This window comes from Ambystoma mexicanum, chromosome 3p (assembly GCF_040938575.1).
Source record: "Ambystoma mexicanum isolate Mex_15411 chromosome 3p, UKY_AmexF1_1, whole genome shotgun sequence".
Classification (NCBI taxonomy): Eukaryota; Metazoa; Chordata; class Amphibia; order Caudata; family Ambystomatidae; genus Ambystoma; species Ambystoma mexicanum.
The window spans coordinates 662,178,849-662,250,937 of NC_090925.1; positions in this window are offsets into that span (position 1 = coordinate 662,178,849).

Genomic DNA, 72,089 nt, shown 5'->3' on the forward strand with positions numbered 1-72,089 from the left:
ATTTTCACTTGTCATTGTAACAATAGTTACATTTCTGTGTACTGGTCTAGCTACATTTTAAAGGACCAATGGTCTTGATGCCATAAGAATAATAAAACAGAGGCTACAGCATGCCAAAATGTTGCTATAACATCATTTCTAATGTGTCTACCCTTTGCAAATAATTGGAAGTGTTATTCCTTCAGGTGCTAAAAATGTATATCCTAGTATTGAATAAGCCCATTGTTTCCAACAGAAGAAGTCCTTTTAACTTTCTTTAAATAATGGGTATTTACAGAAAAAAGTATGTTACTTTTGAAAGGAAACGTCTTTTTAAAACAAGTAAGGCTTTTCTATTTTACAATAATACGGCAAAACATATGTTCTATGCTCCTAAAAAGTGATACATGTCCATCAAATAGGATAAACCAAAGAGATATATAATTGTTATAGGGAACATTTGTTATTTTCTTTTTACTGAGGAAATATTCACTCTTTATTTCAAGCACGTGTCGTTGAAAACATGTTGAACTGTCTTGTCTGTATATCTATAAGGAAACAATGGGGCTTTTTACGAGTCTGGCGGTAGCCATGCAGGTAAAACCAGCAGGCTGCCGTCGGACTCGTAGTGAATTACCAGTGCCGGACTTGCTGGAATTACCGGGGCATTACAGCCCCGGTGGTCCGGTAAATCCGGTGCCTGCATTCTGTAAATCCTCATTCCCGTGGAGTCCCGTAGGACTCCACGGGAATGGAGACCGTGGAAATACTGCCACCATGTTGTGATGGTGCCGGTGTTTCTGTGTATGTCTGCAGGTGGGTGCCGTTCCGCCCTCCAGGTCAGGTTCTACCGGCACCGTAAATTCCGGACCGGCAAACTTGTAATGAGGGCCAATGTCTTTGAATCTTCTTCCTGCTGATTGGTCCTTCTCATCGATCTTGATTGGACACTTGGGCAGTCTTCTTCACCTTTGAGCTCGATGTTGGCAGGCAGGGGGATCTCTACTTTATAGAGTTTGACGTCACTGAGGTGCATCCAGGCCCGCTTTCCTTGGAGCTTCACTGCTGTCAGTTTAACAGATTCCATGATAAATGGTCACCCGAAACAGGGCGTGTGCCACCATCTTGTAAAATTCTTGCACAGGACTGTATCACCAGGATGCAGTACTGGTGGTCTTAAGCTCTAAGGATTACATTGTTCATTTGCTTCATCAGTCTTCTTCCACCCTCCCTACCCTGCTTGTCACTGCCAAGACATCCATTTTAGAGATTCCGTCATAGCTGTCTAATAATTGTGCATTTCTGTCCCTAACATAGTAGCTGCATTTTCTACATCAGTGTGAGCTTGAGTGGGAGGTGCAAGGGGTGTGTGCATTTGGAATTCTATCACCAGCTCATGAGGAGTCACGTGATGGTCAGAGTTGGGCTGATTGTGTAATGCAAATAGGGCTAAAGGAAGGGAATGGAGCCAAACCATTTTCACTGTCTCTTTTAGTCAGGCAATCCGCTCCTTTAGGAGGCTGTTGAGGTGCTCACAGACGCAGTTTGCTTGTGGATGGTAAGCAGACAAGAATGTATTCTTAATACCCAACAGGATACTGATGTGATCAAATACCTCATATACAACATCTGGTCAATTCTCAGACCTGAGCTCTTCGCACACTTCCCTACCTTGGAAATACCTCATGTATGAGGCACTTCGCAGCAGATGTACTATCTGGATGTGTGCATGGACCTGCTTCGATCCATCAGGAAAAGGGACATATGACTACTAGCATATACCTAGAGCCGTTACAAATTTGGAGCATATCTACATAGTCGATATGCAAATGCTTAAATGGTTGTTACTTTCACCTGGTCTCTGCGGAGGCATTGGGGCAAAGTTGCAGCCCTCCCTGGAATTAGATCACCCTCATCAGGTTTCGTCCCCTGCGAATCAGCTGTGGGCGGCGACAATCAGTGGCACTGCCCCTGTGTGGATATGGGGAAACGTGAGTGTGCTGATAGGTGACTATGGTATCTCCCTAACCCTTTGACCCAAGGTGCAATTTCAGTGGGCACGTACCAGCCCGTATGGCTCACCTGGTAAATGTGAATGATGAGCTCTCCATCCTGCTGCTTCTGGCAGGGGCGCTTGTTAATGGAATCGATTTCCTTCACTGATTCCTGAGTATTAGTCCAGTCCTGCTGCAAATAAGCTCCTCTTTCTGCTTTCTTGCAATGTCTCTTGTCTTTTCCCCTTTTTCTACTTTCTTGCAATGTCTCTTGTCTTTTCCCCTTTTTCTGCTTTCTCTCAATGTCTCTTGATTTTTTTGCTCTTAGCGTTGTTGTTTTCCCCTGAATAACATTCCTCTCTGTTTTCTCCCAATAGATGGGAATGTGGCCTTACTGCAGCGGTGGAGGTGCGGAACGTGGCTGAGCGGAAGATAGATGCGACCGCAATGTCCGGCAGCAGGTGAGTGATGGGTTTTGTAAGGCGCAAGGTTAAATGGCAGCGCACCTTTAACGAATGTCTGTTATGTGTCTAGGGGAAAAGACAAGAGACATTGCAAGAAAGTAGAAAAAGGGGAAAAGACAAGAGACTTTGCAAAAAAGCAGAAAGAGGAGTTTAGTCGCAGCAGGACTGGACTAATACTCAGGAATCAGTGAAGGATTTGAATTCCATTAACAAGCGCCCCTGCCAGAAGCAGTAGGACAGAGAGCTCGTCATTCACATTTACCAGATGAGCCTTATGGGCCGGTACGTGCCCACTGAAATTGCACTGGCATTGCAGTGCCACCGATTGTCGCCGCCCACAGCTGATTCGCAAGGGACGAAACCTGAAGAGGGTGATCTAATTCCAGGGAGGGCTTCAACTGTGCCCCAACCCCTCCGCAGAGACCAGGTGAGTATAACAGAGCGTGAAGCCTCAACAACTCTCTGCCTTGGCGTTATGGAAATTTCTGAGACAGATCTGTTGGCCCAACTACTAGGGGAGTTACGGCCAAAGTACACACCTCACGACAGGAGACTAGTGCATTAAGGGGGGATCTCATTGTAACTCGGGAAAGAACTGATGATTTAGCCAGACAGGTGCTACAGGCACAAGCATGACAGGTTCCCTTGCCTGGAATAAGCCAAGCTACACCGCCACAACCATCCACACCAGTTCAAGTAGTACATTCATGGGCAGTGCCATTAGCTCTGCCTGAACGCTTCAATGGTGACCCAAACAAATTCGCCATATTCCTGAACAAATGTTGCCTACATTCCTCATGCAGACCAGGAGTCTTTCCTAATGATCAAGCCAAAGTGGCATTTGTACTCTCATACCTAGTCGGTAATGCTGCGGACTGGTCAATACCATTGGTAATCCAAGATGATCCTTTGCTTCAGAACCTTGGGGGCTTCGAACATGAGATGGAGAAATTCTTTGCCCGACATGCTCAGGGACAAGCCCTGGACAACAAGCTACTGTCACTCAGACTGGGAAATCAAATTCTATTAACCTATATTGCAGCTTTCAATCATCTCGTAGCTCAAACCAACTGGCCAGAAGAGAAAAGGACTACACTCTTCTATTGAGGGCTACGTGGGGAACTTAAGGATGTGTTGGCTCAAGTTGTGAACCCACCTGAGGGATGTGCAGACTACATTGACTTCACAGTACAACTCGACCATAGGTTACAGAATAGGAAAGTGGATCGAGCCAGGACAGAATGTAGGACAGTTTTTGTGCAATCCCGCGAGACCCACACCAAGCCAGATGACGGTGAGCATTACACTGCACAGAGGTGCAGAATAACGCCAAGCGTCTGTCTTGAGGATTGGGGCAACTTATATAGCTGAGATCGTGGGCACGCCCATTAGGGCCGGCTTACCAGCCACACACTGCCACTCCTAGAGAGTGAACACGTGCAAAGGCAATCCATTAGCAGCCACACCCAAGAATACACTGGGGGCTGCTTAATGGATGGAATGTTCAAGGTTAATGCATCCTGCTTAATGGATGGAATGTTCAAGGTTAATGAATCTGAAGTGCTATGTCCATAATAAAAGCTTCTTGGTGTTAAATGGATGTTCTTGTTTACTTTTGTTCATGACCATGGTGCCAAAGGCACCAGGACAGTGTCCACCCAACGCTCCTGTGCATGCGACCCCTGCATGCCTGTACCCCTGGCTTCATGACCATGACAATGGTCCAGTAGGACTGGGTATTGTTCCTCTCACATTTCAAAAGATATGGGCAGCCACAAACTTTTGTCTCATCAAACAATTTACAACATAATCTGCAACATGTGCCACCAAATTCGGGACAAACCAGTCCTCCGAAATCAGTACTGTAAGACACTTTCGATGTGTGTGCTAGGTGGTGTCATTGGTCTAATGCTACATTAAACAGCGCTAGAAGCATGACTGTTTCCCGGCGCTGTCCTGCCACCACATTATATCTGTGGGGCACAGTGAGCACCCCCATTGTTTTCATAACTCTTGCCCTTCTGATGGCACCTTTCCTGTAATTCAATGATCTTTTCTCTGAGTAGTGTATTAAAACCCTCCTTCATCTTCATGTTGCATGCACATGTGTATTTGTTTGGTGTAGTTGCAATGTCAGATATATTTTAAAAATATGCTGCTCTTTTTGCTTCAAGTTCGGTGGCCAAATTGCACCTCTGATGTGCTGTTCGCACTTTAGCATGGCAATGGCAGATGGGAGTTGGAGTGCTTCTATGAGTCTGCCCAGAAGCAGTACATGCTGTACTGGTGTGCCGTCTGTGCATGAGAAGCCGCGCCTCTTTCAACATGACAATCATGTGTGGACTGTTGATGTCACATAGACAGAGCCGGAATTCACTGTTACCTCCTCTTCTTCATGCGCCTCAAGTGCCAGAATCAGTGTTTCCAATTCCGCTGCTTGTGCTGAAAAATGCTTGGGCAATCTCACACTTGTCACTGTCTCAAGGATATCATTCAGTTTTGCTTTTACTAATGCTGTCCCACTGTATCATTTGTCATTCCCCTTTTCTATTGAAAATGACCCATCAATAAAGAGAATGATCCCTCCTCCCGGGGTTATTTATTTAACATATGGTATCTCAGCATAGTATTCATTGCACTTAATGAAATCATGCCCGCTGTCTCTTTCCTTCACTGGTGCTGCTATGAATCTGGCAGGATTCCCCACTCGATACCTGACAATTTTAATTGATGGGTTAGATATAATTAATTCATAAACGGAGGGACTCTGTGTGGTCAATGTGCTTTTTTGGCTTTTCGAGTAAAGCGAATAGGCATGCTCAACATATAATGTAACTGTACATCCCAGAATTATGCTGGCAGATTTCTCAATCACAAAAGCTGCTGTAACAAATGCTCATTTACAGGGATAATGTCCTCTCATTCCTAGACCTAAAATTCCACTTTAGAATTGTAATGGTTTGTGTCCCATTGTAGTTCTCTGTGTGAGGACAGCTGTCATCACTACTCCATTTGGATAGGAATATAAAAATAATGTATCATTGCAATCGGGGATCGCTTACACAGGATCTGTCCTAATTGCTAGCTTCAGTTCATTAAAGGCATCTATCATTTTGACTGCCAGGCTGCATCACAGTTTTCACTCTGTGCTTCCTTAAATCCTTTTAGAAGTGGCATTACATAAGTGTTGTAGTCAAAAATCCACACCCTGCAATACTTGCAAAGGCCTAGAAATTCATGTAACCCTTTCACTGTCTCTGGCTTGGGTGTCTTCCTGTCTCTGGCTTGGGTGTCTTTACGATTGTTTCTGCACTTTCAGGTGTCACTTTCCTTCCTTCCCTTGATATTAGCTGGTCTATATTCAGTACCTCTTCCTGGCAATATTGCATTCTTTCCTTGTCAACTGTGTTCCTTTTTTTTCTGTCAGTTCTGTCATCAGTTTTATTGATTCTCTCCTGTGTTTCTGCACATTAAAATGTCATCTACATATTGTATTTCTGTGCTGTCAAGTTGTACGTTTCCCAAGTCCATCTGTAGCACTTGGTCAAAGAAAGAAGGGGAGTCACAATACCCCTGGGGTAACTGAGTATGTTTTAGCTTAATTCCAGGGTAAGTGAATGAAGTCAAATATTGGGATTCTTCATGCAAAGGGATGGAAAAGACAACATTCTTTAAATCAGGGTTTGTAAAATATTTTGCTTTGGATGGAATGTTACATAATGTTGTGGCTGGGTTTGGAACCAATGGAAACTCTGCCTCAACAATATTGTTCAGGGGGCATAAGTCCTGAATAATTCTCAATAACCCACTGGTCGCTTTTCTCACTGCGTACACAGCCGTGTTACATGGGGATTCTGAAGGCACGAATATCCCTTGTCGCATTAAGGTGGCAGGAGTGTTGTAAATCCTCTTGTCAGCTTCTTTTGACGTGGGATATTGTCTTACTCGAGTTAAAATAGCTCCCTGCTTCAATGTAAGTGTAACCGCCCCTACAACCTTCAATAGACCAATGTCGAATGGACAGTTGGTCCACAAAGTGCTTAGCACATGTGCCAAATGTTCCTGGAAAAAGGACAGTACCATTTTTACTAGTAACATTCTCTGAGGTATCGCCTGAGTTTCAATGTTCAACTGATATGTGAGACTTATATTAAACATTAATTTCTCATCTGAATAGTCATCTGTAAACAAGTCTTCATCTTTTAAGTCAATCTGTGCCGTTCTTCAAGATCTATCACTGTTCTCCAGTTTGCCTCTTCTTCATCATCCGCATGCAGAATTATTCTGACTTCCCTCACAATTGCTGCTTTTAGATCTACTATAATTATTTGCCTTCCTCCAGGTCCATGGGTACTTCAGGTAGAATCAAACATTCTATCGGTAACAGCAATAGTCTGTCTTGTATTCTTGAAAGCCACGCTATCAAAACGTGTGCCAAATGCTCACTGCTTATGAGGCCACTGACAACCTCTTCAAATGAAGTCAGCTTGTCAGCATTTGATGATCCACCTCCAGTGGCCTGGGAAGAGGCCACATTACTGCTGAGTTTCTCCTGGGTCCATTGCATGAGGTCCCCTACCCTCTTGTGGATCTCTTCTGCAGTGTGCCTCTCCACCCCACAGCATTTATCATGTCTGTGACCTCCTGCCACATCCTTATCGCTGGTAACAGGAAGGGTCCTGCCAACCCAAAGGTACAGGTTGACCTGCTCTTTGTCGATGTAATCAGTGAGGATAGTTAACTCCTCTTCTGAAATGTTTCTCTTCCTTTGTGGCCCCTTCTCCTTCACCTGTGCCTTTTTGTGGAGTGTTGCCTGTTCAAGCTCTGCAAGATGGCCCCTCTGAGCACTGGTGGCCTTTCGTGGCAAATTCGACCATATCTATCACAACAAAATCTTGCGCTGATTGCTGTTGCTATAATTAACTCCAAACTGGGCTACTGCAATAGTCTCTTTATGGGTACCTCTAAGGCTAACATCAAGAGATTGTAGCCCATTCAGAATGGTGCAGTTAGGGTGGTCTGGGGCTTGAGCCGGTGGGAGAAAACATCAGTTTCCAGGAAAAAACTTCCCTGGCTACCAGTTCAACAGCGAATAAAATGCAAATGCTCAGTTATGACCTTCAAATGTCAGACAGGCACTGCTCCTAATTATCTCACTAAGAGATTAATTAAGGCCCCGGCTCAAAGAACTCTACGATCTAATGGAAAAAATTATCTGCAACAACCACGGAAAACATTGGAAAGAGTTGGTGGCACAAACTTTACTCACTGGGCTCCGATGATTTGGAATGCTATGCCATCTCCCATAAAAAACTGCACGTCTCTTACCATCTTTAAGAAACTGCTTAAGACATATCTGTCCAACGAAGGAGAAGTTTAATAGAATCTCTATTTCGTTCTCTTTGTAGTCTTGTGTTTTACATTGTTGATGTCTCTTTTGTGAGTGCTTTGAGGCCTATGGGCGTTAGGGCGCTATATAAAAACCAGAATAGATAGATAGATAGATAATCGCCCAATCACGAGGTGAAGAGGGAAGCCCACTTGATCCTGAGCATAACGCTCTGTCTCTCTGCAGGTTAACTTTAGACAAGGACGAAAGAGAAGAGAGCCATAATAGTTGGGGTCTAGATAGGTCAAATGAAGAAAGACAACCCTTCAGTGGGAGGGAAGGAGTATGTGTGCCCCAAAGGAGGTTTACAGGCAGTCAAGGAAGTAAGATGGTCAGATTTAGAGAAACCTAAGGATAGGACGCCAGATCCTGTAGCGTATCCAAAGCACCCTAAGGGACGATCTTATGGCGAGAGGGGGGAATCACCACCATATGTAAGTTGGTTAGGATCCCTGCCAGGAAGAAGGCAATCGGGAACCATTGTCCCTACTATGGATAGGCAGACGATGGGAGCAGATTGTGGTATAGGGTTTACGCAGTTTCCCCTATTGGTGAAGGGAGGGGCGAGACCACAGTATATTCCATGGCCACGAATGCACAAGGATAATTTAAGGTGCAAAATCCCCAACTTAACAGCAGGTGCAGGGAAATGGATTCATGAGCTAGAGAAGATGACCAGAGGAAATATTATGGCAATATGGGACATTAAGGTTCTCCCAGCAGCTATTCTTGGGGAAAGAGCAGATGACATTTGAATGAGAGCAGGTTATTCGAGTGTCATGGCACAAAACACGGTGCACGATGGAGCGCCATTTAATAACTGTAGGGCAGATGTTTGGAGAGCCCTTAGAGTACAGTATACTGATGTATCAGATATGGGTGCGATAAAGATGAGAGAAGATAAAGATCTGCTTGCTTATATTCAAGACATTCAAGAGCGCTTATCTCGTGAAATGCGCGAGCCGTTTAGTAAAACAGTGGCAGTATTTTACCAAATTTTGTGTCAGGGATTGCCTGAGGCAGTACAGAGGCAGCTTAACAAACTAGTTGGAATGGAAGCAAAACCATGGCCTGAAATACAGTTGACTATAGTGCATCATTGTTGACGGATGCAGAAAAAGAATAAAAAGAAAGATTATGCTAGAAAAACTGAGGAAGCTAAGTTAGTCCAGAAAAAATTGACAAAATTCCCTATTTAAGGAGCGGTATTGACAAGCGGAGAAGGGTTAGGAGTACAGCAACCAGGGGATACATCACAAGTGAATAATCAGTGCCCGATGAACCAAGGACGAAGTGGGTTTATACCAAGAGGTAGAGACATGGGTTACAGAGGGAAGGGTGAATTTCGAAACACTCAAGGTGGGTTTCAGAATGGGCAGAATGAGAATCAAAATGTGCAAGGAGGATTTAATCAAGGAAGACTAATGAGCCAAAACACTCCTATATGTTGGATGTGTGGAATTACAGGACACATTGCACGTCCTTATGGGAGCCAAGGGTTCATACAGAATGTCCAATATTTAAGAGGTGGGACAGCTTATCCTCCTGCATATAGCTCACAGGTTAGGGATGGATTTGCCAAGATCAGACAGTGTATCAGTCTTAAGCACCACAAGCACCACAGGCACAGCAACCACAGCAGTCACAGCAAGCACCATTGAACCCACCAAAAGGACAGTCACATCATGCCCCTATGCAAATACAGCAGAATGCAAACACAGGACAGCTATTGACACCTAGAATAGGGGGTGTCACAGTGGTGGGAGGAAATCCTTTCACGGGTACAGGGCTATGTATCCAGAATAGGACAGCTCATAGGGAGACTTGATGTGTTCAGTACTATCTGTGACACCAGACCCCAAAGAGGAACCAAGCATCGATGTGACAATAGGAGTCAAATCTTTTTCATTTTTAGTTGAAACTGGGGCTACTAGTTCACGTGTACGATAGGGGAAAATATCCAATGTCAGGAAATGCCACGAATGCTCAAGGATTCGAGTTCCCTTTACTGATGAATTACCAGTCTCTATAGGAGAATGTGAAATGTCTGTTCCACTGTTATATTCACGTGAGACACCAGTTAATATTCTGGAAAGAGATTTAATGACAAAACTGAATATGACCATTTCTTTCACTGATGAAGGTATAGTGTGCCTCACTCCTGGGATACATCATATGAATGTGGGTGAGTTTATATTGGCATTTACCGGGCAAATGGTTCTGTGAAGTGTGCCGATAGAACCAGAAGTTCTTCTTTATGGGGTAAGCATTCTGTTAACATGGATACCTGGTCTAGGGGGAAGGACTATGAGAATACCCAATGAGTTTTTGTTCAGAACACAGATACCTATGACTGAAGACGGGGAGCAGACAATCCCCGTAAAATTAGATGCAACCGTAGCACGAAAGGATATGGCAATGCTCAAAGGCATAGATGATGAGGGTAGGCCATGGAGAACAATAATTGCCATTGGGGAAGAGTGCAGATTAACCTATGTCACTGATGATGACATGTTTAGAGATGATACAACAGATGATGAAGTGATATTTGAAATGAGTTTTACGTATTGGATTAGGATAGAGGAAAGAGAGATCCCACAACGCATGACAATAATGCAACAGCGTCCAGAATTTCTTGATGAAGACTTGGAAAAAGTGGCAAGCGTTTTATGGACCACAGGCCCTTGTTATGTAGGCTTATTAAAAGGAGTGGGAGAAGTTAAAATAAAATAGAAACCTGGAGCAATTTTACCTCGAGTAAGACAATACCCAATGCCTCGAGAGGCAGATGAGGATATTTTCAAGACTATCTCAGCATTGATGGATCAAGGTATTCTGGTGCCATCAGAGTCATTGTGTAATACTGCAGTGTTTTGATTAAGAAATCAAAGGGAGGATCGTGGAGATTTATACATGATATGAGACTAATTAGACAGATTATAGAAGCCAAGTTTCTTTTAGTTCCAAATCCGGCAACAATGCTATGTTGCATCCCGGGGGAAGCTCGATGTTTCACAGTGATTGACTTGAAAAATGCATTTTTCTCAATCCCCTTGCATAAAGATTCTCAAGATCTGACTTTGTTTTAACTTTGTCAGATTCGACTAAAGCACACAAGGCTGCCTGGGTACTGTGAGTCTCCATCGATCTTTAATAGAGTTCTGCAGATGGACCTTGGCAATATTGAATTGAAAAGTACCGTGATACAGTACGTAGATGATATTCTGATTTGAGCATGACAAAAGATGAGTGTTGGTGAGACTATCCTTACAGAAAAGGGATACAAGGTAGACAAGGAGAAGTTACAGTATTGCCAAGAAGAAGTGTTGTACATAGGCCAGTTAATCTCACATGAGGAAAATAGGGTGATCCCAGAAAGGGCTGAGGCAATTATGACAACAGCTAAACTGCAAATGATAAGGACAGATTCAGCGATTCTTGGGACTATGCAACTATGTAAGAGCATGGGTATTTGATTATAGTTCATACACAAGACGCCTTTTGCGGGCTTTAAAGAAATCACAGGCAAATACATAGAAAATAGAATGGTCTGAGGAAGGAGAGGAAGGATTTGAAGAGCTAAAAAGGCAATTCGTACAGCTCCAGCTTTAGGGATTTCCAGCTATGCTGATGAATAATTTTTATTTTCACACACTGATGGGAAAGTAATGATTGCAGTACTGGCACAGAGAACTACATTGGGGTACACACCTTTGGCATATTACAGTGGAATATTGGACCCAGTAATGAAAGGGCATTTTCCATGCAAACAGTGATTGGCAGCCTCCGTGTTCACATTTGAGAAGTCTGCAAGCCTCGGAATGGGCTGTTCCATGACACGCTTTGTAGAATAATGCTTTATTTGCCATTTCACAGAAACCTAAGGGTACGTTGACATCTCAGAGGGATTCTGTGTATGAAGTTATTATATCTAATCCATCAATTAAAATTGTCAGATGTAAAATAGTGAACCCTGGCACATTTGTACCTGAGCCAGTGGCAGAAGGTGAGCAGGTGCATTATTGCGCTAATTTTGAGGAATTCTATGACGATATCCTGCACGTTAGAGAAAATGCACTGCCAGGAGGGGAGATTCTCTTTATTGATGGTTCTTCGAAAATTGATCAAACAGATGGGAAAAGATATTCAGGTGCCGCCATAGTAAGGAATATGGCAAATGGTGAATTTGAGGTTGTATCGAGTGCAAGACTATGTCACACTTTTCAGCACAAGAGGCAGAATTGATAGCACTCATTGAGGATCTTGAAAAACACGAAGGACAGGAAGCGACAATATACATTGACTCTGCCTATGTGACGGCGACTGTACATGCAGAGATAGCATGTTGGAAAAGGAGGGGCTACCTCTGAGTGGACGGCACTCCATGGAGCACGCATCGCTATTTGGTAGGCTTATTAAAGCACTACAACTCCCAGTAGCTATAGCGATAGTTAAATGTGCAGCTCATACTAAGAAAACTGATTTATCTCTTGTGGGAATGAAGCCACCGACACACAAGCCAAACGGGTTGCGTATTCACCAGGCATTTAACGTTTTGATGCTCCAGAGGTTAAGGAAAAGGTGACTAAAATCATGATGGTACAAGAAGGGTTTAAACATGTATCAAGAGCTCATTTAATGGAAATTAGAGGTAGTGCCCCACAGGAAGAGCAAACATTATGAAAACAAAGCGGCTATTCTTTATCTCTCACAGAAGCATTGTGGTGACAGGACAGTACCAGAAAGCTGGTGATGCCATTAGCTTTATTGTAGGTAGCAATTGAACAGCTGCAATGCCCCACACATGTAACTAGGGAGAGTCTTGCTGTAGCTATTGCAGAAGACCCGGTCATACCGAATATGTTAGAACACATTGCATTTTATGTAGTAAATTGCATCTTATGTCAAATGTTTACAACTGGGCATACACTGCGAACAATCAGAGGAGTGATTCCTCGACTGAATGGTCCTTTTTAGCATTTACATATTGACTATGTTGACATGCTGCAAGTATGTAGTGGATAAAGGTATTTGATAGTGGTGTTGTGTGCCTTCTCCAGGTGGATCAAAGCAGGTCCTTGTACACACCCTGATGCCACTTGTGCAGTCAAGTTTGCAGTACGTGAAGATGGGGAGAATGTGAAGTGCTGAGATCCGATAATGGGCCACATTTTGTTAATGAAGTATTTGAACAAATAACGCTTCTTTTGAATATAAAACACAAGTTTTCTTCTGCTTATCACACGCAAGCAAACGGTGTATGTGAGAGACTCAATGGCATCTTGAAAGAGAGAGTCATCAAGTTGAAATTGACCCTGAAGATGGTATGGCTATATTGCCTGTCCGTAGCCCTATATGCCCTTAGGAATCAGCCTGGTTCAAACCATCACCTTACGCCTCACAAACCAGTAACAGGGAGAAAAATTAGCATGCCTTTGACTCCTCCATCGAGGAGCAGAAGTGATAACGAGAATACTGTAGAACTGTTAGGAAATGAGTTAAATGAGTACTTTACATGTATGGCTGCTAGTATCGGTCATTTCAGATCAACTCAAGCGCAAGTGGTGTCGGTCTCTGCACACAGATGAAGACCATTCAGCAGCCAGAGATAAAGAATTTATATCAGCACTAAAGCTATTTATTGGTGATTTAGAACTAATTCGAAATTTCACCAGGAACTGGTGTGAGCCTAGATTTGTAGGCCCATTCCTTGTGGAGAATATTACTCCCTGTGCAGTAAAAGTGCAAGGCAGGAGAGCGTGGATCCATCTTGGTCATGTAAAGGTTTTCAGTCGAGAGGCTGATGCACCCCCAATGATCATTTCGGAAGCAAGACAGGAAGAAGAATTTCTGCCTGTGCAGACTCGATCGATAACGAAGAAGAAGGACACTAAGCTGGCTGAATAAAAAGTGCAGATTGCACTTGGACTGTGACTCTCTTGGACACTCTTTATAGATATTGTAGCAGGATTGCAAACTCAGTTCTTGAGTCACAGAGTTCTTTGAAAATGAGCTTTAGAAGAGAGTTGAGACATTGTTAAGTATGATTAAACGACAACATCTAATCCATAACTGGAAGCGTGAGCAATACCCTGATGCCTTTTACACAATGTGGGTGATATTGTGGTTCCGTCAAATGTCGATGCCCATTGAATTTTACTTGCTGTTTTTGTATACATACTTCAAGTTTATCCTGCTCTTATTGGGTGTAGTGTCAACATACCTACTTTTTTGCATGACCCTAAACATTTCCCTGCGATAAGGAGACTGCTTGTGGCCATAATTGAGCATATTCTGCAGTTACCTGATATGCCTGAAGTGCCTGATTAAAAGGTTTTTTCCTTCCTTAAAAATAAGTACACAGGCATTATGAGGAACGTTGAGCATGGTATGGATTCTGAGAGTGAGCAAGTTGAACTACATTAAAAAACTCATAAATGGTGGGTATTAATGCATTGGTGTATAATATATGCATGTTCAGCATTTATTTTTGTTTTATTGGTTCTGGTGATTAATACCATGTGCTTCACAAGTCCAAACAAGATAGAAATCCCTTTGATTCTCCCCACTCCAGTGACTCGTGCAGAAATGTCTATTATTGAGAAGCAAAGATCTCTTGTGACTTTTCCCACTCTAGTAGGTTGCATGAAGTTGACTAGTGTAGAGACAAACCTTCCTATGATCTTTCCTGTAGGATGGACTATTTTTTATATACTTTTCTATTATTACAATTACTCTTCTTAAAGGGAAAAGACACAATAGGAGTACAGAGGAAGATGACAACATTAACACATATTTAGACAGCATGTCACATTTGGGAAATACATGTGGTATCAGAACATGAAAGAGATGGGTGGAAAAACCTCTAAAGAGAGATGCTATGTTTGTGCTCTCATACGTTATGCCAGAAACGAGGTCAGTTTCAGGATCGAACAGCATCCTTGATATGGGTGACTGAGAAGACATCTCCAAGAGAAGATAACTATGTACAAGATTTAAAGACAAGAGAAAAGCCAGAGACACGAAATCAAGTGATAAGATATGAGCAGTCTGGAATAAACGGAGCAGGCATCAGAAGAGAATAAAAAAAGATGCTGGATTGTCAAGACAAAAATATAGAAGAAATACGAAGATGCAAGGAAAGAGGCCAGCTACAAATTAAAGGAACAGTGTTGACACCAGAAGGATTGGCAGAAGGCCTGACAGTGTGCAAAGCAAAGCAGCATCAATAACGGGATTTTATGTGCCAGTTATGAATACAGCAGAGAATGAATGCAAACATCATTCGCCGAAGATTGTGAAGCTGTTGACATGGGTCAACGACAAAGGAGGACCTTTGCAGATTGTGCCTTAGGCTAATGCAGCCCTATGTTTCAGGAATAATGGTACAAGAAAGATTGGAGCAAATCATCATTGTGGTTGAATCTTTGATGTACCAGGCATGAAGGATGGAACAGTAGTATTAATGGATCACTACTGGGCCTGTGTTGGGGAGGGATGTGTCCCTTAGTGCGTATTCACGTTCCAGCATTTGTGATTCCAAAAAGTTACCTGAATATTGGAGACTTTCCAAAAACAGAAAGTGAAGATCACTTGAGTTTCTCAATCGAACCTGGAGAGAGAACTACTTTTCAGCAAAATCAGTGGAAGCCTTTAATGACATTCCTTATGAACACAGATTGTTCAGCCATATTCACAACTATCTTTATGCCTGGGATCTAGACGATGGCGAATGTGAAGTGGCTGTAAATCATTTGCTGGGAACTCCTGCAGACAATCAATACTACTATAATGGGATTTAATGCGATCAAGGTAGAATTGAGAGCCATAAGACTGATGACTCTCCAGAATAGATTTGTTCTTGACATGATCACAGCAATGGATGGATGTGTTTGTGCCAAAATTGGAAAATCACGTTGCACGTTCATACCTTCTCATGATGGCGAGAATGGGACCTTGCCAGAGGCCATAACACTGCTGATGAACCTGCACAACAAAATGGAAGACGAGACAGAAGATATTGCAGATGGCAGCTGGTTCACGTCCATCTTTTCATGGGTCTCTTCAATGGATGGCGAATATGTTCAAGCTCTTGATAGCAATACTGTGATAGTGATGTTTGGATTCTGTGTAATCAGGATAATATTTACACAGTGCAAGAAGACCGCAAAGGAAGCAGTAGGAATGAAGATCATGATAGATGTTGAAACAGGACTGAAACCTAAAGAGTTAACAGATGAAGAAATCAGAGATTACATGTAAGCCAGTATTTTAGCACCAGAGGGAACACATTTCCTGTATCCAAGGAACCACAAACAGTATGTGGGATGATGAATTTACTGTAATCCGAATGGCTGATGCAGCTATATGACCTGGAGAATCGATGAACATGTAAAATCAGCAGGATCACTGAAGGGAGTGATGAAAATCTGGACCCCAAAGAAACACTTCTTCAAGAGAAAATGTCAAGATGTGGAGACTGGTGAAAGTGTGGTTGATGAATTAACCACAGGGGGGAGTGTACAGGAGGATCCAAGTGCCTCTACAGGAAGTCCCACCCCTATTTTGCCTATATGTTGGAAACGGGAAGTCGTGACATGTGCAACGCCAATAATGGTACCTATACCACGAAGAATCTTTGAGGAAAGATATCCGTTGAGAAGACCCTATGTGAGGTATCCTCGAAGAATGGATGGGCTCTTATGAGAGAGAACCTGATGTCGGAATGAAGAATCGAGGAAGTTTTATGTGCGGAATTAAGATCGCACGTATGAAGAACACTGCAGAAAACACAAGCCGTTTTATAATTGTACATTTTGCAAAGCAAGTAGACTAAGTATTCATAAGGCTGGCTATACGTGGTATATAGACTGCAGGCAGTGCCACCAACATGTATAGAGTTCTGGATATTCAATGACATAATTAGTAAGCAAGTTACTATGAAAGAAAAGGATTTGAAAACTGTGTGTGTTGCAGCAAAGAATAGGTTAAAAATCGAAGCAAGATCGAAGAGGTTGCCTGGCTTGGTGTCAAGGATTGGAAGCAGCCAAGAACTGGTTATCAGCTACAAAGAGCAGTAGATATGAGAAGCCGAGGAATCCCTTGTTAAATTGAAATGAAAGAACACCATGTCTGCCAAGTTTTCATTAAAGACTCTTAAATGCTAGAAAATGAGTACATTCTTGGTCTCTGATCACGTGAGCTGAGGATGGAAATAGACGAAGAGCACGTTGCAATACAGTGAAGCTAGCGAGTGCCTATACTCCATTTTATTCCCAGAGACGAGAAGCAACTACAAGGCCGAGTTCAAAGACAATGTGAATGGCAGACAGCATGAGTGATGAGAGATATGGGCCTAGTTGGGTGGGGAGACATGGTCGGGCTCACCCACCAACACCTGGGGTACCAGCTTACGTGCTGCTAGAGCATCAAATATTCCAAAAGGGTATACGCGTGCCAACGAATTGTAGAAGGCTGTATAACGAAAAGCCTTGTAGTTTGAGAGCCAATGAAATATTGTGTTTCTAATTGCTATCGAGAATGACTTGCACTATGACTTGCACTTGGGGAGGGCCCACAAGCCTATCCCATATAGAAAGTATACTTAGATATCCCCGTAGGTTTTCTTGGTTTGCCACGTAGTATGATGTTGTGTATGACAAACCTTTAGTATAAAACTGGGATTTTTACAAATTGTGTAGAAGATTATGCTGTGCGACGTCCATTGATGTCAGTTGTACTCCCTGTTTTAGACAATTGATATTAAAACAGAGTTATTTGCCAACTTCCTCTGTCGGTTTTGTTTTTCAGCCTAAGAAGTTATTCTCTGTCCCATCCATATTATGACATGTTACCTTGAGTAAAAGGGCCTCCAGGTTCACGTGTGTCACATAATTTACGTGCATAGGGCCCTTCCTTTGATTTTCATACTGCTGCCTCCGGCATGGACGTGCCATATCTTGCCTCCTCCAGCCACATTTTGCAGCCAAACCTCAATGTATCCTGCTGCCTGCTAGTGTGTCACTGGCTGCTGACCACTAGCACTGCCTTGGAGTGCCTAGAATGTCCTCCTGTGGCTCTCCTGTCAGGCTCTGTGGCCTCATCATCTGCATATTAGGACTTCCACGCCTCAAAACCACCACTACAGCTCCACAGCATGTATCACCGGGGCCCAGCTTCACCGCACCAGCTTCCGGTGCACCATGTCCGCAACATCAACAACCACCCCCAAGGTGAGGCGGAGGTCTGTCCACTTCACTGCTGTAGAATTTGGCAACCTCCGTGCGCAGGTCCTCACCCATTTTGATTTGCTGTTCAATCCGCAGAAGCAGTTTGGGATGTGTGGGCATCTGAAGATCTGGACCGATATCACTTTTACCATCAACATGTAGGGGGTGGCAGTCCGTACAGTGGTCCATGCTTAGAAGCACTAGGATGAACTCAGGAACTGGAGCCATGCAAAGTCAAAAGGTGGCCCTTGGGGCAGGTGCTGCCGTGGAGGAGCAGGTAAAGGGGCATTCTGCAGGCCGCTATCAGGTGTCACTCCTTCAACTCTGGGTCCTGGAGAGGATAATCCCAGCCATCCATGCCCAGGTCCTTGACCTGCAAACATGGATCCAAATTGCTGGTAAGTACTCACAGGGTAACTACTGAGTTTGTGTTTCCTGCATGGGTATGCATAAATTAAGTACATTTGGTCTTCTCACTTACAGTGTGTTAGCCAATCCTTAACTGGCATGCAGCTTCATGCTGATGCTGGGAGTATGTGATGTCACACATCTGTGAAGTGGACAGGTTTAAGGATGAGCTCTGTCAGCAAAGTACACTTGTGTGCCTTCAATGTGAGATGCTGACAGCAGGGTTTCAGTCAGGAACAGTTGCCAGTTTGAGATGTTGCTGGCATGTCAGGTACATTCATATACACCTCATCCATGGGTTGTTCAATTGTGTATGATGATTGAATCATCCCCACTCAGCAGCAGAGACTGGAACATGTGTATGGATGTGTAGTAATTGCAATTATCTGACTTTGACTATCTTGAACGACATTGTGATCTGTCAGTCCACTGAATGGGAGGCATTCATGACGTACCATTGGGGTTCGGAGTGACTGCATTGCTGTCTGATCCTCAGCAACAGATGCATGTATGTGTTGCATTCTTTGAAGATGGACTGTCATGGGAGCATGTTGGTAGATGTGGTTGGATAGATATGTGCCTAGGACGCTATGGATGCATGTGGCCAGGTGGCCTTTCCTTGGCCCATGCCTGGAGGATACACTTGGGTCCCTCCTTCATTGGTATTGTGATGTGATATGATATGATATGGTATTTGTAACGCGCCTATACACATGTGTTTCAAGGCGCGACGAGGCAGGGAGGGGGGGACAAGGGGAGACAGACAACGATCCTACTAGGCCAGGTGTCATTCAGATCGCGCAAGTGCAGGGGTGGGGGAGGGGGAAAAGTGCAAGGGGAAGGGGAGGGGGGGAAGTGCAGTACAAGGTAAGTGGCGTAACGTAATAAATAAATAAATAGGGCCAGCTGGTGGCAAGTGTGAGGTAAGTGCAGAACAAATGCTGGGGGAGGGGGGGGCTGTAGGGATACAGAGACAGTCCCGCAGTGCAAAGGGGTTCCAGGGCATCAGTGCAAGTGGAGAGTGGCAGGGCCCAGGACCGAGGCCGTTTAGAGTGGTCCAGTTGCAGGATCAGTGCAGTTTCAGTGAGGAATTAATTAGCTGTTCAGCAGGGGAGAGGGAGAGAAAAAGCAGAAGCAAAGAGGAAGGTTTTGAGGTGCTTCCGGAACCGGAGATGGTTCTCCTCAAGTTTCAGGGAGGCAGGAAGGCTGTTCCAGAGGGAGTCCCCTGCCGCGGAGAGAGATCTACCCCCAGATCGTTGCTTCGAGAAGCGGCTAACCCTGAGGGAATTGGAGGCGGATGAGCGAAGGGCTCGGGAAGGAAGATATTTGGGAAGAGAGAGTTGAAGGTATTTAGGACCCAGGCCCCAGAAGGCCTTGTGTGCAATGAGTTGTTGCCATGTGTATGTGGCCACACATCATTTTGCTATGTTTAGATGTGCATGTCTCATCATTGTGACTTGTCATTTTGTTTTCACCTGCAAGACTGGATTCATTCTGATTTCAGGGCATGGGCCTGTGTGTCAGGCAGGTGCATTTTGACTCATGCTGACAGCATGCTACTAATACTGTTGAGGAGAGTAAACATGCATTGGCACTTATGATTGATTATTATGTGCTCTGTTCCCTTTTCCACAGTTCCTGCAGCTGGAGAGGAGGGTACAAGCTGTGCTCTGAAGCTGATACCCAGGGGCAAGGTCTCCAGACACAGGTGCAGAGCCTGGGCATGGCCAGTTGTTTCCACCTCTTCTGAGGTTGATGTGCCTGGGGGAGTGTCCCATATATCTGGCAATGCTGCTTAGACAGTTCCAGGGTTCCATCATTGTGATGGACACCTCAGCAGCAGTGGGACAGGGTGGTAGTGATGTTGCCGCAGTGGGGCCCCAAACCATGGCAACCTGATTGGAGGTATCTGGGTTGATGGAGGAAGAGAAGGAGGTGGAGCCCATTGCAGGCCAGCCGAGGGTGTCAGGTGGAGGTACTGAGGGGGATGTTCAGACTGCAAAACTAGCCCCGATACAGGGGACTGTGCAGTCCACCATGGTGCAATCAGCACAACCTCCTATTCCAGGGCCATCTGCTTCTGCATCTCCCACCTTTACTGATGTTTCCAGCCAGACAGAGGCTGCCCTTCTGGCCGATGTGGCCCTCTGGGATGCAGTGCTGCCACTGCTGATGGGTTGCTTGAGGCAGCAGGTGTCTATGTGTGATGCTGTGCAAGCATCTCATGAGATGCTTGCAGAGCATCATGGGCAGATGATCCAACTCTTGCCACAAATGGCAGCAGCACTGCTTTCCTGTGGTCTCTCTGGACAGGCCACTGCAATGGCCCACTCCTCCTCAGCTGTGCCCCAAGCATCTTCAAATGATGCCTTCATTCAAGCCATGGCCTGCTGTGCCCCAATCCCACCATTGCCCAGTCTGGATGTGCATGTGTCCCTAGTAGAGGTGGAAGTCCATTCTGTGGCAGATGAGGTGGTCACTGAGCCTGCTGAGGAACATACTTAAGTGCAGTGCAGGTGCTGTTCTCCCCAGCACAGACTGTCATCTAGTCGGAGGGAGTACCTGCTTCACAGACACTTTGCCAGGCTGCAGATGAGGCAAATCCTGGATGGCATTGCCAGAAGGAGGTGCACACTTAGTGCAAGTGAGGCAGGAGGCACAATAACACCTGCAGGCATTGGTGTCAGCCCAGGTGCAGATTGTGAGGTAGCAGGATGAAGAGAGGCAGCGGACACAGGATGTGTCAATAGCCAGGGTCAGGAAAGAGGTTAAAGAGAGGAAGTTGCATATGCGGGCTGGCATCCTGGATGATTCTTGCAGGGCAGAAGAGGAGATTGAGGGTGGGATGATGGAGGCACTGCAAGCCCTCCAGGAAACAGACTTGCCGGCAGGAGGAGGAAGTGGTGGGTGAATAGGCCTTGGCTGAGGCATTGTCAGAGGTGTGCATGGACTAGCCTGCTAACTCCTGTACATAATTCAATAGTTGTAGAATTACTTTTATTATATTTCTTTTTTTCAATTACTATTTATTTGTTTGCATTCTTGCACATAGTTTTGCGTCAATACAGTTTTATTTTGTTATTCAACATCACTGTTTGCCATCCTTTTGTCCATATGCATTTTTTGTTTGTACATGATCTCCAATTAGGTATGTCCTATAGCTATCATGTGTGTTTAGAGCACACTCTGTGCATCTTTTTGGTACTGGCCTATTTGATGAGGGACATTTGTTTATGCTTCATTTGTGTGTGATGTTTAGTTTGATGCCTTCATGGCCAATGTACAAATGGGGACAATGGTAGATTTGGGAAGATGGCATGTCAGGAGTTGCACTTGTTTGAATGCTTTGTCATTTTCATCTGTTGCTTGGCTACTTAAGTGCTTTGCAGTACAGCCATGCTGGTCATTATTGTACATGGTATGCCTGGGCAGTTCTAACACATATGCTTTGGTTTGCATGGCACTTACTTTGTACATGTAATCATGGGTTTTGGGTCATATTGGGGGTTGTTTGGGATAGGCATAGTGCCAACACCTCGATTGACTTGCCCATACAAACATGTGGTCACATGTTTCACAAGTAGGAAAGGGAGCATTGCAAAGTGTGGAGGTGGCAAGGGGTGGTTGCCTGATGCCATTTATAGTGCAGGGGCTTTGCATGTTTGCTGTTGGTGTATCAGTATTGGTTGAATATGTTTTTGATTGTGTGTCTAATGGTGCTGATATGGGGAGACATTTGGAGATGAGAGATATGTTTCATGATGATATTTTAAGTCTCTCATTGAGGATGGATATTCATTGTTTAGGTATCTGGACAGATGTTGCATGGAGTGGGGATGTCTGAGGTATCTATTTGCAGCTCATCCACCTCTGGCCATTCACGTCTCAGGATTTCTGTTTCTTGGATGCTGTGTTCCTTTATGCTACCAAAGCAGTTTGAGTGGCAAATTGGCATTTGCTTGTCCATGTGGATGTGCTCACGCTTCATGAACAGGTATTGCTTATTGGCATTGGGGATGAGGGGAAGGGATGTGGCTTCAGTCTGATTCACTGGACTACACACCTCATATGTGGACTATGACACCTGAATATCAAGGGACAAAAGTGTTCCTGCTGTGATGATTTGGTTGCTGTTGTTGTACAGATGAGTGTGATGCAAGGGGAAGCCATGACGAGCTGACTGTCCGGGATTCATCAGCACTGCTTACAAGTGATCATGTTGGAGGACGATGATTGTCAGGTGTAGTGCCTGGAAGACACAGACGAGAGGAGTTGAGGAAGGTAAATTATCCACAGTCAACTGGGCAATGGGTGCTCATGATGCATAGCTGGCAAGTGCTGTTGGTGTTACAACGATTATAAGTCTGGTGCCACCATCATACTGAACAGGGCCCGCATTCCATTTTGTCTCCTTGTAGAGACAGTTAATGGGTGTGGGAATCCATTATTATTGGATATGTGATGTCACCCTTTTCCCAACAGATCATGGTTGTGTACCATGATAATGTTCAGCAGGCAACAAGATCAGTACATATGTGGAAGTCCAGTTGTTGTGCCCTGATGTGCAAAGGGTACAGGGGGACATCCAGTTAGCTGTTGTAAGGCATGTTTCATAGCCAGATTACATTGGAGTGTAGCTGGTCTAGTAAGGTAGACTGGGGATTCATCATGGACCTCTGTAAGCAAGATGGTTCAATGGATGTTCTGTCAGATGTTTCTAATTGCATTCAACTCCTTGTGTCAGTACTGTGCACTGAATGAGTAAGTGTGGGCGTTGGGGTGATGTGTATTTAGGGTGCTTTATTGCATTGTGCCAACTAGTTGGGGCAAGTATTTTGTGGGTGAGGATTGCATGTAGAGTGATGTGGATTGGGGACGCAGTTTAGTGGGGGTACTGGAATAAGAATGCACTTGTTGGTGCTGCCTTGATGGATGGAGCAGGGGCACAGTTTAGTGAAGGTACTAGGATGATGGTAGACTTGTGGATAATGCCTTGATGTAGGTGTATGGGGCACAGTTTTGTGGTGGCACTGTGACAAGGTCAAACTTATGGGTGCTGTCTTCGTGTAGGTGTCTGGGGTGCAGTTTAGTGGGGGTACTGAGACAAGGGTGGACTTGTGGGTGCTGCCTTTATGTAGGGGCCAGGACACAGTTTATTGGGATTGCGTGAGGGCTGCTTTAAGCTAGGTTATTGGGGCGCAGAGTAGTGGGGGTACTCGGATGAGGACTTGGCGGTCGTAGGAGAGGAGTGGAAGTAATAGTGATTGCTGGTAAGTAATCCTTGATTACATTTTTATATGGATCTGGCACAAAGGTTATTTGATAGAGCTATGTTCTGTTTGACATGGGGGCGTGTTGTGGGCATTCGGGGCGCTATGCGTTTTCTTTGCACTGCATGTTTCTGCATGCATTTAATTCCATGAATCGGCTTCTGACGCATTTAATTGTATCACCACAATGTTCTTTCTTTGGCTAACTTCTTAGCGTGGACTTATCACTTTTTTTTAACAAATTATGCCCATTCTGTTTAGGCAAACATTTCTTTTGATATTCACATGTTTCAGGAAAACCCAGGAAAATCTACCAAAAAAATATGATGGTTATTACTCAGATTGGCTGCAAGGACAGACACCATCAATAGCAGCATCAAAACGATGTTCACGGTGTTAATGTGATCTACCCATTAATATGTTGCAATGTAAAAACTCCCAAACAATACCTTACTTGACATCAAAATGACAACTGGGATTCACACACACAAAAATCATTCAAACATATTTAAGGAATATCATTTTAAGCAAGTATTTAATGAAGAGAAGTGGGTCACTTACAACAAGATCGGCCTAGAAGAGACAAAAAGAGACATTACAGGGTGTTATAAGGGAACATAAATATTATACATAAAAGATTGCAATAACAATATAATTATTCGAAAATCACCATCAATAAGAAATCTCAGATTTTTTATTTGTACTTTTACCTATAGCTGAAGAAAAGTGATTGTCACCATAACAAATTAATTCTTATGTTCCCTTTTCTTTGTTCATTTGTTCCTTTTATAACCGTTGTTGTTTTGATGATGCTTTAATTTTTCAAATGTTATGTTACACCTGCCAACGCTGTTTACTGTTTACTGATGGATATAACACATGCAACACATTTTAATAATGTCTGGCCCTGAGGAAGAACATAGGAGTATGGGGTTACCAAATTCCACCCAAAGTGTGCAACACATGCAGGCTTTTGTGGAGCTTTGTTAGCTTTGTTAATAAGGAATAAACACGGTTCTACCTCAGAAATGGACATCTTCCTTATACGAATTTTGCTCCCACACTATGTAATCATTGTGCTCTGTCTATGTTGTTACATTAGTTGCTTAAAACCCCTGTTGCTATGTCTGGGAACAGACTTGCTTACATCCTTAAATGCACTGGTTGATTGGATCTGTCTTAAATGCAATAAAAAGATGTTTCAAAAAATAAATGTAATGTTCAGAAGTTTTTATAATACATAGCACATACTTTGTGGTTCTTAAAACATGTTTTAATAGTTTAATTTGCCAAGAACAGACACCATTTTGTCTTTCGGAATATCCTCCATTACTGTAAAGGGTTATGTCCAGTTTACAATCAATTACCTGTTGTCTGCTGTTCACTGATTGCACAACTAATAGTTAACAAAATATAGAATATTACAAACACATTAGTGGACCCTATCACCTGGTCCTTTGTCCTCCTAGATGGTGTGTCAATAATCCAGCACCCCCTGCAAGGCCTATCCACATACCCATTACCTCTTGCCGTTAAGTATGATGGTGATATTCCTGCAGAACTCTCTGATTTTGTCCCCACCTTTGTAAAGGCTTTGGTTGCTACTGCTCTCATTCTACATTTAGCATCACCACCTCAAGATATCTGGGACTGATTTACTAAGCTAAATAAGTATCTTAGTAAGAGCTTAAATCATTTTTGGTGTAGGTTTTACTCGCCCTGTTTTATTTAGCTCAGTAAATTTAGTTTCACTTACACTATTTTTTTTAACTAGTCAATCAGCCCCACCACATCTATATATATATATATATATATATATATCATATATATATATATATATATTCAGTGAAAAAACGTTGTTAAAAGGGACGTTATGGTTAAGTTGCGCTACTAAAAACCTATCAAATTCAGTAAAAAAACTTTGTTAAAGGGACGTTATGGTTCAAAGTAAAACTGAAAAACCCCTAAAATTCGGCAGTTATGGTAAGATAAGCAACCATAACTCACTCCACCGTGCACTGCTAACTCTAACACCCAGGACATCAAAGATGACATCACAAATGTCATTGATGACATCATTGATGACATCACATGTGCATTTATTTTTCATGAAAACTCTGTAGGAGGGATTCTTATAATGTTGACCAAAAAGTGTGAAGGATCATTTGAATAAATATCATGAGCTAATTAGTGCATTAAGCAATGCATTGATATAAATAGCATTCTATTATGAAGTTCTATCCAGTATACTAAGCAACTCATGCAGAAACTTAGGCAGTGTGTGCAGTATACATGATGAAGGTGCAATATTCAAAATCTAACATGTAATAAGTAGCTAATAAAACCCACTTAATACATAATTACACTTAATACAGACAAAACACAAAGAGAACACAACACATACAAATATGAGTATATACAGGGACAGAGAAGTAAGCAAAAAAGCAGAAGTAGTAGCAGAAAGAGTTCATAACCTAACTGATTATCTTTATGCAGAGAAATTATTGCTCTGTTTCAAAGGTGCTACTTACTGTATGTATGTGTATCAAATTATGTGAACCATAAGGAAAGGAGTGTGAGTACAATGTATACAAATATGAGCATATACAGGGAAGGTATAGTAATAAAAATAAAACTATGAGAAAGTGCTGATAACTCTAATGATTATCTTCATGCACAGAAAGGATTGCTCTCTTTCAAGCCTGTGTCTTCCGCTATATATATGTTTCATATGATATGACTTGACCCTAAGTCTACAAATATAGTACCTTTTCAATTTTTACTTCCTGACTGTTACTGAAGAAAACTATGTGGCTTAGATATGTCAGTAAAGGAAAAAAAGGGAGAGCCAGCCATGTGATTTCATCAGTGATGTCATCAATGACATTTGTGATGTCATCTTTGATGTCCTGGGTGTTAGTGTTAGCAGTGCACGGTGGCGTGAGTTATGGTTGCTTATCTTACCATAACTGCCGAATTTCAGGGTTTTTTCGGTTTTACTTTGAACCATAATGTCCCTTTAACAACGTTTTTTTACTGAATTTCATAGGTTTTTAGTAGCGCAACTTAACCATAACGTCCCTTTAACTAAGTTTTTTTACTGAATTTCATAGTTTTTTAGTAGCACAACTTAACAATAATAACTTTGACTTTATGTACATGTAATATGGAACATACTGAACCCTTTCTACTGAATTTGACTGTCCGCAGACATGTTCGGACAACAGTACCAGCACCTAAAAACTCTGGGGGGGTATGTGTAATTGTTATATCATAACATAGGAACATTTAACAAATTCTCAAAGCAGCACACATACAAAGTATATGTAGTAATACTTAAGAAATGTAACCTATATATGTAACACACTAACCATTAATTTAAATACAATATGTTCTAAAATGGAATATACCAAAAGAAGATAAAGTGGCTTCCAACATAATTACCTCACAGACACTCCACAACTAACAGCAAGACCAGACGTATACAGTACTGATTACATATTTTACCAGAAATAGTAACTGTACTTCATTTTACTCATTTATTATAAACTTTCCATATTAGAAAAAAAAACATATTACTTTTTTGTTTTCTCACAGAAATGTGTAGTACTCTGGATTGGCTAGAGGACCATTTCCCATGAGATGAAATGTTAGAAGATAGTCCACCTAATGGTACACACTTTACTATATAAACCAATTAATAAATATTATTTTGTATACATTCAACATATACTTTTTTTTTACAGACCCTACAAAAATTGCAACTTCCAAAAAAAAAGAAGTGGTGGATAACACTCTTGAACACATTAGCCACAAAATGGACCAACTTCTGTCAAATTTACGTATTTAAAGAACTTTGTGGAAGATCACCTAAAACCACCAACAACATACCATTGTCCCACCTGTACTTGTCCCCCCTCACCATATCCCATTCATTTAACCCCAAACTCTCTCCATGGACCCCAACGTTTTGATGATATTTCCATCCCTTCTTCACCTGATCCCACTTATATTGAAACCCCTAATTCTCCTGTTTTTGTTTCCATTTCTGCCCCACCTTCTCAGTCATAAATGGTTTATATATGTTAAATAAAGTTACTTTTTTATATTGTGTTGTAATTACTTTCAGTTCTTTGTGGTAAAACCAATTTAGGTGTCCACGGACAGCGCGGCTGTTTGGAAATGTTCGTAAATAAACGAAAATGTAAGTGTCCTGAGGACACTATATCTGTCCGTAATGTTCTCATGCAAGTTGAAAATGTTCTAAGAACACTCGTAGTGGCCGTGAAATGTTCGTAAATGAACAAAAATGGAGGTGTCCTTAAGAACACTATGCCTGTTCGTAGTGTTCGCTAGCAAGTTGAAACTCTTCTAAGAACACTCGTGGTGTCCTGAATTGTTCGTAAATAAACAAAAATGGAGGTGTGCTTGAGACGCTATGTCTGTCCGTATTATGCACAAGTAAATTAAACTGTGCTAAGAACAAACGGCTGTCAGTAACTGTTCGTTTTACGTGTGACGCACTTTTAATTAGTTCAGCACCCGAACACTGTCCGTAGAACATCAACACGCATGCGCAAAAACAATGTCCGTACATTGGGTGTCCTGCGGACGGCTGCTACCTTAGCTAACATGCTTATGAAAGAATCATGTGACCACGCCCACGCTGATCGCGTGTTCTGAATGCGGACACTGTTTGTGTCCCTGAACACTCTAAAAGTACGTTTCCAAGTAATCCACAATATTTCTCATTAAAAACTCAACATACCACAAATCCCACATACTAATCCTAAATTTCCACATCGTTTTTGTGACTTTTTGAACGTTTTTTGGTGTTCGCTCTGTCTTGTGGACGGTGCGCATGTCCGCGAACCGCGCACAAGCACCCCTATAAAAGACATCACCCTAGAGCTCATTCTCATTGTGTTTCTGGCTATTCTACAGAGCACAGAGATGTTTGCTGCAACCTGCAGATTTCCATCTTCAACCTGATGGCTTCTGTGGCTCCACTGCTGCCACCTGGTGCTGTATCTGCCTCAGCACCACCCCCACCCCCACCCCTTTCACCACCACCACCTTCCCAAGGGCCTGAAGAGGGGAACAGGAGTGAGGATACAGAGGAGGAAGAAGAGGATGACGAGAATGAGGTAGAGGAAAACCCTACTACCTGCCCTCGGCGTGATTCTTGGGTGTGGTGGTTGTTTACCATTCATGGGAATGGTCCTAAGGCTCATGCGAACCGTGTCACCTGCAATGAGTGCAAAATGGTACTCAGTCGCAGGAGGCATGGTTCGTATAGCTTTGGGACTACGACCATGAAGCGACACCTGAACTCATTCCACACTGGGGCCATTCGCAAGGCTGTACCTTGCGAAGAGCGTAGTAGGTTGATTGCCGCTACTTCATCCTCCGTTTCTGATCCTGTCACCACAAGGATCACCTCTCTGGGACAGCATCTTCCTCAAGCTGCCACACAGGCCATACAGAATTCTGATGACCCTTACCTTTCGAGGGTAACAGTTGTATGTATGTACCGTGACACAGTACTCTGCAGGGGGGAGCGACTTCGCAGTGCTTTTGAGACTATCGTCTCAGAGCACGAGAAGACCTGCTCACTACCCAAATAAAACCCACTCTACATCTTCCTCTCTCAGCTCGCCCTTTCTTATCCCTGTGGTTGGTGTCCCCCCTTTACCCTGCTTTCCCCTCCTCTCCTAGTGTGTCGTGTGTAAAAAACCAAAAAAAATACAAAATAACAAAAATAACAAAAATAAATAAGGCTATTTTCAGAGCCGCCTTTCACAGTTAAAAGACAGAAGTAAAGATAAATAATGCAAGGCCCTTTCTATTTCTTGAAAGTCCGCAGACAGTTCGCGAACATAAAAAAAATTGGGATGCTACCCTATTGTAACCATTGCATTTTTCTCTGGGAGGAAGTGGTGGCTCTGAAAAGTGCCTATGGGAGGTGTTTGTATGTAAAAAATTATAAATACTTAACACCTACTTCGAAATGCATGCTGCATTTCTAAAAAAGGTCACAATGCATTTTGTACATTTCTCATAAAAATCTGATTGCCAGCATAGGTAAGATGGACACCATCTCTGCGAAAAATGTATGTACTACGAAACATAATATTTTCATTGTGAAAAGAGGACATGCCAAAATCTCTTAGGAAGGCACAAACAGCCTTATTGACATTACGCCTTGCTTTCTCCATTTGCGGAGAAAGAACGAAACCACATTTGTCTCTGCGCAATCCGTGAAAAAATTACTTTGGAGTTTGGAAACATGTCCATGATCTTCTGAAGTCCTTCTTTCATTGCAAATTGCAAAGAAATTCAAGACACATATCCGAAACTATTCCCTCCACAATGAATTACAATTATGTCTGGATGTTCCTCTATCTTCAAAGTTGCACAGAGAGGTAGCAAGTCCAGCCACTTCATTCCACGGACTCCATGCCAGTGCACTTCCAGATGTGGGAATCCAAGATCTATAGATACTCCACAGCTTTCTGCATGCACCTTCAACCAATGTATCCACGAGTCTCCCAAAATCCACACAATCTGTTTTTTAAAACACTCAGCCATAGCTATCTGTTCTTCTCTCAGCAAAAAGAATATCTGAGAAAACCTCTCCTAGCACAACACACTCACTAAACTTTACTGACCAATCCCTTGCTACATTCAATCTCATTTGCATGCCTCCCCACCCCAAATTCCGCGGATGTAATACGCGGTGTCCTAGAACTACTGCCATGTCCGCGAACATATCGTAACATGGACAGCCCTTCTACCATTTCCACTTCACTCTCTGTGCCAATTCCCTCATTGGATGTAGCTAAGAAATCACATGACCATCCACCAATCAAATCCAAGACCTCTACATGTAACTGCATCGTCATAGATCAGCACTGCAAATGTACGGTGAATCTCTCGGACTACAAGTCTCATACCATTGGCAAGCATGATCTACGAGAAATACTAGACAAGTCTCCAAGATTTCTACTTGCAGCTTCGTCCATATCCATATGCATGAACACAAACTACAGGTATGCATATTTTCTATACAGTACATGAACACATTTTCTAACAGACTTTTACCTTGCATAATCTGTAAAATGAATCTACGATAATGTTTTCATTCTCCTAAAATAAACTGTGATTTACAAACCTGTATACCGTTTAATTTCTTCGTACACACACACACGCAAATAATGTTAAACTAACATTTTTTAAATAAAATATATAGACTACAAATGATCAAACAAAATTACATGCACACTCTATCATCAAATCTCAAAGAATAATAAGTGTACAAACACATATTTGGTTTTAATTTTTTTAGTTTATATAATTACTTACATTTATATAGGACAAGCAGGCTATGACATTGACTCCCTCTAACGTGGAAAAGCAGGCTATCACATGGACTCACTATTACATGGAAAAGCTTAGTTACAGGAATAGTGGTATACAGTGGTACATTATGATTTTGACGAGCCATAGTAAAGGTATTTTCTTTCCTACAGTTAGTCATAAGATAGTTTTAATGGTTTTGAGGAAGGCAATGAGCATTTCAATTTAAAAAATCTATGTCTAAATTAAAAACAGTGCTATATACAAACCAAATTACTAATTTCTTTCTTTTACAATTGCAGTGAAGACCATTCTCCTGAAAATAAGCAGCCAAATTTGAATTACAAAGAACAACTAAGAAGTAAACTGCTCATTTTAGAAAAAAAGTAAGTAGATTGTTACCATAATATTTCAATTATTACTCAAACACACTCTAATGTTAATTCATGCTACTTCTGTGCCTAAAAATAGAGATTCTGCACCATTCTGACCAAAAATCCTCCCGTCTTAAACAGTGATTTACTGGCAGAATGGCCCACAAATTCCTATTTTTCGCCACACAAATTACCCAACTCAGCCACTAGAATTTAGATGTTGTAGAAGAAACAACTGTTTTAATTGTATAGCTTTAGATATACTATTTATACTTCTCCACAACACTGGCTTACTTTTTTCTGTCATCTGAACTCCAGTTTATTAACACATTAATTCAAGAATACCCATCCCTAGTAGTTGTACTTCCCAATGCACAATCACACACCATTACATACATCTTTATCATCTCACTCAAACACTCATGCACACAACACACATGCATTACAGAACACCCCAACCCATACCTTCTGTATTTTCTTCAACAGACCCTAAAGCATGCCTACCAAAAAGCAACTCCGTAGAAAGGAATGCAGAAGTAGAGCAAATGAAAAGAAAAGTCTCCAACATAAACATCCATCTACAGCAGAATTTGTAAAAAAAAGTTGAAACACAACAGCTAATACAGTCATGTAGTGAAACAGAAGAAGTTTCTAGTACAAAAACTTTGCCTCCTCTATCAAAAAGTAAAACAACCCAAAAAACAATTAACAGAAAATCAACTATCACTAAAAATAAAACTTCTTTTTTTTTATTTTATTGTTTATTTGCATTTGGTTCAAAATACATAAAACATTTCATGTAGAACCTTTACAAAATTTAAAATCTTTAAAATCTTACAGATAATCATTCAATCAATCATTGCAACTACAAAAATAGCTCTAATTCATTCTCAATATGCTTACAAAAACTTGCCAACTCATATATTACGGATTTATGTAATCCCTGCATCATTCTGGACCACAAAACTTCAAGGTAGTCCTCAAATTCAATCTTCACAAATTTCATCAATTTAAGTGTCCTTATGTTCTTAAAATGAGGACAATACAGTATAAGGTGTTTCAACGTTTCAAAGGATTCATTGCATTCAACAAATCGACATCCCACACAATTATTAGATTTATTCATTTCCCAATTCTTAGTTCTTTCCCTTGTATGGTATAGATTCAGTCTAAAGCGAATATATACCTTTCGGATATTTTCACAAGGAAATAACAGGACATGATCATAACGTGGAATGCGCTGTTTAACATATAGACCATATTCTTTGTATAGCCCATAGGTCTTAATTAAATCAATTGTTATACACCAATCCATTTCAAAGAGTTTTTTCTTAGCAAAACCAGGACGATATTGTATATCCTCAACAGTTATATTTACATTGTCTAAGATTTGCTGCATTTTCAATTGATAGTTAAAAAAGGATTTAGAAGTTTGAGAACCCAACATTTTGTTCAAGTCCATATACAGTGAATTTGTTGGAGGATAATGAATCTTAACGTAATTAGACAACTGTCTCCATTTCCAACGAGATGAGAGTGAAACCAGCCCCAATTCATGTCGAATAATGGCATTTGGAACCGACATTGGAAGAAACATTGCAGATTTCAAAAGAGAGCCCTGTAAACTATCAAGCGTGCTTGTCATATCACATAGACAAAGGTCTAATGAATACAATATGACACTTTCAATTTTTAACGTCATAAAATCTATTAGCGGGATTAAAGAGAATTTGCAATATTGGATAAAAATCCTTTTCATTTGAGATAATAGTGAGCAAGTTTTATTTTTAATGATAATAGACCAAGAATTAATTGAGTTGAGGGCTGATAAATAATACCCTAGATAGATAGCATTGTTCACACAACAAATTTGTGTATTCAATATTTGCCATCTAAACTTGCCTCTTTTTGATTTAACTCCAAAAGTCATAATGGCAGTTTTCGCTGGGTTAGGTGTCAAGTTATGAGCTTTTGCAAAGTTCTCAAATAATGACAGTTTAGTTTGAAGCCCTACCGGGGTAGGGTCAAACAAAATAATATCGTCAGCAAATGCAATCCATTTCAACTGAATACTCCCCACTTTAACAGAAAACAAATTCCAATTTTCCCAGTTCTCACCCAGGTCAGATAGGTATAAGTTAAACAGGGTGGCCGCAAGGTTACAACCCTGTTTCAAACCAATTGTTGTGCATATAGGAGCAGTAGTTCCACCTTCTGGCGAGATTCTTATTCTGTATGATGTATTCTTGTGCAACTTAATGATCCAATACATCAACACAGTTGGAATCCCTATCTTCGTCATTTTCTTCCACAATAAATTGCAGACAACCGTGTCAAAAGCTGAGCTCATATCGAGCATTGCTATGTAGACAGGATTAGAATTCTTTTCTTTTGCTCCAGCAATAACATGCGACATAATAAAGGCGTTTAGGGTTGTGCTCATGTTCTTCCTAAATCCAGTTTGGTATTTCGAGTACATGCCATTGACCTCCATTACTTTCTCTAATTCGTTTAATAGAAGGATTGAAAAAATCTTAGCCTCAGTATCAATTAATGATATTGGACGATAATTCTCTGGGTGGGATGGATCACCCTTTTTAAATATGGGTACTGTATTTGCAGTTATCCATGAGGGTGGCACCTCCCCGGACCTGATGATAGAGTCGAACTTATTATTTATGATGCCAGCCCACAACACGGGATCCGCCTTATAAAGACATGGGGGAAGGCCATCAGGTCCTGCAGCTTTTGAGTATGACAACCTAGAAATTGCCCAAATAATATCACTGCAGTTCCACTTCAGCCTTGGGATATTAGAATATTCTAGAGAAACATCTGGGACAAAACGAAATTTGCATGGCAGTTGGTATTTAATCTTTATAAATGTTTGCCATGTCTGCTCGGGAATACAATTTGACGAGAACAATGCCACACATTTATTATCAGCTTTCAGGGTGCGGCAAATTACTTGTGTGTCATGAGCCAAAATAGCACGAATTAATGTAAAATTCACCTTGTTATGTCTTGAAATATGATCAGTTTTCAAATTGTGTTTGTATGCTGATAAAATTCTGTTCCTCCTTGCCTTGCTATCTTCGATGCCCAAGTTGCTTTTCTTTAAATCTCTCAACGCCCTTTTCTTATCCCTTTTTAATAATTTACATGTGTTATCATATAAATGTGTATGTTTCACATTATTTTGTATTTTGCCAAACCGCTCAAGTGCTATGGCAACTATATCAGAATAATGCGTACACAATGTATTTTCATAATTTCCCCCTGCTCGTCTAATCCTCTCAATCTCTGAGGATATTTGTTTAACAACAAAGTTACAGGTCCCTCGATTCCATCTAATGGAATGCAGTGGACGATCAGTTTCGACCACTGCCAAGGTTATATTTGGCATAAGCGAATGACATTTCAATTGAAAAAAGGTAGAAAGTTGTGCATGATCTCCAATCTCAATCTGTCCTATTACTAGCGGTGCCATATGCATGATAAGATTGTGGGATACAAATATATAATCTATCGTTGAATACATTGTGCCTCTTGCCCATGTATTTCCAAGTTTCATATCATTTCTAACCATTAAATCCATATCCCACTTTGTGAGGAGTTCTCTAACTTTAACTCCTCTACTGCGAGAAAGAGTGGACGATTTAAATTCATGGGTTTCAGTCACATCTCTACAATCACAATTAAAGTCACCGCCTATAATGATTTCACAAGTCTGATATCTGCTAGATATATATAATAAGCATGCATCTAGTTCGTCCAACATCTCTTCAACTGACGAGGCGGCTGGATTCCAGTATAGGGAAATTATCATGAGTGAGGAGTATCTAAGTGAGGGTATAGTAAGAAGGATCCCCAATATACTGGCAGATTCCCAAACTAATTCCTCTTGAGCCTGCAAGGATATCTTAACTCCAACCATCAGACCCCCAGATGGACGCCCTAGCAAAGATCTCCTTGCAGGGGAAGAAAAAGTTAAGTAACCAGGAATCACGAATGGCTCAATTTTCATCGTTTTTTGTACCATTATTTTTGTTGGTTGGTCTACATAGGTTAAAGCACAATGCCACTTCATTAAGTTTACATATCCACAAGAGTTCCATGATATAATTTGCATGCTCATATCATTGAATGGCTATTAAGCAGGAATGGGTGTTTTTGGACATAAGATTGCCGAAAGCATAGGTTCCAACCACGGTAGCCCTTTTGTATTGGCTACAAATTTCAATATTTCCAACATTCCTCCTTCCAGACCTGCTTCGGCTTGCATACGAGGCCTACCCGCTTCTTCGATCTCTTCAATACCCTTGTCCTGTGTTTCTAAGAATAGTATGGCCTCCGACTCACAATCAAAAGTAAACAGCGTCAAACCCTCTTTTTTTATTTCCTCACGATTAAACCAGATAAATTTCATTATGGCCTCAGAGCTAAAATAACAAATAGCCCTATGATTGTTTACACTTGCCAAAGAAACCCTTGTAATATCTTCAGATTTAATTATTCTCAATTGAGGTATTTTAGAGAATACGGAGAATGTATAGGATCGATTAATGCGATTATCCGCCAATGTCCTTTCATCCCCCTCAAATCCAATAATATACTGTCTTTCAAATTCAATTTGTTGTGGCCTAGTGGAAGGTGTGTTTATTTCTGTATTTGTTGAAATTACAGCTATCGGAGATGCCCTAGTAACCACACAGGGAGTTTGTAGTGGCAAAGTTCTACTAATACCATTTGCGTTATGATTTGGATCAAGTGAAATGTACTCTTGCTATTGGATGAATCGTTTTCCTTATGTGAATTATTCATGTTAATTTGGTTCTCAGATAAGGACCTTCTTAATGCAGGACCATGGATAAATATGTGGCTCGGAGCATAAAGAGTACCCATATGATTTACACTATTTACTTCATTTATTGATGAATTCCCAGGCTGGGTCCTCAGAGATGCCTCAACCATTTCAGCTTTTTTCCCTTGGCCATTTACCATCACTGCATTTTTCTTTTTGTCCAATAAACAATTTTCAAGCCTCATAGAATCATCACATATTACATTCGTTTTGTTACTATTTCTATTTCCTACTTCTAATTGTTTTTCTTTACTCAGCATGGATACATTATTTACATGTATTCGATTATTTGAGACATTAGTACATATCTCACTATCGGATTTCCTTATAGGTGTTTTTAGGGAGATGCTGACCCCTCCGTCCTGATGATTCATTTGACTTTTTGACGTACAGCATCTGCCTACTATAGGGAAATATTTACTTAAGGTGGATTTTGCTGAGTTTTGAATAGTGAGATCTATGTTAGACTTTTCATTTTCTTTTTCCTGGGTTACATGATCTTTTGGAATAATCATACCTATTATTTGATGTGACACAGTTTTGCAAGTTATGGTTTTCTGAGAGTTTGATTTTGCCGATTGTGTAATACTAGTTTTTATCGTTCCCGTATCGATGTACACGTCTTCCTTCCTTAACAAAGAGGTACCGAGACCTCCACTTCTCGTGTCCACTGTTACTTCAATTGCAGGTGTGAGGGCATCCTGACTCTGTTTGGACAATTGATCCAAGTCAATATGCTCCTCATCTGCGATTTCTAGGATAGAAGTTGATTTTATATCCTTTGTCATTGATACTATTTTGTGTAGTAAAACCTCCCTCCTTCTTTTAGCAAGTCTTTTCACAGCACGCATATGCATCCTTTTAGCCTGGCGAGACATGAAGTTGGGGGTTACTTCAGTGGGAATATTTTCAATCTCTGCCTTTTTTTGTTTTTCAATTTCATCCAACAAGACAGATGGGCTATCAGGCAGATCTAAAATCGGAGCTTTGGCAATAGGACTAAGTGGCATATCTAAAGGCCGTGCTTTATTCGATAATTGTGACACAATTGTCTCATTTAATGCTGTTATCGATGCTTTAATCTCTCTCAGCTCATTCTCACAATTGCACTTCAGCGGCTCAGGTGATACCCCATGTGATTGTCTAGTATAGTCACATTCCAGGTGAACAGGTTGCAAACATTACATACTTTTCTTGTGGCTCTCAATAGGAGCCTCTCTGGATCTTTGGCCACCTATTTCATATTGCATAGATCTCAGGGTATCAATTGCAGTTATGAAGCCCTCAATTTTATCCATCTTGGAACAGAGATAATGCATAATTGCCTTTAATTCCTTTAATTCCAAGTGGGTAAGTTTGTGGCCCTTGTCGAGAAGATCTAGTATTTTTGTAATCACTGGAAGGGGACTAGGAGTTTGATGTTCAGCGCTACCCCTATCAGATATACACCCATCAGGATCATCATTTAAGGACCTTCTTGGATCTTTAATTTGCTCAGGAGAGTACAATAAAGTATGCGAAATCCCTTCAGAACCTCCTTCGCCTATTGTTTCATTGTGAGTTTTCATAGTGTCCTCTCTGCAAGTTGTTTTTAAAATCTCCATATTAGATGATCTATGAACAAGTGGGGTCATCATATTGATGGATTGATTAACCTGTTCATCTAATTCAGCCATTTTCCTCATAGTTATCCTAAACGGGTCTTCGTTAAAAGTGCAAGGTAGCAGTGGGATTGTACAACACCCCACACTCACCCTGGCATCATCATTTTCTTCCTCTTCTATGGAATCGTGCATAGTGGCAGTTGAGACGGCATGAATCTGAGCCAAATAGGTAGCATGTGTTGGAATATCACTACAATTCAAATTATCAGCTTTAGCTACCTCTGCTAAAGTATTATTATCGGCTGGCTCATTATTAAAAATACTCCTTTTGTGGCCTAAAGAGTCATTGTTAGTTTCAGTAAAAGCTTTCAATGTTGCCCCAGTACACCGCCCACTACGCAATCCATTAGCCATTGTTAACGTGCAGGCAGTAGCTCTTGTGCAATGTATTTTTAAGGAGACAGAGTTCTCGACCTACTACATAAATCTCAGAAATAAACAATGTCCAATAAAAACTAATCTTGCTTTACACTAATAATCTGATAAAATCTGAATTAGCACATAATAAGGTGACAAGCACCTAGCCCTTTATAGTAAAATATCAGCAAATTATTGGAATAGAGCTTCGCCCTCAGTCACCAGAACATAGAATGCAATCATAAAATCTTCATGTTCTAGCGATATATAATTAGGTTCATTACTATCCGCACGAACCTGGACATTAACACAGTTAATGATAGAGATCCTAAGGGATCAAAGGGACTAATCACTGCAGTCTCCCTTCTGAATACGCCGCCAAACAGCCGCACAACAGCCAGTGGGCTTTTTGCCGTCGGGCTTAACGCCGCAAGAGTGGCTCGAGCGCAGTTTTCAACACGATACCAGTCACGTGATCACACACGAGGTCCGACTGACTCCGCCTCCTCCAGGAAGCGGTATAGGACAGGCAAGAGCAACGCTCGCAGTGCCTGGGTGATGGCAGATACAAACAAGGTCAGTCGAAATAGTTCACTGCTCACACGCTCTTTCAATCCAAAATGAAGCGCCGCTCGGGCGGCTCGAGCGCGATTTTCAACACGCTACCAGTCACGTGATCACACACGTGGTCCGACTGACTCCGCCTCCTCCAGGAAGCGGTATAGGACAGGCAAGAGCAACGCTCGCAGTGCCTGGATGATGGCAGATACAAACAAGGTCAGTCGAAATAGTTCACTGCTCACACGCTCTTTCAATCCAAAATGAAGCGCCGCTCGGGCGGCTCGAGCGCAGTTTTCAACATGCTACCAGTCACTTGATCACACACGTGGTCCGACTGACTCCGCCTCCTCCAGGAAGCGGTATAGGACAGGCAAGAGCAATGCTCGCAGTGCCTGGATGATGGCAGATACAAACAAGGTCAGTCGAAATAGTTCACTGCTGACACGCTCTTTCAATCCAAAATGAAGCGCCGCTCGGGCGGCTCGAGCGCGATTTTCAACACGCTACCAGTCACGTGATCGCACACGTGGTCTGACTGACTCCGCCTCCTGCAGGAAGCGGTATAGGACAGGCAAGAGCAACGCTCTCAGTGCCTGGATGATGGCAGATACAAACAAGGTCAGTCGAAATAGTTCACTGCTCACACGCTCTTTCAATCCAAAATGAAGCGCCGCTCGGGCGGCTCGAGCGCAGTTTTCAACATGCTACCAGTCACGTGATCACACACGTGGTCCGACTGACTCCGCCTCCTCCAGGAAGCGGTATAGGACAGGCAAGAGCAACGCTCGCAGTGCCTGGATGATGGCAGATACAAACAAGGTCAGTCGAAATAGTTCACTGCTCACACGCTCTTTCAATCCAAAATGAAGCGCCGCTCGGGCGGCTCGAGCGCAGTTTTCAACACGCTACCAGTCACGTGATCACACACGTGGTCTGACTGACTCTGCCTCCTCCAGGAAGCGGCATAGGACAGGCAAGAGCAACGCTCTCAGTGCCTGGATGATGGCAGATACAAACAAGGTCAGTCGAAATAGTTCACTGCTCACACGCTCTTTCAATCCAAAATGAAGCGCCGCTCGGGCGGCTCGAGCGCGATTTTCAACACGCTACCAGTCACGTGATCACACACATGGTCTGACTGACTCCGCCTCCTCCAGGAAGCGGTATAGGACAGGCAAGAGCAACGCTCTCAGTGCCTGGATGATGGCAGATACAAACAAGGTCAGTGGAAATAGTTCACTGCTCACACGCTCTTTCAATCCAAAATGAAGCGCCGCTCGGGCGGCTCGAGCGCAGTTTTCAACATGCTACCAGTCACGTGATCACACACGTGGTCCGACTGACTCCGCCTCCTCCAGGAAGCGGTATAGGACAGGCAAGAGCAACGCTTGCAGTGCCTGGATGATGGCAGATACAAACAAGGTCAGTCGAAATAGTTCACTGCTCACACGCTCTTTCAATCCAAAATGAAGCGCCGCTCAGGCGGCTCGAGCGCAGTTTTCAACACGCTACCAGTCACGTGATCACACACGTGGTCTGACTGACTCCGCCTCCTCCAGGAAGCGGCATAGGACAGTCAAGAGCAACGCTCTCAGTGCCTGGAAGATGGCAGATACAAACAAGGTCAGTCGAAATAGTTCACTGCTCACACGCTCTTTCAATCCAAAATGAAGCCAAAATGTTCCGTCACAAAGTCCTTCAAAATCTTATAAAAACAGGAGAGAAACCAGGTTCAACACTTCAAACCTATCATAGGAAAGTAATCTTAGAAGCGTTGATAGACAGTGCACTTCTTCTCAAAAGAAAGTTATTTATTTTAGTGTTATTTAGTTTATTTAGTCCAAGTCACTAACGTGACCCTAAGCTGAAAATCCTCAAACAAGTTAATTCTAGTCGCCTCACACAACTAGATCTCAGCCATACCCATCCAGACCCATACATGCAGCTCACCAATGTCTACATGCTCCTACACATGCATCATTTACCACGCACGCTTTACCAATAGCTTTTCCAAACCTTATCCTGCATTGTTCACACCTCACTGATTCTGTCCACAGTCCATCAATGAACGAAATCCTCCATCCCACACATACATGAAAAAGGATACACCGCAGAATGATGTATCTCCAGGCAGCACCCTGCAATCTGCTGACTGCATACAATTCTGTTTCCATATTCACTCTCTTCCCCCGCGGTCTGCTATGCAGAACCTGCTTTCAGTACCTTTGGGCTCCTTTAACAATGTCCACATCTCAGACTCTTGCCGATGCTCGTATGCACAGGCGCATACCCTTTCCTTTCCACTGCAATACTGATTCTCTTATCAATCCCACTTTCAACGCACTGCTCCTCACTGTTTGTGTGCGACCACACTAAAACTGCTTCACAGGCAACGCAACCTTGATGTCCACTTGTCGGAGCTTCCTTCCTCCATGTAGTTCAGTTTCGGGCTTTTTACTCGTATGTCTCCTTACTGTTCCCTATGCTACGCAAGCTTACTGGCTTCTTCTCAAAAGAAAGTTATTTATTTTAGTGTTAAACAGAATGAAACCACTAACAAAACTAATAACTAAATTACAAAAAAGACTTCTGAATAAACAAAATGTCAACAGAAATAACTTCTTAAATATCTGTGGAGGTGAATGGAGTCACACTACAAGCACAGAACCATAATTTAATGCAGAAGCCTACAAACAAAAGCAAACAAATACAATTGCCATATATAGCAGTGGTCGAGGTTATGAAAAAGTTAATAATACCATAATGGAACAAGAAGTACTCCTTACAAAAATATGCCCTGAAAACGTAGATTTACCCCTCCATTCAACTGAATCAGAACATCTAGTGTACAAATGGCCATGCACGTCAATGTGTAACATTCCCAAAAAAATATTCAAGTCTTTACGCCAATTCCTCAATCAATATGTGGAAAGCAAAGACAAAATCAAAATTAAACTACTGCAAAATATGGATGCTTGTCCAGTACGCAAGTACACAGGACTACAAGGACATTCATTGGCCTGCATTACAGGACCTACTTGCAAAACACCCTTCCATGATATCAAAAGGATATCAACACATCATGCAAGTATAAGAAATCTAGTTTATAAACTGTACTATGCTAAAAGTCCTGCTTTAGCACTAGCCAATTTAAATAACATTCTTCTACATGGTACAGCAAAAGACCTACTAGAAGAAATCGACTATATCCAGACAAAATATTTTGGAAGTGAAACCCACTTACAAGATGAATTAGCTGTAAACCAACTTCGAAACAAATCTGCACATGGCAACCTTTCACTACACACAAAAAAGAAATACTAAAATTTGAAAGTACTTCAGCTGAAGTACCAAACCACGTGTGTGTATGTTGCCGCAGAACATTTTATAAAAGTAACACAAAAACTGTAGACCTATCATACAAAATAGAAGACAATGAAGATTCTAAATGGTTTGAATTAGCTCTCTACCTTATAGCAGAAAACAAATACGAAATAACTGACCCCATAATACTTTGCAGTTACTGCACTACAAAACTTGACAACAACCAAACTCCTTCACGTGCTATCACAAATAACTTGGAATTATATCCACTACCAAAACCCCTTCAACAACTTAATTTATATGAGAGCATCATAATTGAAACAGTGCACCCATTTCAAGGTATAATACGCCTTCAACCAAAAACTTCAAAATTACCTCCCTCTGAATTAGTAAAAGGTATTCGTGGTAAAGTAGTGTATTTACCGTTAGATCTAAAAGAAAATGTGCACACTCTAGGAGTGCAACGTCCAATGCAGCAATCTTTAATTATCTTGGTAAATGGAGTACCTACAAAAGACACAAAAATTTGGCAACAACTGGTAGATTTACATAAAGTTAGAGAAGCCCTGCAATATCTTAAAGAGAATAATGAATATTACAAAGAAATTAAAATTGGAGAAAACTTGAAAGATACAACTGAAATAATTCAAGAGACACAAGGAGCTGGTCAATTTGAGCTCCTAGATCCTGCAACAATATCAAACACTTTAGACCATTATACATTTCATCCATTGCACTCTAATGACACCATCGAAGATGCACTGGAAACGTACCAAATGCGTCAAACAAAAGGATCACCAATCAGCATATGGGAAAAAAGTATAGCAGCACATGCTTTTCCTCTACTCTTTCCTACTGGCAAAGGAGGAAGATACGATGATAGACCTATTCAAATAACAGCATCAGAATATCGCTCATTACGAATGTATTCTGAAGATCCCAGTTTTCGACAAAATGTGGAATACATATTCCACCTACTCTTTGAAAGTGAACTAGCAACTTTATGTTACGGAGTTGCACACATATTAAAATCAGGATCACACTTTCAAAATATGACAGCTACACAATTATTACAAAAAGTTCAACAAAAAGATGAGGTTTTACAAGCAAATCTTACAAATCTATTAGCAAATATGCGTGGTACTAAAAAGTACTGGTTTCGACGTCATGGAGATGTACGTTGTATGATCAGAAACCTTGGCCCACCCACTTGGTTTGTTACATTAAGTTGTGCAGAATATGCATGGGAAGATTGACATGCTTTCCTACGCATATCAAACGAAAACAAAACAAACATAGATATACTAACACCTGGAGAACTTTGTTCACAGGATCCTGTTAATGTTTCAAGATATTTTCACCATGGCTTCATTGCTATGCTACATTTTATTTGTAACAAAACTGTTCCTCCCATTGGAGAAGTGCAACACTTCTTTTGGAGAAAAGAATACCAAGCCAGAGGAGCACCACATGTCCACATGCTTTTATGGATTAAAGATGCTTCTAAATTTGGTCAAGACAGTGATGCCACTGTTTTACAGTTTAATGAAAAATATGTCACTTCTGAAATTCCGACAGAATCCGCAAATAGTGATCTTCATGCAAAGATTTTACAATTCCAAAGACACAAATGTGGCCAATATTGTCATCGCAAATACAAAAACAAAGGGAAATACTACACCAAATGCCGATTTGGTTTCCCTAGACCAGTTACAAATACAAGTCAAGTGAACAACCTCATGTCTTCAGTTCGACATAGTGTTAAAGGTAAGTCACCTAAAAATACATATTGCATAAAAAGAAAAGAAGAAGAAAAATATATCAATGATTACAATGCAATCATTGCCCACTTATGGAATGCAAACATAGATGTGCAGTACATTGCAGACAATTCTACTGCAGTTGCACGATATGTCACAGCATACTTAACCAAATCAGAAAAGACAGAGCTCCAAGACCTCTGGAATGACCTGTAATCAGATAAAACATTGTCTCAGAAATTATACAGCTTGGGCATAAAAATGCTGTCCCATAGAGAATGTGGATCCTATGAAGCAGCTGATCGATTAACTGGTACTGCATTGTATGGTAAATATGCAAATATAGTATGGCTAAGTCTTGGTCCAGCTAAATCTAGAAAAAGAGTTCTAAAATCATACGAAGATATAGAAACAATAGCCAAACAAGATCCCAACAGCCAAGACATTTTAAAAAACAATTTATTGGACACATACTACCCAAACAGGAGTACCACTTTGGAAAACATGAGCCTATACCACAGAGCCCAAACTACACATACAAAAATAATATATAACCTGATGAACAAAACCGTAAATACAAAGTGACCAACTGTGAAGGCAGCTTAGTAAAACTCACCAAACCAAATTTAATTAATCATATCAAAATTGTCATTAAAGACTCCTCAACATAACGAAGTATATTACATGTCCCTGCTACAAATCTTTAAACTATGGAGAAAAGAAGAAGAAATACTAGATAACTATGACTCACATGAAGACGCTTTCAAAGCAAATGAAAGCAGTATAACTGATGTAAACTTTGCACAGTACAAAACAATGTTGCACAATGAACAGCAACACGAAGAAGAACTCCAGGCCCAACTAGATAAGCACACTCCTGACAGTAGTCAACCTTCTATCTCAGGAAGCCAAGAACCACTGGGAGACCCGCTAATAACAAATGAGGCATAAATAGCTATGGTAGAAGTAGAAAACACCATGTGTCAGTATGAAGAAAAAGAAGACTTAACTATACTACAATCAAAGCTAAACAATGAGCAACATAGCATTTTTCAAGAAGTACCAAAAGAAATTGCACATGGTGTACAACATGAAAACAAAGAATGCACCTGTCAAAATTACAAACCTATACTATTGTATGTCAGTGGTGAAGCTGGTTCTGGCAAAACATTCCTAATCAAAATCATCAGTAAGTTGCTTCAACAACTGACAAACAACACCGATTACTACTCCTGCGAGTAGAACACCAAAACAAATTAGATTATTACAAACGTTCTGCAGAAGCTGCAATGGAACTACGCAGAGTGTTGAAACAAATGAAAATGCTATTAATAGATGAAGTGAGTATGGTGTCCAACCTAATGTTGGCTTTGATTCACCTCAGATTACAAGAAGTCCTCAAAACAAATTACGAAGAGCTCTTTGCAGGAAAACACATTATTGTTTTTGGAGATCTTTTTCAATTGACACCAGTAAAAGGTGAGCCTATTTTTAAAACATTAGGACACAAACTCTGCCGTAAAACTGTAGGCAGCATTAGAAATGTCAACCTTTGGCAACATTTCCAATACAGAGAATTAACAGAAAACATGCGTCAATCTGCAGATCTCACTTATGCCAACATCTTAAAAAGTATCAGAGTTGGTATACTTTCTAAAGAAGCAGAAGCAATATTGAAAACAGGGCACATTCATGCACTTTATGGTGATAATGCATGTGCTACAGATGTTATGGAACAATTAGCCCACAAAAATGTCAATTGTATGGCCTTAATGCCAACTCTTGCAAGCTGTTTCAAATTCAATGAAATAATGTTAAGTAAAGAAATGCAACCAATAATGGAAATTAACGCCACAGACAAAGTAGATGTACATGGAATGACACTACTCATGTGTGACCAAGCCACAACAAGACTATATAGTTTAGAAAAATCAATCTCAAACACAGCAGGCTTGGAAAAGGTATTACAATTATCCTTAAATTGCAGAGTAATGCTGAAACGTAACTTTGACTTGGACCAAGGACTAGTTAATGGAGCACTGGGTACTGTTGTTGGCTCTCAAACATACCCACGTGACAACAAAATTCAGTTTTTCAATATTCTCTTTGACAAACTTTCAGAAGTAAAAAGAATAGGACGCTCAACAGCTCGATTCCTTCTCTTCAAAGACATGTATGTACGCAGAGAACAATTTTCTCTAACTCTTGCATACGCAGTCACAATTCATAAATCACAAGGTCATACCGTAGACAAAGCAATGATATACATTGGTAACACAGTCTTTAAAGAAGGCATGAGCTACGTAGCACTATCACGCTTACGTACACTTGAGGGTCTATTTCTAATCAACTTTGATGCAAGTAAAATAAACGCTGATATTCCTTGCATTTTAAAATACAATAGAATTTGTTCACTATACACTCCCCATCTAAACACATATTCTGTTCCACAAAAAGTAAAACATTATAAAAGAAAAATAAATCAAATAGAAAAGCAACAGGATGTCACTGCAAATCCTCCAAAGAGAGTAAAAGAAAGTAATACTTCATCAAGTGCCACAAGCAAAAAAGAATCAATTAGGGAAAGTAAACCAGGTACTTCTTCAAAGAAGGAAGACACACTCCAAAAAAGCAGTCAGATACAGAACTACCTGGTCCATTTAAACTCTCAAATATAGTTGGTGTAAGTTGCTACGCAAATGTAGCAATGAATATTCTATTTCAATTACAACCAATTGTTGAGAACATTTACTTACACAGTACAGACCCATTGTGTTTGCAAATGTTAGTACTTCACAGAAATGCAGCAAGCGATCCTGAGAACACGTATAGTGTTTATGGAATAAGACAACAATTGGACTACTGTGCTGGAATGGTGAAATTCACTATAAACTCACAGGAAGACCCACAAGAATTTCTAATGTACTTACTATTAGTACTGGAAAACAAAAACATACCTATAAATGAAATCTTCCAGATTTCATACATGTGGAAACATACATGCACTCTCTGCAACAATGTGACACAAGAACAAACCCCCAATGAGCGCTTTGTGTATATATCAATACCTAATTGTGAATCCGTTCCATTTCAGCAACTTGTACAAAATGCAAACCACGGTAGATTATGTTCGACCTGCAATTCAGATAATCGCTCCACGTTAGTAATACAAACACATAGTAAATACGTAATACTAATGCTTCTACGTTACAATGCAGATGGTACCAAAAAGAACTGCAAGCTGACAGGATTCACAAATGGTCAAATATCACTTGGTAGGAAAACCTTCACAACAATAGGTATAATCTACCACGCAGGAGCCACAACCAACTCAGGGCACTACACTGCATATATAAAAAAGAAATGTGGATGGTTTGAATCTAATGATAGTACCGTTACTTTAAAGCAGAGATTACCAGCAAATCTTACATACGCTTATTTAATGTTCTTAAAACCAAAATTTGATAACTAAACTGTACTTAAACCTTAAGTACACTTGTAGTAAAAAAAATATAAACTGTCACAATATTCCAAAAGCTATCTAACTGCCCAAAGATGCTACAACAACTAATCAGATAAATTAATACCACTCAAATAGAGCAAAAAATAAACAGTTAGAATACGCCAATTGATATCTAACTGTCCAAAACTTTAGAAATATCAAAATAAGAGCAAAAAATAGACAGTTAGAATACGCCAATTGGTATCTAACTGTCCTAAAATTTTGAAATATCCAAATAGATAAAGCATACCACAAATTTATATATAAAAAAATAAACAGTTAGAATATGCCTACTGGTATCTAACTGCTCCAAAATTTTACAATATCCAAACAAATACCTAATATCTTACTGCTCCCAAAAACTGGAACAATCCAATGTATAAAGCATTAGCCAGAAACAACAAATAAACACTGAAAACAAACAAACAAAAAAACTGCAGCATAACAGAAAAAGTTTTTTTTTTTAATCCAACATGGATTTTTGTTTCTCCCACAGACCCAATGATTTTAGCAACAAACACAGAAACTGAGCAAATTGCACAGTACTCTGGTTTGTCATCTACTAAATATGAGGGTAAAAAAAAAGGAAAAAATGTGATTGTACAATGTAATACGCCTTTATAAAATACTAATACTAACATGCTATTTTCTTTTATCACAGAAATGAACAAGAAAAACATGGACTCGAGTTACTAAACTAAATAGTAAGTATAACATGATAAATACAACCATCGCAGCATATCACACCCATACTGGCTTATAACATTGTTCCTTATGAATTTGTTTTTGACCCAAAGTTATAAGCCACTATGAGTTTGATATGCTGCGGTGCTTGTGGCCAGGGCATAGACTCTTGGGTGCATGGCATATGAGTGTGATATTCTGCGGTGGTTGTGGCCAGGGCATAGAGTCTTGGGTGCATGGCCAAATGGCCATGCACCCAACATTCTATACCCTGGCCACAACCACAGCAGCATATCACACCCATAGATTCAAGCATTTCAACCATTTTTATGTCCGCGGACACAAGGAAGTTCCTAGAACACATTCGACTTGCCAGAAGACGATACGGACAGCGTCATCAGGACACCCCCATTTTCTTTATGTACAAACATTTCAGGACACCGCGAGTGTTTTTAGAACACTTTCAGCTTGACAACGAACAATACAGACAATGTCTTCAGGGCGCCCCCTGTGAACATTCCACGACCCCACGCGTCTTCTTAGAACACTTTCAACTTGACATCGAATCCATTCTGTTTATTTATGAACATTTCAGAACAGCCGTGTTGTCCCCAGACAAATCGAACACAACAAAAGCGTCTAGCACATAAAAGAAATACAACATTGCACCTATCTCATACTTCCCCACCCACCCCAAACACTCTTACACACCAACACACTCCATTAAATACAATTTTTAAACCAAGTTTCACCTCGCTGTCCGCGGTCGTCCGCGAATGCAAGATGTCGGGCGCCACCAAAAATCTGACACGCTCCACGCCCCATGCCGTCCAATCAGCGAACACGTTGGATGTCTGTGGACATCGCGCAAGCCACTCGGCCAATCAGGGCACTGTCTGCAGAGCGAACAGGGAAGTCCGTCCGTGGAGCGAACAGAGATATCACTAATTTTTTTGACTTACATTTTGGTCATTTTAAAAAAAAACTATGCGACGGATTTACACCAAATTTGCAAAAGCACGCTTTCGGGACCAAGCCCCCGCTCCTGCCGCAATTGGTGTAAATCCGTCCAGCGGTTTGGGCTGTAGGCATGCGCAAAGTTTTTTCCCATTATGTCTATGGGAAAAAACAAAAGTTTTGTAACCCCCCCTATAACTTTGCCCCCCCTGGACCAAACCTCTCCAAACTTTGCAAAGAGATTCAGAGTGGGCCATATACTTGTTCTGCAATGTTTGGCGAGGATTCGTCCAGAGGGAGCGAAGTTATAAGCCACCCAATAAATGCTCTTCTTATGGAAACACCAACTTAACCATAACTACATGGACGCTACCGCGTCCATGTAATATATATATATATATAAATATATATATATATATATATATATATATATATATATATATATATATACATACATACATACATATATTAGGCTGCATTGGGCGCTGACTTCTCATTCTTTCCTTACATGTAAACTGTTGATCTAGAGCTTGTGGGTGGTGACTGCTGGGCTTCCTGCTCATTGATCCCCCCCCGAGGGATGTAAAAGCTTGGAAGCCACAGTGAATCAGTAAACTGACTTCTGTTGCCTTCCTTATATGCAGACTGTTGAACCAGTGCTTGTTGGCGAAGACTGCTGGCTTCTTGCCAATTGAGCCGCACCTGGGACATATAAGCATGCAAGTGGTGTGAGAGCACTGCATGTGACGTGGACGAAGAGTGTGAAGTGGGCAAAGCATGTCGCTGTCAGGCCGTTATCTTTCAGAATGGCTGATGTTCAACTCTCCCACACCAACTCTTCAGAGCTGAACACAAGCTGCCTGGAAACAACCTCAATCATCTCGTCTACAAGGGTAAATGGTACTGATTGCAATCTACCCCCTGCCACAGAAGATCCAATATACTCACTTAGTCACCCCAGGACTTGCGTTGCCAAAAACATTAAAAATGCTTACGCATGCACTAACTACTCTAATGTGTCTTTGACTCCCAAAATGACCCATTTCTTCCCTCCCAAATCATTAAACGATCAGGCTATATCTCCCTCAGTCTCCTCTACCCTTTCTACTTCTTCTGCATGCCTCAACAGTATCTTAGCTGAAAACATAATTCAATCGCTGTCTGCTGAACCTGAAGGGGACATTATGCACACAACCTCTCAGCAAACCATCATGAGGGCACCAATCAGAATGTGCCTGAAATGAAGTGGGTCCCAGCCTTCTTAGGTTGATTCACTAGGTTTATTACTAGCTTCATAGGTTACATATAAGTTACATTTAGGACATAAGGTAAAACACTGTCAGCCCATCAACCATGCCTCTGGCTGACCAACTGACCAGGTTAGAACATTCACACATGCATTCCAACACTCAGGCATAAACACTCCACATGACATCACAACATTCCTTCTGCAATGCCAAGCCATACACAACACATCTCTTCCCTTTACCTTGGCACATCACATACAGCCAAGCCATACACAACACATCTCCTTCCTTTACATTGGCACATCACATCACATACAACAGAGTGCTACACAACACACCTCTCCTCTTTCCATCGCCCGACAACAACTCAAGACGCTACACAACATACCTCCACACACACCAGCAATGCCATTCACACCGACTCGCATGACAAGGGCAAGCACACAACATGTGCACAAACACTCTGCCGCTCACATCATTCGCGATGCACTGGCCAGGCACACCGGGACCATCAACAAACATCACAGGCACATTCTGGGCCCTGAAAGTTGGAACGAGTCATCGATGAGCATGCAGTGCAGCCAAACACAACTGCCTGTGTGCCCGAAAACACATTGAGCGTGGCACACGACCACGAGATCGAAATACATGTGTGACCTCGCATGCCCAATACCACAGACATGCCCACACCAAAACCGGGGGCGCTACCACCTGTCACACGTACCTCATTAAACCATGACTACCAACACAGTCGATCATTCTCCATTCAAATTGGCGGTGCTACCACCAGACACAAGCATACATACGTTACCCATGCATGACTACTTCCACAGGCACACCCAGACGGAACTGGTGGCGCTACCCCCAAACACCATATTATGTGGCACTATTGCTCAAATACCCTTGTGGCATACCCATCCACATCCATACTGAATATTAGGCTGAAGGCGCTACCCCCAGCAACCACATTGAGAAGTAAGACATACAGACCTGGCACTCACACTATCAGCAAAACCATACTTATCAATTTCATATAAGCTTTACCCAAAACCAGACACATGGGAGGCGCTACCCCCGCAATCACCAGACAATCATATCCACACCCATACAAGGGATAGTTGAAGGGCGCTACCCCCAAAATGACTAAACTTCCCGGATCAATACAGATGTTCCATACTGTACACCATACATCACCTAATACAATATGCAGTTCACATTGCAACATTCTATACATTTGAATTGACGCATTTCTTAAAAGACACATTATATATCATGAAACCCAAACCAAATCCACTCCTAAAAGTCCATGTCGCAATTTAGTGACCTAAATGCTGAAAAACCTCAAAAGGTTACATCTAGTCTCTTATACATTAAATGCCATGAACCCGACCCACATCCAATCCTAAAAGTCCATGTCGCAATTATGTGACTGAAATGCTGAAAATCCTCAAAGAGTGTTAACTCTATAATTTCACCCATCCAGCAGAATCCATACATCCGAGCAACCCACAGTTGGTAATAGTACTGCACATTCTGGACTCTGAACTGCTGTACTACTGACCCCAATACATAAATGCTAAAAGTCCAAGTCACTAACGTGACCCTAAGCTGAAAATCCTCAAACAAGTTAATTCTAGTCGCCTCACACAACTAGTTCTCAGCCATACCCATCCAGACCCATACATGCAGCTCACCAATGTCTACATGCTCCTACGCATGCATCATTTACCACGCACGCTTTACCAATAGCTTTTCCAAACCTTATCCTGCATTGTTCACACCTCACTGATTCTGTCCACAGTCCATCAACCAACGAAATCCTCCATCCCACACATACATGAAAAAGGATACACCGCAGAATGATGTATCTCCAGGCAGCACCCTGCAATCTGCTGACTGCATACAATTCTGTTTCCATATTCACTCTCTTCCCCCGCGGTCTGCTACGCAGAACCTGCTTTCAGTACCTTTGGGCTCCTTTAACAATGTCCACATCTCAGACTCTTGCCGATGCTCGTATGCACAGGCGCATACCCTTTCCTTTCCACTGCAATACTGATTCTCTTATCAATCCCACTTTCAACGCACTGCTCCTCACTGTTTGTGTGCGACCACACTAAAACTGCTTCACAGGCAACGCAACCTTGATGTCCACTTGTCGGAGCTTCCTTCCTCCATGTAGTACAGTTTTGGGCTTTTTACTCGTATGTCTCCTTACTGTTCCCTATGCTACGCAAGATTACTGGCTTCTTCTCAAAAGAAAGTTATTTATTTTAGTGTTAAACAGAATGAAACCACTAACAAAACTAATAACTAAATTACAAAAAAGACTTCTGAATAAACAAAATGTCAACAGAAATAACTTCTTAAATATCTGTGGAGGTGAATGGAGTCACACTACAAGCACAGAACCATAATTTAATGCAGAAGCCTACAAACAAAAGCAAACAAATACAATTGCCATACATAGCAGTGGTCGAGGTTATGAAAAAGTTAATAATACCATAATGGAACAAGAAGTGCTCCTTACAAAAATATGCCCTGAAAACGTAGATTTACCCCTCCATTCAACTGAATCAGAACATCTAGTGTACAAATGGCCATGCAAGTCAATGTGTAACATTCCCAAAAAAATATTCAAGTCTTTACGCCAATTCCTCAATCAATATGTGGAAAGCAAAGACAAAATCAAAATTAAACTACTGCAAAATATGGATGCTTGTCCAGTACGCAAGTACACAGGACTACAAGGACATTCATTGGCCTGCATTACAGGACCTACTTGCAAAACACCCTTCCATGATATCAAAAGGATATCAACACATCATGCAAGTATAAGAAATCTAGTTTATAAACTGTACTATGCTAAAAGTCCTGCTTTAGCACTAGCCAATTTAAATAACATTCTTCTACATGGTACAGCAAAAGACCTACTAGAAGAAATCGACTATATCCAGACAAAATATTTTGGAAGTGAAACCCACTTACAAGATGAATTAGCTGTAAACCAACTTCGAAACAAATCTGCACATGGCAACCTTTCACTACACACAAAAAAGAAATACTAAAATTTGAAAGTACTTCAGCTGAAGTACCAAACCACGTGTGTGTATGTTGCCGCAGAACATTTTATAAAAGTAACACAAAAACTGTAGACCTATCATACAAAATAGAAGACAATGAAGATTCTAAATGGTTTGAATTAGCTCTCTACCTTATAGCAGAAAACAAATACGAAATAACTGACCCCATAATACTTTGCAGTTACTGCACTACAAAACTTGACAACAACCAAACTCCTTCACATGCTATCACAAATAACTTGGAATTATATCCACTACCAAAACCCCTTCAACAACTTAATTTATATGAGAGCATCATAATTCAAACAGTGCACCCATTTCAAGCAATAATATGCCTTCAACCAAAAACTTCAAAATTACCTCCCTCTGAATTAGTAAAAGGTATTTGTGGTAAAGTAGTGTATTTACCGTTAGATCTAAAATAAAATGTGCACACTCTAGGAATGCAACGTCCAATGCAGCAATCTTTAATTATCTTGGTAAATGGAGTACCTACAAAAGACACAAAAATTTGGCAACAACTGGAGTTTTTACATAAAGTTAGAGAAGCCCTGCAATATCTTAAAGAGAATAATGAATATTACAAAGAAATTAATATTGGAGAAAACTTAAAAGATACAACTGAAATAATTCAAGGGACACAAGGAGCTGGTCAATTTGAGCTCATAGATCCTGCAACAATATCAAACACTTTAGACCATTATACATCTCATCCATTGCACTCTAATGACACCATAGAAGATGCACTGGAAACGTACCAATTGCGTCAAACAAAAGGATCACCAATCAGCATATGGGAAAAAGTATAGCAGTACATGCTTTTCCTCTACTCTTTCCTACTGGCAAAGGAGGAAGATACGATGATAGACCTATTCAAATATCAGCATCAGAATATCGCTCATTACGAATGTATTCTGAAGATCCCAGATTTCGACAAAAGGTGGAATACATATTCGACCTACTCTTTGAAAGTGAACTAGCAACTTTATGTTACGGAGTTGCACACATATTAAAATCAGGATCACACTTTCAAAATATGACAGCTACACAATTATTACAAAAAGTTCAACAAAAAGATGAGGTTTTACAAGCAAATCTTACAAATCTATTAGCAAATATGCATGGTACTAAAGAGTACTGGTTTCGACGTCATGGAGATGTACGTTGTATGATCAGAAACCTTGGCCCACCCACTTGGTTTGTTACATTAAGTTGTGCAGAATATGCATGGGAAGATTTACATGCTTTCCTACGCATATCAAACGAAAACAAAACAAACATAGATATGCTAACACCTGGAGAACTTTGTTCACAGGATCCTGTTAATGTTTCAAGATATTTTCACCATGGCTTCATTGCTATGCTACATTTTATTTGTAACAAAACTGTTCCTCCCATTGGAGAAGTGCAACACTTCTTTTGGAGAAAAGAATACCAAGCCAGAGGAGCACCACATGTCCACATGCTTTTATGGATTAAAGATGCTCCTAAATTTGGTCAAGACAGTGATGCCACTGTTTTACAGTTTAATGAAAAATATGTCACTTGTGAAATTCCAACAGAATCCGCAAATAGTGATCTTCATGCAAAGATTTTACAATTCCAAAGACACAAATGTGGCCAATATTGTCATCGCAAATACAAAAACAAAGGGAAATACTACACCAAATGCCGATTTGGTTTCCCTAGACCAGTTACAAATACAAGTCAAGTGAACAACCTCATGTCTTCAGTTAGACATAGTGTTAAAGGTAAGTCACCTAAAAATACATATTGCATAAAAAGAAAAGAAGAAGAAAAATATATCAATGATTACAATGCAATCATTGCCCACTTATGGAATGCAAACATAGATGTGCAGTACATTGCAGACAATTCTACTGCAGTTGCACGATATGTCACAGCATACTTAACCAAATCAGAAAAGACAGAGCTCCAAGACCTCTGGAATGACCTGTAATCAGATAAAACAGTGTCTCATAAATTATACAGCTTGGGCATAAAAATGCTGTCCCATAGAGAATGTGGATCCTATGAAGCAGCTGATCGATAAACTGGTACTGCATTGTGTGGTAAATATGCAAATATAGTATGGCTAAGTCTTGGTCCAGCTAAATCTAGAAAAAGAGTTCTAAAATCATACGAAGATATAGAAACAATAGCCAAACAAGATCCCAACAGCCAAGACATTTTAAAAAACAATTTATTGGATACATACTACCCAAACAGGAGTACCACTTTGGAAAACATGAGCCTATACCACAGAGCCCAAACTACACATACAAAAATAATATAAAACCTGATGAACAAAACCGTAAATACAAAGTGACAAACTGTGAAGGCAGCTTAGTAAAACTCACCAAACCAAATTTAATTAATCATATCAAAATTGTCATTAAAGACTCCTCAACATAACGAAGTATATTACATGTCCCTGCTACAACTCTTTAAACTATGGAGAAAAGAAGAAGAAATACTAGATAACTATGACTCATATGAAGACGCTTTCAAAGCAAATGAAAGCAGTATAACTGATGTAAACTTTGCACAGTAAAAAACAATGTTGCACAATGAACAGCAACACGAAGAAGAACTCCAGGCCCAACTAGATAAGGACACTCCTGACAGTAGTCAACCTTCTATCTCAGGAAGCCAAGAACCACTGGGAGACCCACTAATAACAAATGAGGCATAAATAGCTATGATAGAAGTAGAAAACACCATGTGTCAGTATGAAGAAAAAGAAGACTTAACTATACTACAATCAAAGCTAAACAATGAGCAACATAGCATTTTTCAAGAAGTACCAAAAGAAATTGCACATGGTGTACAACATGAAAACAAAGAATGCACCTGTCAAAATTACAAACCTATACTATTGTATGTCAGTGGTGAAGCTGGTTCTGGCAAAACATTCCTAATCAAAATCATCAGTAAGTTGCTTCAACAACTGACAAACAACACCGATTACTACTCCTGCAAATAGAACACCAAAACAAATTAGATTATTACAAACGTTCTGCAGAAGCTGCAATGGAACTACGCAGAGTGTTGAAACAAATGAAAATGCTATTAATAGATGAAGTGAGTATGGTGTCCAACCTAATGTTGGCTTTGATTCACCTCAGATTACAAGAAGTACTCAAAACAAACTATGAAGAGCTCTTTGCAGGAAAACACATTATTGTTTTCGGAGATCTTCTTCAATTGACACCAGTAAAAGGTGAGCCTATTTTTAAAACATTAGGACACAAACTCTGCCGTAAAACTGTAGGCAGCATTAGAAATGGCAACTTTTGGCAACATTTCCAATACATAGAATTCACAGAAAACATGCATCAATCTGCAGATCTCACTTATGCCAACATCTTAAAAAGTATCAGAGTTGGTATACTTTCTAAAGAAGCAGAAGCAATATTGAAAACAGGGCACATTCATGCACTTTATGGTGATAATGCATGTGCTACAGATGTTATGGAACAATTAGCCCACAAAAATGTCAATTGTATGTCCTTAATGCCAACTCTTGCAAGCTGTTTCAAATTCAATGAAATAATGTTAAGTAAAGAAATGCAACCAATAATGGAAATTAGCGCCACAGACAAAGTAGATGTACATGGAATGACACTACCCATGTGTGACCAAGCCACAACAAGACTATATAGTTTAGAAAAATCAATCTCAAACACAGCAGGCTTGGAAAAGGTATTAAAATTATCCTTAAATTGCAGAGTAATGCTGAAACGTAACTTTGACTTGGACCAAGGACTAGTTAATGGAGCACTGGGTACAGTTGTTGGCTCTCAAACATACCCACGTGACAACAAAATTCAGTTTTTCAATATTCTCTTTGACAAACTTTCAGAAGTAAAAAGAATAGGACGCTCAACAGCTCGATTCCTTCTCTTCAAAGACATGTATGTACGCAGAGAACAATTTTCTCTAACTCTTGCATACGCAGTCACAATTCATAAATCACAAGGTCATACCGTAGACAAAGCAATGATAGACATTGGTAACACAATCTTTAAAGAAGGCATGAGCTATATAGCACTATCAGGCTTACGTACACTTGAGGGTCTATTTCTAATCAACTTTGATGCAAGTAAAATAAACGCTGATATTCCTTGCATTTTAGAATACAATAGACTTCGTTCACTATACACTCCCCATCTAAACACATATTCTGTTCCACGAAAAGTAAAACATTATAAAAGAAAAATAAATCAAACAGAAAAGCAACAGGATGTCACTGCAAATCCTCCAAAGAGAGTAAAAGAAAGTAATACTTCATCAAGTGCCACAAGCAAAAAAGAATCAATTAGGGAAAGTAAACCAGGTACTTCTTCAAAGAAGGAAGACACACTTCAAAAAAAGCAGTCAGATACAGAACTACCTGATCCATTTAAACTCTCAAATATAGTTGGTGTAAGTTGCTACGCAAATGTAGCAATGACTATTCTATTTCAATTACCACCAATTGTTGAGAACATTTACTTACACAGTACAGACCCATTCTGTTTGCAAATGTTAGTACTTCACAGAAATGCAGCAAGCAATCCTGAGAACACGTATAGTGTTTATGGAATAAGACAACAATTGGACTACTGTGCTGGAATGGTGAAATTCACTATAAACTCACAGGAAGACCCACAAGAATTTCTAATGTACTTACCATTAGTACTGGAAAACAAAAACATACCTATAAATGAAATCTTCCAGATTTCATACATGTGAAAACATACATGCACTCTATGCAACAATGTGACACAAGAACAAATCCCCAATGAGCGCTTTGTGTATATATCAATACCTAATTGTGAATCTGTTCCATTTCAGCAAATTGTACAAAATGCAAACCACGGCAGATTATGTTCGACCTGCAATTCAGATAATCGCTCCACGTTAGTAATACAAACACATAGTAAATACGTAATACTAATGCTTCTACGTTACAATGCAGATGGTACCAAAAAGAACTGCAAGCTGACTGTATTCACACATGGTCAAATATCACTTGGTAGGAAACCTTCACAACAATAGGTATAATCTACCACGCAGGAGCCACAACCAACTCAGGGCACTACACTGCATATATAAAAAAGAAATGTGGATGGTTTGAATGTAATGATAGTACCGTTACTCTAAAGCAGAGATTACCAGCAAATCTTACAAACGCTTATTTAATGTTCTTAAAACCAAAATTTGATAACTAAACTGTACTTAAACCTTAAGTACACTTGTAGTAAAAAAATATATACTGTCACAATATTCCAAAAGCTATCTAACTGCCCAAAGATGCTACAACAACTAATCAGATAAATTAATACCACTCAAATAGAGCAAAAAATAGACAGTTAGAATACGCCAATTGATATCTAACTGTCCCAAACTTTAGAAATATCCAAATAAGAGCAAAAAATAGACAGTTAGAATACGCCAATTGGTATCTAACTGCTCCAAAATTTTACAATATCCAAACAAATACCTAATATCTTACTGCTCCCAAAAACTGGAACAATCCAATATATAAAGCATTAGCCAGAAACAACAAATAAACACTGAAAACAAACAAACAAAAAAAACTGCAGCATAACAGAAAAAAGTTTTTTTTTTTAATCCAACATGGATTTTTTTTCTCCCACAGACCCAATGATTTTAGCAACAAACACAGAAACTGAGCAAATTGCACAGTACTCTGGTTTGTCATCTACTAAATATGAGGGTAAAAAAAAAGAAAAAAATGTGATTGTACAATGTAATACGTCTTTATAAAATACTAATACTAACATGCTATTTTCTTTTATCACAGAAATGAACAAGAAAAACATGGACTTGAGTTACTAAACTAAATAGTAAGTATAACATGATAAATACAACCATTGCAGCATATCACACCCATACTGGCTTATAACATTGTTCCTTATGAATTTGTTTTTGACCCAAAGTTATAAGCCACTATGAGTGTGATATGCTGCGGTGCTTGTGGCCAGGGCATAGACTCTTGAGTGCATGGCATATGAGTGTGATATGCTGCGGTGGTTGTGGCCAGGGCTTAGAGTCTTGGGTGCATGGCCAAATGGCCATGCACCCAACATTCTATACCCTGGCCACAACCACAGCAGCATATCACACCCATAGATTCAAGCATTTCAACCATTTTTATGTCCGCGGACACAAGGAAGTTCCTAGAACACATTCAACTTGCCAGAGGACGATACGGACAGCGTCATCAGGACACCCCCATTTTCTTTATGTACAAACATTTCAGGACACCGCGAGTGTTCTTAGAACACTTTCAGCTTGACAACGAACAATACAGACATTGTCTTCAGGGCGCCCCATGTGAACATTCCAGGACCCCACGCGTCTTCTTAGAACACTTTCAACTTGACACCGAATCCATTCTGTTTATTTACGAACATTTCAGAACAGCCGTGTTGTCCCCAGACAAATCGAACACAACAAAAGCGTCTAGCACATAAAAGAATTACAACATTGCACCTATCTCAAACTTCCCCACCCTCCCCAAACACTCTTACACACCAACACACTCCATTAAATACAATTTTTAAACCAAGTTTCACCTCGCTGTCCGCGGTCGTCCGCGAATGCAAGATCTTGGGCGCCACCAAAAATCTGACACACTCCATGCCCCACGCCGTCCAATCAGCGAACACATTGGATGTCTGCGGACATCGCGCAAGCCACTCGGCCAATCAGGGCACTGTCTGCGGAGCGAACAGGGAAGTCTGTCCGTGGAGCGAACAGAGATATCACTAATTTTTTTGACTTACATTTTGGTCATTTTAAAAAAAAACTACTCGACGGATTTACACCAAATTTGCAAAAGCACGCTTTCGGGACCAAGCCCCCGCTCCTGGCGCAATTGGTGTAAATCCGTCCAGTGGTTTGGGCTGTAGGCATGCGCAAAGTTTTTTCCCATTATGTCTATGGGAAAAAACAAAAGTTTTGTAACCTCCCCTATAACTTTGCCCCCCCTGGACCAAACCTCTCCAAACTTTGCAAAGAGATTCAGAGTGGGCCATATACTTGTTCTGCAATGTTTGGCGAGGATTCGTCCAGAGGGAGCAAAGTTAAACTGTAAACTGACTTCTGTTGCCTTCCTTATATGCAGACTGTTGAACCAGTGCTTGTTGGCGAAGACTGCTGGCTTCTTGCCAATTGAGCCGCACCTGGGACATATAAGCCTGCAAGTGGTGTGAGAGCACTGCATGTGACGTGGACGAAGAGTGTGAAGTGGGCAAAGCATGTCGCTGTCAGGCCGTTATCTTTCAGAATGGCTGATGTTCAACTCTCCCACACCAACTCTTCAGAGCTGAACATAAGCTGCCTGGAAACAACCTCAATCATCTCGTCTACAAGGGTAAATGGTACTGATTGCAATCTACCCCCGGCCACAGAAGATCCAATATACTCACTTAGTCACCCCAGGACTTGCGTTGCCAAAAACATTAAAAATGCTTACGCATGCACTAACTACTCTAATGTGTCTTTGACTCCCAAAATGACCCATTTCTTCCCTCCCAAATCATTAAACGATCAGGCTATATCTCCCTCAGTCTCCTCTACCCTTTCTACTTCTTCTGCATGCCTCAACAGTATCTTAGCTGAAAACATAATTCAATCGCTGTCTGCTGAACCTGAAGGGGACATTATGCACACAACCTCTCAGCAAACCATCATGAGGGCACCAATCAGAATGTGCCTGAAATTAAGTTGATCCCAGCCTTCTTAGGTTGATTCACTAGGTTTATTACTAGCTTCATAGGTTACATATAAGTTACATTTAGGACATAAGGTAAAACACTGTCAGCCCATCACCCAGGCCTCTGGCTGACCAACTGACCAGGTTAGAACATTCACACATGCATTCCAACACTCAGGCATAAACACTCCACATGACATCACAACATTCCTTCTGCAATGCCAAGCCATACACAACACATCTCTTCCCTTTACCTTGGCACATCACATACAGCCAAGCCATAAACAACACATCTCCTTCCTTTACATTGGCACATCACATCACATACAACAGAGTGCTACACAACACACCTCTCCTCTTTCCATCGCCCGACAACAACTCAAGACGCTACACAACATACCTCCACACACACCAACAAATGCCATTCACACCGACTCGCATGACAAGGGCAAGCACACAACATGTGCACAAACACTCTGCCTCCCACAGCATTCGTGATGCACTGGCCAGGCACACCGGGACCATCAACAAATATCACTGGCACATTCTGGACCCTGAAAGTTGGAACGAGTCATCGATGAGCATGCAGTGCAGCCAAACACAACTGCCTGTGTGCCCGAAAACACATTGAGCGTGGCACACGACCACGAGATCGAAATACATGTGTGACCTTGCATGCCCAATACCACAGACATGCCCACACCAAAACCGGGGGCGCTACCACCTGTCACACGTACCTCATTAAACCATGACTACCAACACAGTCGATCATTCTCCATTCAAATTGGCGGTGCTACCACCAGACACAAGCATACATACGTTACCCATGCATGACTACTTCCACAGGCACTTAGTTTTACAAAGGTAGCGGGCGCCCCTCTCTCGCAAGAACAGACATGATAACCTGTTCAGTGGTTATTAACCACTTGAGAGTTCGCAGCCACTGCTTTTACTCACTGTGCCTTTCACAGATGGGAAATATCCATTTGCATATCAGTCTTTGTCCTGCCCAGGGGCAGTCCAGCACCGAAATACAATGGCAATTCCAATCTGAACGAGAGTACCACCAGCAACCCCATACACGTGTTTCACCCTTGTTGGGGATCATCAGTGAGGTGAAGCTGATGCCTCTCTAAGCACAGTGAGAGGGAGACCACGTCTGGTTGCCCCCAGGAGACTGGGTTACCAATCCCAGGTTCCTTAACAAATAGTTTTACAAAGGTAGCGGGCGCCCCTCTCTCGCAAGAACAGACATGATAACCTGTTCAGTGGTTATTAACCACTTGAGAGTTCGCAGCCACTGCTTTTACTCACTGTGCCTTTCACAGATGGGAAATATCCATTTGCATATCAGTCTTTGTCCTGCCCAGGGGCAGTCCAGCACCGAAATACAATGGCAATTCCAATCTGAACGAGAGTACCACCAGCAACCCCATACACGTGTTTCACCCTTGTTGGGGATCATCAGTGAGGTGAAGCTGATGCCTCTCTAAGCACAGTGAGAGGGAGACCGCGTCTGGTTGCCCCCAGGAGACCTAGGGTTACCAATCCCAGGTTCCTTAACAAATAGTTTTACAAAGGTAGCGGGCGCCCCTCTCTCGCAAGAACAGACATGATAACCTGTTCAGTGGTTATTAACCACTTGAGAGTTCGCAGCCACTGCTTTTACTCACTGTGCCTTTCACAGATGGGAAATATCCATTTGCATATCAGTCTTTGTCCTGCCCAGGGGCAGTCCAGCACCGAAATACAATGGCAATTCCAATCTGAACGAGAGTACCACCAGCAACCCCATACACGTGTTTCACCCTTGTTGGGGATCATCAGTGAGGTGAAGCTGATGCCTCTCTAAGCACAGTGAGAGGGAGACCACGTCTGGTTGCCCCCAGGAGACCTAGGGTTAACAATCCCAGGTTCCTTAACAAATAGTTTTACAAAGGTAGCGGGCGCCCCTCTCTCGCAAGAACAGACATGATAACCTGTTCAGTGGTTATTAACCACTTGAGAGTTCGCAGCCACTGCTTTTACTCACTGTGCCTTTCACAGATGGGAAATATCCATTTGCATATCAGTCTTTGTCCTGCCCAGGGGCAGTCCAGCACCGAAATACAATGGCAATTCCAATCTGAACGAGAGTACCACCAGCAACCCCATACACGTGTTTCACCCTTGTTGGGGATCATCAGTGAGGTGAAGCTGATGCCTCTCTAAGCACAGTGAGAGGGAGACCACGTCTGGTTGCCCCCAGGAGACCTAGGGTTACCAATCCCAGGTTCCTTAACAAATAGTTTTACAAAGGTAGCGGGCGCCCCTCTCTCGCAAGAACAGACATGATAACCTGTTCAGTGGTTATTAACCACTTGAGAGTTCGCAGCCACTGCTTTTACTCACTGTGCCTTTCACAGATGGGAAATATCCATTTGCATATCAGTCTTTGTCCTGCCCAGGGGCAGTCCAGCACCGAAATACAATGGCAATTCCAATCTGAACGAGAGTACCACCAGCAACCCCATACACGTGTTTCACCCTTGTTGGGGATCATCAGTGAGGTGAAGCTGATGCCTCTCTAAGCACAGTGAGAGGGAGACCACGTCTGGTTGCCCCCAGGAGACCTAGGGTTACCAATCCCAGGTTCCTTAACAAATAGTTTTACAAAGGTAGCGGGCGCCCCTCTCTCGCAAGAACAGACATGATAACCTGTTCAGTGGTTATTAACCACTTGAGAGTTCGCAGCCACTGCTTTTACTCACTGTGCCTTTCACAGATGGGAAATATCCATTTGCATATCTACTTCCACAGGCACACCCAGACGGAACTGGTGGCGCTACCCCCAAGTACCATATTATGTGGCACTACCGCTCAAATACCCTTGTAGCATACCCATCCACATCCATACTGAATATTAGGCTGAAGGCGCTGCCCCCAGCAACCACATTGAGAAGTAAGACATACAGACCTGGCACTCACACTATCAGCAAAACCATACTTATCAATTTCATATAAGCTTTACCCAAAACCAGACACATGGGAGGCGCTACCCCCGCAATCACCAGACAATCATATCCACACCCATACAATGGATAGTTGAAGGGCGCTACCCCCAAAATGACTAAACTTCCCGGATCAATACAGATGTTCCATACTGTACACCATACATCACCTAATACAATATGCATTTCACATTGCAACATTCTATACATTTGAATTGACACATTTCTTAAAAGACACATTATATATCATGAAACCCAAACCAAATCCACTCCTAAAAGTCTGTTTTATCAAATTGTGCCACTAAGGATGTTCATATGAATGCAAATTGTGGAACAGCACGACAATACAATACTTGCCATCTCACTGGTACATTTTTATTCAAGCACTACTTTAGCTTTTGTAATAGTCTATGATCATGACTTTTTGCATCTGGGCTGTAATTGCAGCATCTGTATATCAGAGTTACCTGTACACAGAAGAAACATGGCCACCTCCCTGCTGCGTCACCCAACCCTAATCATTTCATTACATTCCCTCAACACAACAGGCGCAATATGTCAGCATCCATAGAAATAATCAAAATGTATCATTAGATCCCCTGACTGTAAACCATTGAGGGCTAAGCGTAACTAGGTTGGCATTGCCTGATGAAGCCAACACTAGACAGTGAGATTGGCTCACAAACATTCTTCAAACCAGATGGATGAACCAACCCTAATACAGGCTTCCTCATCTTTTCTTGGAACACACAAGGTCACTCCTACTATGACTCGGTAAATTGCTTAGGCATGGCTATGTATCTTTATAAGTTCATCCCTCTCCAGGAGATTTGGAGGATCACATTTGACGGAATAAGAACCATACAAGTTTCTGCTACCCAGGGTCCTAGAGGTAGACCAAAAGTGGGACGTTTGCTTATTGTAAAATGGCCACTGCATATAGAACGACTGGAGCTTTCATGTAACCTCGTTTTGGTGGGCTTAGTACAATGGATATCTCCTATGGGTGAAAAGTTAACCCTGCACACAATAAACATCTATGACCTCACTGTTTCTGATTAACACAAATTAGTGACCAACACCATTGACTATATCATAGCAAATTACTCCTCTAATCTGATAACCACCATTGTCCTTGGAGATTTTAATGCTAAAATCCCCACTAAAACGCCAACCAAGATCCATCCCTTGATGGAACAGGCAACCTCATTCCCTACAATAATGCAATTCAAGTTAACTGCCATGGGCTTTCCCCCCAGTGCCAAGGTATTTTTGGTGATTTCAGTATTTCACCATGCAAAGCCTTCTAACATGTTCTCCTTCATTAACCCCTTAAGTGCCAAGAACGAGCAATCTCGTCCTTGGCACTGGGGAGGTACTCCCAAGGACGAGATACCTCGTCCTTGGCACTTAAAGGGGGCCTGGATTGGGTAAAGTTACTCAATCACAATGACCTCTTTATGCTAAACAGCCGATTTCTAGGGGACACTACAGGACGAAACATCAGCTTCTGTCCCCACAGCGCCTCCACGCTTGATTATGTCTTTATGCACTACACACTACTCTCCTATGTTAGGTATATGAAATCACTCATCCAACATGAAAGTGACTGTTGTTATTGATTACACTGTGGCTCTGCCCCTGGCTGACCCCACAGGGGCAATAGAAATTAACACTTAATACTGGAGGAAACCATGTAAGATCGTAGGATTCAAATGTAGTAAAAGCATATGTAATTTTAGAGATGCTCGCTCCATAACTCCTTACACAAGAATGTAGGCCAACAACAATTCATTTTCATAGGGATGAGACTTTTAATTTCCCTACTAATATCTCAGTGCCTCTAGCTCGGAGGACCCTTTACCATGATGAGTAATATCAGGTCTGCCTATCCTGAACTCATCACATTCATATCTACATGTGGGCATATGAAAACTCATGCCACCACATCAATCCACCTTTCAGGTATTAACAAATCAAAGAAATCCCATGATTATAACATACTGACTGCCAAAAGTACCATCGGGCAGGACCTTCGTAGATTAGCTTGTACATTCATATCTACACAAGATCGTACTAATGCAACACATGCCAGGAAATCCAAATACTGCAACTGGCTTAGAAATCACCAAAATCAAATCCAAAAAGACAACTGGAATAAACTAGCCCCGTCCCTTCAAGCCAATGACATGCAGCTGGTCAGTAAACATGTAAATGGCCCCAACTCGGAGAAACTTAACATAGGCAACCCTAAATCAGATTTGGAATCATGTATTAAGAACTCTATTGGTGTGAAACCTGCAGCCTACCCCAACACTGACATCTGTTCCGGTAACTGGACACTTAAGCACTCTTGTGCTGATATAAATAAAATCATGACTACCACTAAATCATCTAGAGCCCCTGCGCCTAATGGGATTTGCAATGCCCTATTAAACAGAACCCTAGAATATGGATGCTTATTTTCAGTCACTTATTGGCTATTAGTGTTTGGAAGCAATTACCCATCACTTGGACTGACAGCATCATCATCCCGGTCAATATGTGAGGCCCACGCTCCAACCTTGACAATTATAGAATTTTAGCCATGTTGTATGTTCCTGCCAACATTTTTTGCTTGTATCCTGTTGGAAGAACTAAACAACTGGTTTTAAGAACACAATACCCTACACTATAATCAAACCATGTTTCAAAAAGAGCAGTGTACCCCTGATAACATTCTTGCCTTGACTTACTGTATCGAAAGTGCCAGGCTCAATCATCACCTTCCAATTTGCGTGGCATTTATTGACTATTCTGCACCCTTTGATACAGTGAGGTATTGTGGCATAAATTGGCAAGCTTGGGCATTCCATCTGAGTTACTAACGATGATTATTGCCATCCATATCAATACATCCATAAGAGTTAGAACCTCAAACCAGGGAGCAGCCTGCAATATGGCCGCCTAATCTGTAGCTCTCTCCGACTGAGAGATATTATATAAAAAAATGGATTTATTTCTTCAAACCAAAAGCAAAGTCTATTACTTAGTACTGAAAAGGAAAAATGATGATGTTTTTATTTTTCACCAATCTTCTTCGTTGCTGACCCTCTTACCTGGCTGAGGCATTGTGGTCCTGGCACAGTTCGTCTGCGGATCCTCATGCGGGCCTCTCCTGATTTCTTGGCAGTGATCCACCTCTACCTAAGTGCTTTGCTACATTGTGCCTGCCGTCATAGCAGAGATTGTCTAGCTCTGGATCCTGGGTCCTCGTATGGAGCAGACAGTGATAATTCAATTATTGAGGTCTTTGCAAACCCTGTTAATGACTGGCTTGTTCACCATATCATATCACTCAGTACCATTGCTGATGCCTTCTTGCCCTTCCATGCAGCTAAGGTACTCTGCGGCATGACAAGCCATGCCACGCTAGTGCTCGATACTGACATCTAGAGCTCCTCAGAATTTCTACAGATTCACTAAACCTTTCTATCAAACTACTTGTAAGCTCATAGTGACTTTTAGTCATTACAATACTTTGTAGTTTGTGTTTATTTTATCAACATGGCTGAAGCTAAAGTTGACCAATGCAAAGATAAAGCGTTTATTGATGTACCCTCCTGAAACCTGGGGATAGACACAATTCGGAGTGAATTGTCTAATACTCTCACATCTATTTCCTTATTAGACTCTCACTCACAAACTTTAAAGGAAGATTTTATTTTTTTCAAAAACAAAATTAAAATGTCTCGGGATGATGGGAGAAGCTGAGGAACATTTTTCATTTGTTGAAGATAGAGTAGAAAGTTTAGAGAACAGGGAAAAAGAATTAATCAGCTAGAATCTGATGTTTTTGAACTGGAAGAAACAGAAGACATAATTTGTGTCTCTATGGAACGCCTGAAAAAACTGAACTGAATGACCCAATTACATTCCTTGAAAACTGGATACCTAAAGTACTGGACTTTATTTTAAAACATCTTTGAAACTTCAAAGAGTTCATAGGAATAAACCATGGTTTTCCACTAATAATGCCTCCCCAAGAACACTAATTGCTTTTTTTTTTTATTTTTAGACATCAACAGACTCATCTTATCCTAGCAGCTACTAAGAAGGAATCTCTCATAAACTTTGATGGTCTCCTGATTTTTCAAAGCAACGCAAGCCAAAATGAAATGGTTCATGGAAATAGGACCTCTCCTGAATAAGTTGGTTATCAGATATTGTCTACTTGAAACCTCTGGAATGATCATCACTATCCCAAATGGCCCTTCTAAAAAATATGCTGAATCTGATTAACATTTCAATCCAATTCATTCTCTTTAACCTTCTTCTATGGACATCTCTTCTTTGGATTCATCAATTATCTGCCTAAGTCATATTGAATTGGTTCCTTGCAATCTGCTTACAAAGGCAATAAAAAAACAAGGAAATTCAACTTATTTCATAAAACACTCGATACTACAACCTTCCCCAATCCTTTTCTCACTTGTATACATTACTTCATATATATATATATATATATATATATTTTTTAGCCTTGAGACTAGACTATCACTGGTCCCTAACTACTTAACTTCTTTCTTCTGCTCCCTCATTTCAATCAGAGGTTTGCTGGATCCTGTGGTCACCCCTTCTTGTGCTTCTGTCACCCTCGGGATAGACTAATACTTTTTCCCTATACTAGTTATCACTCTTATCAGTTGAGTATTCCTCTTACATAACGACACTCTAATAATATGCTATATACCTTCTCAATACTCACTTCATCTTACTCTTGTAATGTCTTTGATCAATATATGTAACATTTCTACATACTTTTTGAAAATTACCCTCCTTTGTTTTTTCTCCATTGTGTTTTGATACTCCATTTATTGAATGTGTCATTATGGTTACTCATGTTCAGTATGCTACCAATTATTTCATAGTATTAAGAATATGCATATCTCTTCATTGCGTTTCCTTGTTCACTATTCTTTATGTTACGTTTTACTAATTCTAAATTCCAACGAGTATTAACATTGTTACTTGGAATGTTAAAGGCGTTAATCACCCAATCAAACACCAACACATTTTATCTCAACTAGCAAAGTATAAAATGGATATCATAGAGTCTGATTCTGAAAATATACAACTTAGAAGTTCTTGGATTGGGCATATATTTTTCTCAAGTGCTCTTAGTAAAAAAGGTGTAGCTACAATTATTATCAATAAGCAGCCTTCTTTCAAACTAATTAATGAGGAATAGTATTCTGAAGAATGTTGGATCATTATTAATGCAATTTAAATGATTTACCAGTCAATACTGTTAACATTTATGGTCCCATCTCACCAAACCCTCTTTTTTGGATTGACCTAAAAACAAAAATGTTTCAAAAAGACGCAAATCTCTTAATTGTTTGCAGTGATTGTAACCACATTTTTTACTTTAATCTTAATCGTAAATCAAATGCCAAATTTAATAATTCCAAGTAAAGCATATGCGTTTTAAATGTTAAAGATAACTTACATTTATATGCCCCTATGATTACTTAACTTGAATGATTGCTTCACTTGAATTAGAAATGTTCTCTAATTATTCATCCAGATGGAGATTTAACTCATTCCTTTTAAAACATCCCATCTTTTTACAAAAAGCTAATGCATGTATATTACATTTCTTAAATAACAATCGGTCTGATGATACTTCCATCCATAATAATGTGGATCACTTGTAAGCTGTTCTTAGAGGCTTCATTATAAAATATGCTGAATTTAAGAAAGAACACTGAAGAAATGTCTAATGATTTACTGCTTTCTATTAAAACACATTTGAAACTTCTTATTTTAATAATCCAGAGGAAAATATTTTAAATCTTAAGTATTGAGTTTAATAAACTATGCATGATAAACGCATGTAATTCATTACTTTGTAGTAAAGCTATATATTATGGAGATCGAATAAAGCCGGCACAAATTTGGCTTCTTATTTAAAACATAAGAAAGAGATATCCATTATTACCTCTATTACCAATTCAACAGGTAGAAGATGTACTAATACAATGAGATTAGTGAAGTGTGTTTTGATTGGTATTCAGATCTATATACATCTGATACTACTATTCACTTATCTGAAATTGAAGAAAACCATAACTGAACCTATTGATTTATCTTCCCTAGATGTTCCCAATACTTTTCTAGAAAGTAAACCAGCCTTTCTGCACCTAAAAACTGTCAAAACACACGGTCCTGATGGATTTACAATTGATTTTGTTTAGATCTTGTAGAGGAGGAGCTAAGTACCTCTACTGGAAGTCCCGCCCCTATGGTGCCCACATGTTGGGAACCGGAAATTGAGAGATGTGCAATACCAGTGAGGGTACCTATACTTCAAAGAGTTCTTGAAACAAGGTATCCATTGAGATAACCCTATATGTATCCGCAACAAAATGACAGTCTTCTGAAGGAAGTTCCAGAAGAAGTGTGAAGATGAATAAAAGAGAAGACTGGTGACATCACATGAAGCAGAGATGACGCACCAAGAAGAGATGCAGATGAAGGAGGTGAACAGACGGTATAGAGTCTGATGGCGGAGTAAAGAATAGAGCAACATTTTGTTTTGGAAGCCAAATGAAGACTGCACATGCGGAGAAGCGTACAGGTGCTGAAACGCAAGTAGACAAAGTAATCATAAGGCTGCCTTTACATAGTGAATAGACTGCAGGCAATGCACCAATATATATATATGGATGTTCCATGACGCATTTTAGCAAACTTGAACCGTGTGAATCAAAGGGCTGAAAGTGTGGCGCAGTTGACTAAACAGCTGATGGTGAAGAAAGATTCAAAAAGGCTTGGCTGGCACAGCGTCAAGAGTTGGGCCGCTGAGAGCCTGGTTATATACTCGAGAAGATACAATAAACATGAGAAGCAAGTCGTGCTCCTGTTGAGGTGTAATGGAAAAACTCTAGAAGTGCTGGGTTTTCTTCACTTAATAGTATTAAATGCAGCGAAGAAGCTCAAACCGTGGTCTCCTGTCACATGGTCAGATGAAAATAGACTCTGGGTTGAGCTACACCAAGACCAGAAGATAAGGCCATGATCTTATTCACCAATATTCTCAGAGACGAGAGGCTATTGCAAGGCTGAGGTCAAAGACTTAATTGAATGGCAGACCCACAGAAGTGATGATGGATGTTGGACTAATTGGGTGGGGAGGCATGACCAGGCCAACCCTCCAGCACCTGGGTTACCAGATTGTGTGCTGCTAGCGAGTGGAATATTCCAGAAGGGTGCAAGCATGCAAACCAATTATAGAGGGCCACGTAGCAAGGAGACCTATAGTTTGAGAAGCCAATAGAACATTGTGTATTAGTCTGACACAGAAGATGGCTTGAACTTGGGGTGGGCTTAATTGTTCACCTGACCTTAGAGACCCAATCACAATCCCTGCCCTTATAGAAAGTATACTTCGATGCTCCCTTTAAGCCTATTGCATCCCCTAGTACGTTTTTCTTATTTTGCCATGTAGTATGACATCAGTGATGATGAATTTTTAGTATAAAGTTGTTTTTTCATGTAATTCGTTGAGCGAGCTGTGCGGCGTCCGTTGATGTCCGCTGTACTCCCTGTTTTAACAAGCATTATTAAAACAGTTGCGTTTTTGCCAACTTCCTGAGTCAGTCTGATTATTAATGTATGAGTAAGATCTGCATCGCCATCTTTCTCAGATACTGTTACATTGTCTTAAAGGACCCCCGTGGGTTCACTTTGTAACAGAGGGAGGATGGTTTCAAAAGAACCATCGACCAAGTAGACTCTTTAGCATTTTCGGAACATCTGGCATTTAGTTGGAGGATCACGAGGCTTCCTGTGGAGAGTGGCCGATATAGAAACTCTTTCACCAAATCCCTCCTGGTTTCCACAGGCACTGAGCGGAC